At 45.5% G+C, this 72089-nt stretch overlaps 3 protein-coding genes across 3 annotated transcripts; 2 read left to right on the top strand and 1 right to left on the bottom strand.

Moving 5' to 3' along the window:
- The first annotated feature begins 7291 nt into the window (after positions 1 to 7291).
- On the top strand, positions 7292 to 19058 carry LOC146050644 (uncharacterized). Its single transcript, XM_083167756.1, has 5 exons — positions 7292 to 7449; positions 10332 to 10430; positions 11907 to 12030; positions 13755 to 13847; positions 17060 to 19058. Exons 2-5 carry the CDS (start codon positions 10341 to 10343, stop codon positions 18019 to 18021), a joined length of 1269 nt encoding a protein of 422 aa, XP_083023882.1. The 5' UTR covers positions 7292 to 7449; positions 10332 to 10340; the 3' UTR covers positions 18022 to 19058.
- An 18126-nt stretch (positions 19059 to 37184) lies between these two features.
- On the top strand, positions 37185 to 38111 carry LOC146049559 (olfactory receptor 6N2-like). The gene has a single exon (XM_083166085.1). It carries the CDS (start codon positions 37185 to 37187, stop codon positions 38109 to 38111), a length of 927 nt encoding a protein of 308 aa, XP_083022211.1.
- Positions 38112 to 50140: 12029 nt separating this feature from the next.
- Positions 50141 to 68452, bottom strand: LOC146050632 (uncharacterized). The gene is made up of 5 exons (XM_083167729.1): positions 68280 to 68452; positions 65219 to 65317; positions 62430 to 62553; positions 57861 to 57953; positions 50141 to 51261 (listed from the first exon to the last, which is right to left on the bottom strand). The coding sequence occupies exons 2-5, from the start codon at positions 65306 to 65308 to the stop codon at positions 50303 to 50305; spliced, it is 1266 nt and encodes a 421-aa protein (XP_083023855.1). The 5' UTR covers positions 65309 to 65317; positions 68280 to 68452; the 3' UTR covers positions 50141 to 50302.
- Positions 68453 to 72089: the final 3637 nt, after the last annotated feature.

Genomic DNA, 72089 nt, shown 5'->3' with positions numbered 1-72089 from the left:
TGATTGGTCAGGCAATCTGACAGGGGAGGCGGAGCCGCACAGGAGAGGCAGAGGTAACCAACAAGATGGCGCCCGCCAGTGAGGGCGACAGATTTCAGCCGGCCTGGATGTACGCAGCTGCGCAACGCCGGCATTCAGTCAGAGAGCAAACCAGGCACAAACACACATGGCGGCACTCCACTCATACCCTGCATAGAAGCGGAGCACATAGCACAAGTGTCACCACGCGATGACAATGCGGCCACGGTTCTATAAGTGCAGCTAGAGAGCCTAGGGCTGAGTACAGCACAGGGGTTTTGGGTAAACGCCATGGTGGATGTGACACTGGGGATTCCAGCAATATATATAGCCAGATGGCTGGAAGATTGGGATGCTAGCAAGTCATGACAGCCGGATTGCCTAGAGCCAGGTGAAGCGGAGATGGAAAGGAGCTCTCCTTATTGAACAACTGGAGGTCAAGGAGTGCTGAGGCTGGTAATTGGCACTCATGGAGGAGAATGGCGCCAAGGCCTGAATGCCACAGAGGCAACAGGATGCCAGACAGGGCCCATGATTGCCAGCGCTTAACAGAGCACCACAGGTAATGCAATGTGCAGCTGGGGAGTGCTAATAGTCTGTTTTGTGACATAATGTACTCTACATCACTGACATCTCTATTCCCTGTACTACATCCATGTACACCCTGAACTACATCACTGACCTCTCTATGGCCCTTATTCTGATCGGTGCGGCCGGATCCGAATATGCGGCCAGGACCGTGCATGCGAAACCCCGCCTTCCATACGGATCGCCAACTCCGTCCGTACGCGGTAAGAAGCTGGCCGAACGGACCGCACGTGTATTTTTCATGGAATACGCCTCCTCCATCTCAGGGAACCTCCCCCATCATTCGATGGTCGCAGACCATCGAATGCAGGACCGAGTGGTCCACCAGCTCCCGCAACCTCAGACCACACGGACATTTTTCCGTGCAAAAGCAGGGATCTGGGCGGGCAGCTGACATCCGGCGATGTCATATGTCCGCCCCCTACACGTGCGTCACGGCCGCATTACCATACGTATGCCCAGCGTTTGCATGGGAACGCCCATGAAACGCGGGGCGTATGCATATGGTAATGAGCCCAAATAGCCCCTCACGCCCCTCTCCACCCCCTGTTCGGAGTGTTCACATATCATGCGGATTTGGATTAGGGACCCGGGTTCCGACATTAGTCCTCCCCTGCATTCACATGGTTGTGATGTAAGAAATTCTTGGATTGTAGAATCTAGCCATGAAAAGGTATTTACCTGCGCTTAATATTATGGTGTGCTTTTTATGCAGGCTGACATGAAAGGAAACACTCAATAGCAGAAATAATGATTTTTTTTAAATTTTATATCTAAAAAAAATGTTTAGTCTGACCATCAATCACATGTGAAAATATCCATATTTATAAAAAATAAACATATATAACAACAGCATAAGAATTTAAGAATAGCATATCATAGAAATGTTGCCAAATGTACATACAGTATACCATATACAGATGGGGCTGGCTTCATCTTTGCAGGGCTGGCGTTAGAACCAGGGGGCGTGCGCGCACGAGGCGCTCACGCACCCCCTGGGCAACGGAGCCTTCCTCCGGTCCCCGCCGCCTCCCCCGCCATCGCCAACCCGAGTGCTCCCCTAACCCTGCCAGTCTCCCTGAAGCGGAGACAGGCAGGGACACGCAGCGTCCCCGAGAAACTGGGACGCACGTGCGTGTGAGACGCACGCGCATCCCAGTTCAGTAAAGCCCCTGCCGCCGGCGCTCGCCAGCGCGGAGGGTCTGGCGAGCCCCGGCCAAGGATGTATGCTACAATGTATGTTGCCACGATTGAGATCAAAAGGTGGATCAAACCTTTAGGATCTAATGATATTTAATGATCCTATAGGAAAAAAAGAAAGTTATAGAAAAAAATGTACCAAAGTAAAAATAAAGATAAAAAAGTAAATATATGGAAAAGTGATGAACGTCTCTCAGTAAAGCCACAAGTGGATATAAATAATGAGTTAATAGTTGAGGTATATCCCCAGTGCCACACCTATATTCAATAAATGTATATATTACTGTAATAGTCTCATATTCCCAGGTACAGTGAATACGCACAAGACAAGGCAATGTTCAATGTTACACATTTGCCTAGTCTGGACTTAAATTTGTGTCATTATCGATGGCATGTGGAAGAAGAGGATCTGTACCTAGTCCCGACAATAAAGCTACCTTTTGTTTGTCAGGACTCGCGGGTTTTGTGAGTCCGTCTGCTGATCAGGAGTTAACAGGATCACTGGGGGACAGAAGGTGGCAGGCCGAATATAAGTGTTTCTCATAGACAAAGTCAATGCATCTACATGTACCCGGAATTACGAAGTTACAGTCACAGGAGCACAGGTGCCTGGAAGCACGGAGCAGGTACAGCTTGTGCACTGGTGCCTGGAAGCAGAGAGTGAATGCAACCGGGGCACAGGTGCGGGTAGCTGAAGTATGCAGCGGTGAAGGTAGTCACAGGTGCAGACACCGAGGCATGCAGGTGCAGGTGGTCACATGTGCAGGTGATCACTGATGCAGGTACCTGGAAGGCACACAGGTGCAGGTGAATGCTGGTGCAGGTACTTGGAAGCACACAGGTGTATGGGAACGCTGGTGCAGGTACTTGGAAGGCACACAGGAACAGGTGAACGCTGGTGCAGTTACTTGGAAGCACACAGGTGTAGGGGAACGCTGGTGCAGGTACTTGGGAGCACACAGGAACAAGTGAAGGTTAACACTGGGAAGCTCAGGAACAACTGGAGCACAGGTCGCAGGGTACCTCCTAGGGAAGAGATAGCGAAGCACTGGCCCCGGATGGATCTCAGGTGAGGGATTAAATTCCCCAGGCATGTTCCTGATTGGAGGAGCAGGGAGGTCCAGTGAAAGTAATTGGATGGCTACAGGAAGATGGCGGCACCCCATAGGAGACAGGACATTGCCAACATGGCGCCCGGGAATGGACGTCGGCAGCAGCTAGGCAGGAGGAGACAGGCACGGCCGGCTGGACGGAACAGCAGCACTCATCCAGCCGGTACCAATGCGGAGGGAGCGGAGAACACGCCGCCGGACTCGGACCGGTAAGTGCCGCTGATGTCCTGCGGTCGTGACATTGTTGAGTAACATCCAAAGAGTAAGTGTTGGATTAAACATATCGGATGGGGTGCCGGCATCCTAATTAGCTCCAGAACACCGATGCTCATTTTGACCTTCTAAGCAATTGTGTTTGTAAAATCATCAAGTGTGTACACTTAATATCATGCGCACTACCAACGGTTGTTACTGATACATCATCATCATCAGTAAATGCAGCTCAATTTGACTAGATCATCAACGACAGAATGTAGGGAGTGGGCACAGGATATCATTATTGTTTGCGTGTAAGTTCAAGGAAAATCGTTGACAATATTTTCTAGTGCGTATGTGGAACGTGCACTGGTACTGTATATATGAGCAGAGGCTGGCTAACATGGTCAGAGCACGGCATCAGGAACCAGAATGGCTGGCTAGGGTGGTCTTCCCCTGTTCCAGCAAACAGAATGCTGTGTTACCCAGGACAGTTGGATAACGGCAGGTATGTTAAATAGAAACATAGAACAAATATTATGTGCACCCACTGGCGAAATTTTTCAATAAAATCTTACACAATATTTTTAGTGATTGACACTTAATAGGGTCACAGTGGAGCTTTTATCTGTAAACTCAGAGGACAAAAAGAGACCATAGTACATAGTAGATGGTAAAAAGAAATTTAATTCACACAATGCACTCACATAAAAGTGAGAATAATGCGCTTATCAGAAAGATTCTGTCTTTCTCCTTCTTCCTCTTCCTCTTATAAAGGATCATTTGACATATAAAATAAAGGGTACTTGTTTCCTAGCACGGCCACAAATCTTATGGATCGTGTACCTTTAGTTAAGGTACACGATCCATAAGATGGACCCGATTTCCTTTGAAATCAGGTCCATTTGGCCGGCTAGGATAAAATATCGGGGGCATCGCGTCGGTCGGGACCGTTAACAATGGTCCCGACGCGACCGACGCAATGCCCGCGATTTCCCCATAGGCTTCAATGTTAAAAAATATTTTAACATTGAAATCGTGTCGGGAAAGGTAAAATATCGGGGGCATCGCGTCGGTCGGGACCATTAACATAGGTCCCGACGCGATGCCCCCGATTTTTACATAGGCTTCAATGTTAAAAGATTTTTTAACATTGAAATCCTGAAAAAATGTGAAAAATGTGAAATGGGCCAATATGACCCATTTCACATTTTAGATGTCCCCGTCGTCACCCCACGATAGACGCCAACCCGAAGCGTGGCGAGCGCAGCGAGCCCGCGAGGGGCGGCGGTGCGCGTCCTCCGACCTTTTCATTCCCCTACTATCCACGTCGGCGTGGAGTTGAGAATAGAATAGTGTGGCGAGCGCAGCGAGCCACCGAGCCCGAAGCGTGGCGAGCGCAGCGAGCCCCGCGAGGGGACGCGGATACCTTCACAGTTATACGCGTCCCCTCGCGGGCTTCACAGGTGTCCGTGGCGACGCGGACACCTGTGAAGTCCGCGAAGGGACGCGTTTACCTGTGAAGGTATCCGCGTCCCCTCGCCACGCTTCGGGCTCGGTGGCTCGCTGCGCTCGCCACACTATTCTATTCTCAACTCCACGCCGACGTAGATAGTAGGGGAATGAAAAGGTCGGAGGACGCGCACCGCCGCCCCTCGCGGGCTCGCTACGCTCGCCACGCTTCGGGTTGGCGTCTATCGTGGGGTGGGGTGTACGCCGTGACATTTGGGGGGGTTGGGAATATTTTACATTGAATCCAATGTAAAATCGGGTCCCAGGGACCCGATTTACATTTAATAAAAAAAAAAAAATCGGGTCCAAAATCGGTCGGTCGCGACGATCGCATCGCATGCGACCAAATCGCATGCGATGCGATCGACCCGATTTTTCCGACACGACCACCCCGATGTAAATCGGTGTGGCCGTGCTAGGAAACAAGTACCAAATAAAGCATAAAAACCGAACAAGGTATTGACTCCCTCAATGCTGGACTGGTCAGGGTTCACCTCAAATGGAACAGCGGTTGCCCGGCATCCAGGAGAAGCTTTCAGCTCTCAGCATTACCTGGTCCGTTCGGTGGTGATCGATATTGCTCAATCGCGCTTTCGGGCCAAATGCGCCCTTCCTCAGAAGCAGGTCTGCATTCGGGCCATATGCGCCCTTCCTCAGAAGAAGTTCTGCTTTCGGGCCATGTGCGTCCTTCCTCAGAAGCAGTTCTGCTGTCGGGCCATGTGCGCCCTTCCTCAGAAGCAGGTCTGCATTCGGGCCATATGCGCCCTTCCTCAGAAGAAGTTCTGCTTTCGGGCCATGTGCGTCCTTCCTCAGAAGCAGTTCTGCTGTCGGGCCATGTGCGCCCTTCCTCAGAAGAAGTTCTGCTTTCGGGCCATATGCGCCCTTCCTCAGAAGCAGTTCTGCTTTCGAGCCATATGAGCTCTTCCTCAGAAGCGAATCTGCCTTCGGACCATATGCGCCCTTCCTCAGAAGCAGGTCTGCTTTCAGGCCATATGCGCCCTTGCTCAGAGGCAGTTTTGCTTTCGGGCCATATGCGCCCTTCCTCAGAATCAGATCTGCTTTCGGGCCATATGCGCCCTTCCTCAGAAGCAGCAACATTGATCACCACTGAATTGTCTCTACTATAGGTATGTTAAATAGTAAAAAAAAAAAAAAATCATACCTCCCAGCATGCCCCTCTCCAGGAGGATACAATGCTCTGCTTCTACACTTCCCTCTTACTGTAGGATTGCCATCACCTGTGTTGAACAGGTTAGCTGATAAGACACAGGTGATTGCAATCATACATTGGGGCAGATGTATTATAGCAGCACATAGCGCGCCGCTATAATACTTCCTGCTTCCTCATTAATGAGGCAAAGAAGGAAGGGACATTGACACAATGGGGTGTATTCAATGCCGCGGCAAGCGGGTTAAACAGCGAGGTTTGCAGAAAACCAGCGATCCTCGCTGTTTAACCCCCGCGGCGGCCGCTCGCTCTATTCAATGTTCTGGGGAAATCCTCGCCGTCACAAGATGGCGAGAATTCCCCAAAAAAGCGAGACCCGCGGCTAATGCAGGAAACTCGCTGTATTTAGCCGCGAGTCTCGCTGGTTCAGGAGCCACATACTCCAATTTCCCCTCGCTCAAAAAATGGAGCGAGGGAGAATTGGCGTATGAGGGGGCTGCGTTGAATACTGTCAGGGTGAGTAGTGACAGCGAGCAGGAAGCTCTGCTCGCTGTCACCACTCGCCCACAGCAATGAATACCTGCCAATGTATTAACATTTTGTCTGCTTAATCGGGAGATCGCAAACTCCGCCCTCCGGCGATGTCTACCTCCTGGAGATAGCACATCAGTTTACACTCCCTCCCCCCCGGCCGGCTGGACAAGGCATGCACGGGATCTCGTTAATCATGCAAGATCTCCAGCGCAGCCCAGGGACAGCGCTGGCCCTACTGTTGAGATAGGGCCTCGCCAGCCTGCTGCTGAAGCGGACGGAATGGTCAGCGCTGCTGACCGTTCATACCTCCCAACAGTCCCATTTTTTGGGGACGGCCCCGCGTCCCTCTCGGGGCCGGCAGTGTACCTCAGGGGGGGGGGGGGGGGAGTTGGTAGACCACCCAGTCTGAAGAAATAGCTGACTTCAACAAGGGGGCGTGGCCTGGCGGTGGCACCATATGCATAAACTACGCCCCCACTTCAGTGCGCATGTGCGAGGGTCCCGCTTCGGTCCGTCAAGTTGGGAGGTACATACATTCGCCCTGCATATCGGCCTGCAATCATTTAGGTAGCAGCACTGATATGGACAGGGACGCATAGCGCTCAGCGGCTGCTTCATACATGGGGGAGAAGTGTGCGGATACCCCTTCTCCCCCATAACGACTCTTCATACATCTGCCCCATTCACAGAGAAGTCCAGGAGCAGAGCAATGTGTCCTCCTGGAGAGGGTCATGTAACACTCTGCACAGGAAATGCTGCTCATGGTCAGACTGTCACTCGCTAGGCTCAGGCATTACTGTGGACGCCGACATTCCCCTGGCTGCTGCTCTCTCCATCACACGGCTGAGGTGAGGTCTGATGACCGGCACTGCCGCCCGCGGCGGCCTCATCTCCTCACCGCCTGTCACTAGTCCCCACTCCCCACGGCATCACTGCACGTCACACGTCTGGTGAGAGCCAATCACCGGTCTCCTCCCACATCCTCTTGGTCCTTGCAGGAATGTGATAGGTCGGGGCGCGGATGGAGATCAGTGTGAGCTGTCGGTGTTATTCCGCCCTTACTTCCGCCATTATTACTAGAGTGCGGCAGCTGCGTTCCTGTGTGTGCCACCTATCCCGCTGGTAACAGTCCTGGCATGATGTTGTTGTGTACCCATTGCTATTAGGCATTATGGCGGGGGGTCACTGTGTGTGGTTGGGCGCAGCTTATATATATAATATGTGTATATACTGTCTGGTGTGTTGTGTTGTGGTGGTGGCCCTCCAGCTGCTGGGGAACTGCACATCCCAGCATGCCCTGTCACAGTCCTAGTATGCCCTAACAACATACAGTAACTGGCAGGGCATGCTGGGATATGCAGTTCCCCAGCAGCTGATTACTCAGGATATAGATACTGTATGTGTATGATGTCATGTATAATATGTTGGTGTATTTGTTTTGCTTTGTCCCTATTGGCTGCTGCAGAATACTATACATAGCCTGTGACTAGGTGAAAACCAGAATCAGTCGGAACCCAGAACGACAGGATCCAATCACCATTCCGGAACTTGGGGGGTGACACTGACAGCTGTCACCTGGGAGATGGGGAAGGAGAGATAACCGCCTCCCCGTATGGTCAGGTGCGGTCCAGTTTGTACAACATCCTCAGACCATACGGGGAGGCTGTAATCTCTCCCTCCTCATCTCTTGGGTGACCGGTGTAATGGGCACCCCATTGGACAGGACACTACAAGCTCCGGAATGGTACAGTTTGATGAATGGATCCTGTCCGTTCTGGGGGCTGGTTCCAGTTTTTACCCATTCCCCTGTTTTATAAATGGAAATATAATGACCATGCTTCTATTTGGAATGGCACCAATTTCCAATGAGAAATCAGCAGCGTCTTGGATCTAGGCTCAGTCGATGTAATGTAGCATGGGAGGATAAATCACTGTATGGGCACCAGGTATAGGGATGGTGCAATGTGTCCTGGTGACCACTGCTTGCACAAGGAAATAGAGAGGGGCCAGAAGCATAGGTGCAGAAAACTCCACATACAGGCAAATAACAGCATTTGTTTCTGTTGCTGCACAGTTACTGGAACCCAAATACAGTTCTGCTGAGATGTGTACTGTGAATCGCCTGTGGTTTTCTCACAGTTGTGTATGTTTGGATACTGGCCCTCCGCTTCAGTGGCTGCTTTTTTATCTTCAGATTGCATGCGTGAGAACTCTTAAACTGCAGTTGCATTGTGAAAAATGCAGCTGCAGTCTAAGGCATGATGTGGTGGTGACGCAACATTTTTGGGGTGAGGTATGGACAACAAAGGAGTGTCTGGGGCATATGGGGGGGGGGGGGGCGGGGGTACACGCAGCTGCTGCAATCTAAAATATGGCGGCTCCATGATCGGGTTTTCCAGGGGGAAACCCTATAATGGGCAATTGCCTCGCTGTATAGTTATGCACTCACACATTAGTGATGCAGATAATAATTATAATTTTATTTATACAGACTAGCTCTCTTTCTCCAATAGAACTCAAGGTGCTTAACAGCATGAATGTAATACAGTACAAATGAAAATATTGGCACTTGCCCTGTGCTGGGTGGTGCACCGCAAGCTACCGCTGGCAGTTGGAATTTTGTGAACAGTCGTTTAGTTACAACTGTTGATGAATCAGACCCGCTGTGTGGTAAATGTGCGCAGTGCAGAACACTGAATGGTCTGCCAGCAAAACTGACCTGTATGCAACTCTAAATAATCCCAAAGCATTAAATACCATATTAAACCAACATGTATATTATAAAATCCTTCCACTCAACCAGGTTGATTTGCAGGTAGGCAGATTTGGGTTTAAGCTGTGTACACCACGGGGCCAATGCGCGGCCCCGTGGTGTCGGTATGGCGTGGCTAAATAGATTGTGCGGGCAAGTCTATCTTCACTATGTCACCAATAGTATGTATTTGCCCTAGGGCCAACTGGCAAGAAAGTGTAAATCTTAAGCTGTGTACAAACGGAGCAATATGATCGTTTTATATATATATAGCTCAGCAATCCTGAAAACGGGAGCGCGCACCCATCGATTTATCGATGGTGCACACTCCAATCGCTGGCAATATGGTCGCTCAGCGACCTTATTGCCAGTGATTTTATGCCTGTGTGTATGCACCTTAAATTGCAGTTAGCCAATTTCAAAGCTTGAATCTCACCATGTGTACACATCATTATAGTTGGGAGGGGTGTGTCTTAGCTGCGTAGTGGTTTAGAGTTGGGAGGGGTCTGTCTTAGCTGTATAGTGGTTTAGAGTTGGGAGGGGCATGTCTCTGCTGCATATGATTTAGAGTTGGGAGGGGTGTGTCTTAGCTGCATATGATTTAGGGTTGGGAGGGGCGTGTCTTAGCTGCATATGATTTGGAGTTGGGAGCGGCGTGTCTTAGCTGTACAGTGGTTTAGAGTTGGAAGGGTCGTGTCTTAGCTGCATATGATTTGGAGTTGGGAGGGTGTGTCTTAGCTGCATAGTGGTTTAGAGTTGAGAGGGTGTGTCTTAGCTATGTAGTAGTTTAGAGTTGGGAGAGGTGTGTCTTAGCTGCATAGTGGTTTAGAGTTGGGAGGGTGTGTCTTAGCTGCATAGTGGTTTAGATTTGGGAGAGGTGTGTCTTAGCTGCATAGTGGTTTAGAGTTGGGAGGGGGTGTGTCTTAGCTGCATAGTGGTTTAGAGTTGGGAGGGGTGTGTCTTAGCTATGTAGTGGTTTAGAGTTGGGAGGGTGTGTCTTAGCTGCATAGTGGTTTAGAGTTGGGAGGGTGTGTGTCTTAGCTGCATATGATTTAGAGTTGGGAGGGGTGTGTCTTAGCTGCATAGTGGTTTAGAGTTGGGTGTACAAATAAAGCTGTGGGGAAGTTATCAGTTGCTGGCAGTATTTGCACCTCTTGCATTGCATCATGGTTTGACCATGTACAAATATAATATGTACTTTGTTGCTTTGCTCTTGTATAGATTCTGGTTTTATTGTTTGTTCTTGTTTCAGCTGTTCAAGATGCCCAGATTAAAGGTGACAAAGAAGATGTTACACAAGAGAGCCCTACCAAAAAAACTGGCTACACATCTGAAAAAGACACCTGTACAGGTTGTGTGATTTACTTCAATTTAATCTTTCTATAACATTATGCAGCATTTTAGAAGATGAGGAAATAATCTCCTAGTATGGCTATATACATTATATGCAGTTCATGCACTTACTAACATTTATTTTGTTAATATCTATTCTGTATTTCTGTTAGCCTGTCCATCTAGTATATGTACACTGGCCTCAGCGGCTTAGATGGCTCAGATATTGTGAAATCTCCAATGTCCAGTTCTGTAACTGATGGTCACAATGTTGCTGGGTCTTCAGATGCAGCTAGAAGATCAGTGAGGCCGGCAGTCGGCAGTTTATCAGAGAAGTCCTCCTGTGATGTGTGAATGTTTGCGCACTGTCACTGCGTGGAAGTACCAAAGTCTGTCCCTTAATAGTGTTCCCGCTAGGCTGTTTTAGCGGGGCGCTGCGCACTGCCTGATTTTTAAAGGGCAGAATGCGCCCTGCCCCTCTAGCAGCGCCCCGCTAAAACAGCCTGCTGCCTGCCCGCCGGAGTGCACCGGTGAAGCCCAGCACCGCCATAAATTGCGGTGCACAGCGCTTTCCCGGCAGCTCGGTGACATAGTTACGGCCGGGCACACCCCCTTCAGTGATGCGGCGGCCTGGGCACGCCCCCTTCAGTGTCGCGGCGGCCCATGCACGCCCCCTTTAGTGACGTTGGCGTGCCCGGTCCGCCCCTCCAGCGCCCTGCCCCGTTTGGTTCCTAGAAGGAACACTACCTCAATACTGTATAATATAGAGACCTAAGAAATTCCACACATATAAAAAAGATCCGCAGATAATACCAGATTGTTAAGCATGTTTAAAATTCTGATTAAGCAATCGATTGGCGATCCCTATTAATTTTTGGTTGGGATTGCCAAAAGGGGGAGCCCACACATCTAAAATTAATTGTGGCAATCATCTCCAGATCTCAGGATTGTCACAATTAATTGCTGATGTATGGGGCCCATTACACTGCTCCTCATCTGTTTTGGGAGGAATTCAAGTGTTTTGCCGCCACTGACAATACTGTTAAAAAACTTTTTTTTAAATCATCATGATAAGGGCACAGCGGGCATCTGTTTTTGCGAATGCACAGTTGGGTAGAAACCATTTTAAAATCGACTAGCACCCAGTGGCGTCACTCAGAGTAACAGGGACTATGCTGCCCGAGGACGGGGTCCCAGTTGGGGACCGCACACGGACCCTATCCTGTATTGATATGCCCCTGAGCTACACAACGGTTTCATTTATTTTGGAGTCTAACCAGAAAGGCTGGATGTATTCCCCCTAGCCATAGCTAGGCTATAATTCTGTCCATCATTTTGAATTGATTAACATTGTTATTGTAAAGTGTGACATTTATTTTACCGCAGAAGGGAACGCTGACCATATGAACATTAAATACATGTTACATTTTTATATTCTGCTGCAAAGTGTTTGTTAATCAATGTACTAATGTACAAATATTTTTGGTTTATTAAGACCACAGAGTTCGAGCACATTGCTGTATATTTTTCAAAGGAAGAATGGACATTCCTAGAAGAAGGACAGAGAGAACTCTACCGACAAGTAATGATGGATAATTACCAAACCCTCTGCACTTTGGGTAGGTTCCCCAGCTAGCAAAAACCTGAATATCCTTGTTTAAAAAAAAAAAAAAAACTAAATGAATCCATTAAAAAAAAATCCATTAAAATACGGTTTCATTTGTGCTAATAGACTTCCTCAGTTACATCTTTGGATTAATTTAAGCAGTATTACATCTGTGGCCCCGACAACCTGGTCTACCGATCCGCTGCTCCAGGGCCTCCAATAACTGGCGGATATTCAGCTGATCTTAGGGAAACCACATTAAAAATCACCAGCTTCATTCGCCCTATTTATCAAATCCAGCATTTTAACCCACAATCTGCCAAATTATATATATAAAGTTTTATTGAGGAAAAAAAAGCATAAATGTCTTGCACCATCCTGGTGCCATAGCTGCCTGAACCCCAGTGTCAATAAATCCCCAAGCAGCAAGTGGCATAACGCTTGTTATGTATCCCTTGTTGCACTTCTCCTCATCCATCAGTGTCGTAGGCCCCACTGTCTTAGTACCCCGCTGTACCCCCTTCAGTGTCACTGTATCTGTATATAGTACCCTCATCTCCATCATGCAGAGCGATGTGGAGAGTACTGTAAGAGGAAACTGAATATGAGATGCGGCCATGTCAGAGAAAGCCCAGCTGGCTGTGGCCAGGTAACACTATTACAGTTGTGTATTGTGCATTGCACCTACGTCAGTGCGGGCATGCAGATCCCTATTCCCTAGTCTATAATACCTGTGGCCCCATAGCTATATATGTGCTAATGCCATCTGAAGATTGCACTACACTAGCTACTTTTACCAGCTTGATGATTCTCTCAATATAGAATATAAATCTACATCATTCACCCTCTAGATACAGTCTGGGGTTCTGGAAATTTATGTATATCTCCAGAAATGTTGTTTTGGGGAAATACCCCACATATAGTCCCCTTTACAGTACAATCTGCTGGACAAGCGCTGCCTTAGAGGACTATTACCAGCATAAATCAGAGATCGTTCTCCCACCACTGCAGCAGAGCAGAAACAACGTTCAGTCATTTACAATATCTGATGGCTTCCACTATCCGCTCAGCAGGTTGTTTGACAGGGTCATAAGGTCAACAGGGTCACAAGCATTAGGTCGGCAGTCAAAAAGTCGACATGAGGTTATCACATTTCTTGTGCCTCAAATTTAGACGTATGTCGACATGGACACTTGATCAGTGTACCGCGCCCCGTTGCTGCACTCACCCTTCTTCAGGCACGCTGCACTCCCCATTCCTCGAGCGCGCTGCACTCACCATTCTTCGGGCACACTGCACTCGCCATTCTTCGGGCACACGGCACTCGCCATTCTTCGGGCACGCTGCACTCGCCATTCCTCGAGCGCGCTGCACTCACCATTCCTCGAGCGCGCTGCACTCGCCATTCCTCGAGCGCGCTGCACTCGCCATTCCTCGAGCGCGCTAAAACTGATGCAGGGCATGCTGGGATGAGTAGTTCAACAGCTGGAGTGTCAAGGTTAGCCATCACTGCCCTAGTGGATGGTAGTGGGGGGGGGGGACACATGAAAAACTCATGTCACCCTTTTGTCGACCTTCCAACCCTGTCAACTTTATCGTGTTTTACTGGTGGTTTGCGCAGTTTAATCTTTAATTAATATTTTTAGTGTCAGAGCTAAATGTATTTATTTAGAATGATAATACAATTGATATTTATTTTTCACCAGAATTCTAATATCTTCTTTTATATTTGACCAGGGTACCAGAGGAAAAAGCCCAAGATAATATCACACCTTGAGCAAGGCATAGACCCATGTTTAGCAGATGTGAGAAAGCAGGCCAAGACACTGGGTGAGATTTCCTCTCTTTTTTTTGGACTTTTAGCCTAAACCAGGAAAAAAAATTAATTGAGTAAAATAAACAATAGAAACTTCCAATCTGCACAAACACATGTGAGACCAATATGGAGCCTCCACTGTTCTCTCAGACAGATATCAGACATGTCACGCAGTGGCGTAATGAACAATACCCATGAAACGTATTCTGTTTCCTCTCTCCACATTAATCTGAACTGGAAAAGTTGTGCAGAATTGCCAAATAAAGGATACAATATATTCATACATTTAACACATTTGTAAAACCCTACCTCACCATATCAGAGGAAAGGTTCCTAGGGGACACTTTATATGCAGGTATCACATTACCCTCTTGTATGGCTGAAAAGTTCTGGACACTTGGTTAGGCAAATGTAGGCACAGTGGTCTCTCTAATCTTAGCTAAAACTCTTAATTTATTAAAGGGTGATCAAAACCATTCTTGAGCCTGAAAGTAATCGACAGACAATATCAGAAAAGTTTAATTGATGATAAATCACAGGACAAGACAGAAAGTCCTCACAGATCTCTCAAAACTAAAAGTGGATAAATCAGTGGGGCCAGATGGGATACATCCAAGGATACTAAAAGAGCTTAAAGGGGAGCTGATAAAACCAATAACAGAATTATTCAACCAGTCACTAGCTACTGGAGTAATCCCAGAGGACTGGAAAAGAGTGAATGTAGTCCCACTACACAAAAATGGAAGAAAGGAAGAGGTAAGCAACTATCGACCAGTGAGCCTGACATCAGTAGTAGGGAAATTGATGGAAACACTCTTAAAACAAAGAGTTGTAGAATATCTCAAAACCAGGGATTTACAGAATCCGAAACAGCATGGGTTTACTAGGGGAAGATCATGTCAAACAAATCTTATTTTCTTTTTTGACTGGGTGACTAAAGTAATAGATCAAGGTGGGGCTGTAGATGTAGCTTATCTAGAATTTAGTAAGGCTTTGACGCTGTCCCACATCGCACACTGTTAAACTTGAAAGCTTGGGATTGGATTCTAAGATAGTGGAATGGATAAGATCTTGGTTGCAGGACAAAAAAGTAGTAGTAAACAAAGTACATTCAAAGGTGGGAAAGGTTACAAGTGGGGTTCCCTCAGGGATCTGTACTTGGACCAGTACTTTTTAATATCTTTATTGGTGATATTGCAAATGGAATTGAGGGTAAAATGTGCCATTTTGCAGATGACACAAAGGTATGCAACAGGGTAGACACACCAGGAAGGGTAAAACAAATGAATGATGATCTAGGTCAGTGGTAGCCTGCTACGGTCCTCGAGAGCTACCAACAGTTCACATTTTCCAGACAACCTAAGCTGCTGCACAGGTGCACTCATTACTAGCTGAAACATTTTCAAAGATCCACAGGTGGAGCTAATTCCTTCACTTGTGATTCTGTGAGGAGGTCTGGAAAACATTAACTGTTGGTAGCTCTGGAGGACTGGAGTTGGCTACCCCAGATCTAGGTTGATTAGAGGAATGGTCAGAAAATAGTGGACGAAACGATTATAACGTGACCTTACATTTCTAACGGGACTAATAACGCAAGGACAAAGCACGAGTTGCAGGGCGCGCGCTACACAGTACACAGCAAATATCTATGTGGACACATCTGTATATAGATGCAAATGGTTCATTGGTCAACAGTCACTACATTGATCTCATATGATCACTATGACATGGATCGACAGGGTCATTAGGGAGACAGGGGAAAAGATCATTGCTAGTTTTTGTATTCTTATTTATTTGGTGCCATTATCCTTTTAAGCCACATGTAGCCTCGCTCACCGTCCTACGGGCATGGTGCCTCGCTCACCGTCCTACGGGCATGGTGTCCTGCTCTCCGTCCTACGGGCATGGTGTCCTGCTCACCGTCCTACGGGCATGGTGTCCTGCTCACCGTCCTACAAGCATGGTGCCCTGCTCACCGTCCTACGGGCATGGTGCCTCGCTCACCGTCCTACGGGCAAGGTGCCACGCTCACCGTCCTACGGGCAAGGTGCCACGCTCACCGTCCTACGGGCAAGGTGCCTCGCTCACCGTCCTACGGGCAAGGTGCCTCGCTCACCGTCCTACGGGCAAGGTGCCTCGCTCACCGTCCTATGGGCATGGTGCCTCGCTTTTCTACCTCTATGCTCAAACATTTGATCCTGCTCAGCCTTTTATACCTGTCGATCTTTAGCTATGTTTACTTTTGACCATGTCAACCTAATGTGATGTTGACCTATCACCCTGATACCATATAATTATATATATCATTTTCAGTACCATGCTAGTACAATCTAGACTGCTTTAGAAGTAAGTTATAGTTTAAAAGAAAAACACATTGAATTAATCCTTTTGTAAATTACATCTGTGTGTCAGGGAGTTTGAATAAGGGTGGCCAATCCCGGGATTGGGATCAGTGGGATCCCAGGATTTGGCAACTAAAACACTAGGATTTCAATCCAGGGATTGGAGTTTCCAATCCCAGGATTTCGGGATTAGACTGCGCATGCGCAGTCTAATGCCGGGCAGCGTCTGAGCATGTGCTCAGATGCTGCCCGGCTTCTCCCTTCCCAGGCATTGTGGCTCTGCACAGCGTGACAAGGTCAGAGGTCACGCTGCGCAGGCCAAGCAGCTGCACAGCCCCATCCTGGGCACGCAGCATAATGTCATCCCCCGCCTCCCTGCCCGGCTCCTGGATCCTGCTGCCGGCTTGCGGCGTGAAGTGGCCGCCTCCCGGCATCAGTAATAGCCCGCCCACCCTTCCAGCTTCACCGACCACCCTTCCGGCCGCACCGCACATGTAAGTAAATATGCGGGCGGGTTTTAATTAGGAAAGCCAATCCCGGGATTGGGCATTTTTCAATCCCGAATTCCGGGATTAAAAAAATGCTCCGGGATTGGCAACCCTAGTTTGAATGTTCTTAGTAAAAACCTGAGATCTCGATGGAATGATTCACTTGTAGTTTAGATTATTACACAAATACTTGTGACTCGTATAAAATCACTATTTGAAGCATTGTGCTTTTATATGGTCACTGGACTCTTGTGACTTCCAATATCAGTAATAAATATTAGGAACTGGAATATCCATTGTTAACTTGCTTCATTAAACACTATTTCCCTAGTGGCTGTCCTTTTATCTTTTGTACTTTTTGGTGGACCAGGTACTTACAGTTTTTGCCTTTTGTAGATGTCTCCCGATACCAAACAGAGGAGCTGTATACATCCTTGTTTACACATGATGGACTAGCGGTGGAAGGTGTACATTTGATGGACGACTTAAAGGAAGAACTTAATATTCCATTACATGTGGATGGCATCCTCTCCAGCAGACGTCAGTACAACTTTCGAGAACGTGTTCCTGTTGAATACTCCTTATTTTACGACGATGAAATACTAGCACTGAAACGTCACAAGAGATTATCGAAGACTAGTTTTGTAAAAACAGAATCCAATGTGTTTGGACCGTACGCGTGTTCTGAATGTGGTAAAGAGTACAAGCAGAAAGCAAAGCTGGTCACACACCAAAAGGTGCACACGGGGATTTCACTGTTTGTCTGTTCAAAGTGTGAGAAATGCTTCACACAAAGATCAAATTTAATGAGACACGAGAGAATACACACAGTGGACAGACCCTTTGGTTGTTCCGACTGCGGGAAAAGTTTCAGTGATGGCTCAACACTACTCAAGCATCAGAGAATTCACACTGGTGAGAAGCCATTTAAGTGTTCCGAGTGTGACAAAACCTTCAGTATCAGCACTTATCTAATTGTGCACCAGAGAACTCATACTGGGGAGAAACCTTATGTGTGTGGCGATTGTGGCAAATGTTTTTCACAAAGTTCTCAACTTACTACCCACCAAAGAATACATACGGGCATAAAACCATATGGTTGCATTGAGTGTGGGAAGGGCTTTACTTCCAGTTCCCATTTAATTACCCACCATAGAACCCACACTGGGGAAAGGCCGTATCCATGTAAGGAATGTGGAATGGCCTTTAAGCATAGCACACATCTCGTTCTACACAAGCGTAAGCACACTGGGGAGAGGCCATACAGCTGCACTAAATGCATACGGAGATTTACCCAGAGGCCTCAGCTTCTTAAACATCTGCAGAAATGTCACAAAGACACCTTGGATGAAATGTAATGGGGTGCGGTGGGTGGCAGGTTGATTCTTGCAGTGTAAAAAAAATAAAATAGGTTTTCACAATTGAGCTACAAGTACCACAAGCCCTCCCCTGCATGCTGGGACTTGGTGAGCCACAAGTCCCAGCATGCAGGGCATTAATGGGCCCACTTAGACTTCTAGTTCACTTGTGAAAACAATGTAAGAAAGACATATACACACAGAGCAGTAAAACGTTAATGGACACACCCTAACACAGTAACACATACTCGCCCTGTCCACAATCTCCGGCGTAGTGGCTCCTCTCCTGGCACACTTACGGGAGTGACGTCACAAGGATTCCCAGTGACCTCCATCATGGGGACTCTGCATAGCCCTTATTGGCTTGAAGCTTCTGCATGGGATCAGCATCTTCATGGGCTCCCCCAGGTACCCCATCCAGGGCTGACCAGCCAGGGTGATCATGGTTTGGCCAGGGCTCCTTGCAATAAGTTTCCCCCGGCTGTGGCATGACACTGCTGACTTTTGGAGCCAGGTGCTGGTTTCTTAAATACAGGGGATCTCCACTACATTTCACCCGTATTTCGGGAATCAGGACAAACTCAATGAGCCTGGGGCTGGTTATGTAGGGGGATTTTTTTATTTAACATATAACAGATGTCACTGATCTGTGCATGGTTATGTCAAACTCGCCAGACTGGACCTGGTCTAATTGTTTTATTATTTTTGGTCATTTTGAGTGTGCGACTTGAAAATTCGCACCCTATTACATTTGATTTACACTTTACTAATTGTGCGATTTTTGACAAACGTTCAAATTTGACCTTTTTTTTTTTACCTAAAAATCACACGTGTAAAAATCGCACCCTATTACATTTTGCCTTTTTAGACTCCTATTACAGCCAAATACCTCCAATTTCTGCTTTGAGTAAAGGGAAAAAAAGTTTCAATGTTACCCTGTATAGTATACACACTGTATTCTGTGGTCTGTAAAATCTGTAATGATTTTTATGTCTCATTAAACATGGCGAGTTGTTCATACTTCCTTTTATTCTGAATCTCTTCCATTTTCTTTTTTTTGTGTTGATCAAATTTGTACATACTTGTTCGGTATGGAGAGATGCTGGTATAGTAAAGATGGTAGGCATGGCAGCTAAGCACCGGAGGGGGGGAGGGCATGTTAGCTGCCAAGTACCAGGGGAGGGGGGGAGCAGAGGTACGTCTGCCAAGTACCTGTTTTTCATGCTTGATGGTCATGTTGACTAGGGCTTTCCATGTGTCTGTCTGACCCTTCTCTCACAATCCATTTCCTAGCTATGCAGATGTTGGCCAAAGTGCATGTATGAATCAAAAATTGTCTCAAATATTTATCCATTGATGCATTATTGACTATAGACAAAACACATGCTGATGGTGAGCACCCATAGCTGCCAGTTCTTCAGTCACTTCAATCCAGAATGCAATCATCTTAGGCATGTCCACACCAAGTGCCAAAATGTTCCTTTCCTCTACCTCCCCATGGCAGCCGAACACATGGGTTTCCTCCCTTATAGGTGAACATCTGGAAAGGAAAAGAAAAGACACTGCCCCCTATATAAGGTCCGCCCCCTAAGGCTCTGTGTCTTTTTTTTCCTTTCCAGGTGGACAGGAGGCTTACCCTGTGAAAAGCTGCTGGTCTTCCCCACTGCCTAGTGCAGCAGGGGTTTAGACCCATGGTGAGGTAGAGGCGTCCCGCTACCTAGAGTGGTTGGGAGCCTGTCTGCTGGGCGTCCCGCTGCCTAGTGCAGTTAGGGGCGCTCCGTGAAAGTTATAATTCTGTGTACTGACCGCCCTTAGATGTGCCTTTGAAGCCGGGCGTCTGGTTTACAGGGCGTTCCCTCCTGAGAGCCAGGCGGCTGGCATGCGAGGCGTCCCCCCTCCGTGGCGGCTGAATGCGGTGTTCGTCAGCCGCGTGTGTGCTCTGGAGTGCCGGGGCGCGCGGACCGGCGCTGAGTGATGACGCGGACGGACACTGCGGCGTCTGACGTCAGCGGAGGGGCTGGACGCCGGAGGGGGCTGCGGCGGTGACGCGGGCGGGCGTCTGGCGTCATAAGATGGCGCCAGGACGGCCTAGCCCGGGGGGATCAGTGTACACGCGGAGACGGTGCTCTGGGCAAAACGTGGAGGATTGCTAACGCTGCACTACAGAAATAAGAATAGTTTCAAGCAGACCGGTAAGGTCCCAATGCAGCGGCGACTTCTTCTCTCCTATTTACTGTGGCTGATTATGATTGTCTCTTACAGTATTATAGAATGGAGGAGGAGAGAAGGCAGCCATCTAAGTCAGGGTAAGCCTAGGAACTGGATGTTTTTTTCTTTTTCAGTGTTTTGTTTTTTTTGTTTGGCTGTTGTTAAAAATAGGATATGGTAGTTGTTTCTACTTGCTACTGATGAGTACATTACTGTATGTCTAGGTCAGAGACTGGCAAGGAGAAGGCTGAGGCCAATGCAAGACACAAGAAGCGGGCTGCCAAATGTGTCCTTTGTGATAAAGACCTGTCAGATAAATGCACAGGGTCTGTATGTGATAAATGTAAAAGGCCGCCTATGTTGGGGCCGGATCAAATGAAGGACCTGGTGTCCATGTTAAGAACTTCCCTGGCCGATACCTTTGTCACAAAGGATGACCTAGCGAAGATGTCCCTTAAGAGGCCCAGGGAGGTGTTGTCAGAGGATTCGGATGGCTCAGAGGGCCCGGCGGTAGGGCATGATGATGATGTGGAGGAAGGAGAAGTCGTACAGGAGAAGCCAGATCTAGGCTTTAATCCAGACCTACTGGAAAACTTGCTGGGCTTAATGAATAAGTCTCTAAACATAGAAGACCCTCCAGAGGAGGGCAAGTTGCAGGACTTGTTATTTAAGGACAAGAAAAAAAGGGCCAAAGCCTTTCCCTTGTCTGAAGCATTGAAGGAGGTAGTTGAAGAGAAATGGGCCAACCCTGACAAAAAGGTAGCAGCCCCGGTCAGGGTGGCAAAGATGTACCCTTTTGAGGATAAGCTCATTAAGCATTGGGAGGTTGCGCCCAAGGTGGACGCCGCAATTGCGAGAATATCTAGAAAAACTACTCTCCCGTAAGAAGATGCCAATATCTTTAAAGATAGTATGGAGAGAAAAATGGAGATTACCCTGAGGAAACAACATGTGACATCAGGGGCGGCAATTAAAGCCTCCTCGGCAATTGCAGTGACTTCTAGGGTTCTGAGGTCATGGTGTCAGGATCTCGAATCCGATTTACTGGATGGCATCAAGAGGGCCGAATTGCTTAAAGTAGTGCAGAACATGCAAGTGGCTATTGAATTTGTCTGCGACGCATCTTTAGATGCAGTAAGGTTATCAGCAAGAGCTAACGCAAGTACAGCGGTAGCAAGGAGGGCCCTATGGCTGAAGCCCTGGGCGGCTGATGCCCAGTCCAAGAACAAATTGGTCTCTTTGCCTTTTCATGGTGAATATCTCTTTGGTGCAAAACTTGATGATATTATCTCTAAACTTTCTGGCGGGAAATCAGTGTGGCTTCCGCAGGACAAAACAACAAGGAAACCCTTCAATAGGTTCCAGCGTTTTCAAACCCCCGACCTCAAAGAGGCCAGAACCTATAGGCCAGGTAGAGGATATAGAAGGCCTTGGTTCGTGAACAGAGGTTCCTTTCGAGGTCAGCGAAGCAAAGAGGGCAGATTTGGATTTCGTAACCTGTCCCAATGATGCCAGGTACAGGGTCAGAGGCAGGCTACTGAAATACCAGCAGGCTTGGCTCCGATCTACGCAGGACAGGTGGGTGCAGGAGAGTGTTTCCAGCGGGTATCGAATAGAGTTTGTCAAACCGCCGGGAAACTGGCAAGAAGTTTCTCCAATGCCAAAGTGCCCGCAAGAAAGAAAAGCTTTATTAGACAGCTTAAAGACAATGATGGCTCAGGGAGTGGTGGTGAGGGTCCCGGAGAACCAAGAAGGCCGGGGGTGGCAGTCCCGGTTCTTCGTAGTAAAAAAAGCCTCGGGGGGCTTCAGGACCATTCTGGACCTGAGGAGGCTAAATTCATTCGTACATGCAAAAAAATTCAAGATGGAGTCTATCCGGTCCATTCTACCGGACATAAGGCAAGGTTCTTTCCTCACCACCATAGACTTAAAGGACGCTTACCTGCATATACCCATATATGCAGATCACCAAAAGTTCCTAAGGTTTTGCCTCGGGGGAATCACATATCAGTTCACAGCACTCACATTCGGACTCTCCACGTCCCCAAGAACTTTCACGAAGGTACTAATAGTGCTCATTGCCAATCTCAGGCAAGAAGGGATAGCAATCTGGGCATACCTAGACGACCTTCTGATAATGGCCAGTACAAGGGAGCTAGCCTTGAGGCATACACAGAGAGTGATCCAGTACTTAGAAAAGCACGGCTGGATCATAAACGTGGAGAAGAGCCAACTGAGACCGTCAAGGTCAGTAAAGTACCTAGGGGTCATAATAGACACCGGGTCAATGAGAATTACCTTGACGGAAGAGAGAATAGAGAAGTTACGAAAGGAGATAAGAAGTCTTCTGGCGAAACAAGCAGTAAAATCAGCAGACTGCATGAGGATTCTTGGTCTAATGGCGGCAGCTCAGGACACAGTCGGTTGGTCAAGATTCCATACAAGGTCCCTGCAAAACTGCTTCCTGTCCCAATGGGACGGGGACGGAAAGAACCTGAATCAAAGAATCACCCTGTCAAGGGGCGCATTGGCAGACCTCAGATGGTGGTCGGACACAAGCAAATTCCGCCAAGGGAGGTCCTTCCTAGAGGAAAATCAGGTGATTCTCACAACCGACGCCAGCCGTACAGGCTGGGGAGCGGTCTATGCAGGGGAAGCAGCTCAAGGAGTATGGAGAGGTGCAACCAAAAGGTTACACTCCAACCTAAAAGAAATGAGGGCAGTCACCTTGGCCTGCATGCATTTCCAACATCGACTATACCAAAAAAATCTGCTAGTCAGGTCGGACAACCAAGTTGTCGTGGCTTATATAAACAAACAGGGAGGCACAAGAAGCAGGAGCCTCATGAAAGAAGTGGCAGAACTACTGGAATGGGACGAGAGATGGACAAAGAGTCTGAAGGCAGTGTTTATAGCTGAAGAGAGGAATCAACAAGCAGACTCTCTGAGCAGGGTGCTGCTAAGGCCAGGGGAGTGGGAGCTGTGTCAGGAGGTCTTCGACAGGATAGTCTACAGATGGGGTCTACCGTCAGTGGATCTGATGGCTACCAGCAGGAATGCGAAGGTGCCAAAGTTTATGTCAAGACACTGGGAGCCTCGAGCATGGCAAGTAGACGCTCTGTCGGCAGCGTGGGGGAGAGGTCTACTGTACGCCTTTCCACCATTCCCTGTGATTCCTCGGATCCTCAGCAAACTACAGAGGGAACAGGCCACTGTAATAATGATCCTACCGTTCTGGCCGAGGAGGTCCTGGTTCCCCAGGGTAACAAGGATGGCTGTGGAAGCCCCATGGTTTCTGCCTCAGGAACAAGATCTACTGAGGCAAGGAAAGTTCGTCCAACCACATACGAAGCACTGGAGATTAGCGGCGTGGCTACTGAGACCAGAACCTTGAGGGGTGAGGGGTTCTCAGTTAGAGTTGTGAACACCCTGCTTAAAGCTATAAAAAAACTCAACATCAAAGACCTACTATAGGATCTGGGAGGCATATGTGCGGTTCTGTAGAGGTAAAAACAGAAACCATACGGACATTTCTACGGTTCTAGAATTTATTCAAGGGGGGTTAGATAAAGGATTATCTGTAAGCTCCCTGAAGGTGCAGATCTCAGCAATTTGTGCCATGCTGGATTCCAGGATAGCGGAAAACCGCTATGTACAGAGGTTTGTGCAGGCTGATAAAAAAATCAGGCCGGTCTTTCACAACCCCATTGCGCCCTGGGATCTCAATATGGTACTGAATGCTCTGACAGACAAGCCTTTTGAACCTTTGGACAAGGTACCCATGAAATTCCTGACGGCGAAAGTGGCTTTCCTGGTGGCCATCACATCGGCCAGGAGGGTGTCAGAGCTTCAGGCACTCTGGGCCGAGGAGCCATTCCTAAATTTCTTCGAGGAAAAGGTGGTGTTTAGGACAAATCCTCACTTTCTGCCTAAAGTGGTATCCCAATTCCACATGAATCAAGAAATCGTTCTACCCTCTTTCTACAACAAACCAGCTAACGCCAAGGAAGCCAAGCTTCATAAACTGGACGTCAGCAGGGCCTTGAAAATTTACCTTCAAAGGGTGGAATCCGTGTGAAAAACCAAAAGGCTGTTCATAATATCAGAGGGTAGGAATAAAGGACTGGGAGCCTCAAAAGCCACCATTGCAGGGTGGATCAAGAACTGTATTGCGGAGGCATATAAAGTAAAAGGAGTGGAACTCCAGAAAGGCTTAAAGGCGCATTCCACCAGAGCTGTCGCTTCATCTTGGGCCGAGAAAGAGGCGGTCTCATTTGACGAATTGTGTAAGACAGCCTGTTGGGCGTCGGCTCATACGTTTACCAAACATTATAGGGTAGATGTGGGATCTTCTAGTGATGCCAAGGTGGGCAGAAGGATCCTTAGTGCAGTTATTTAAAAAAAAGAGAAGAAAATGAGAGGAGGCTGAAGCTCGGCAAGACAACTGAGTGGAAGGCATAAAAACGGAGTGAAGTTAACTCTGCAGAGTATCCTTTTTTCTGGTTTTGTTTCTTTTATTTATCTTCTCTCTGATGTATTAGCGTATCACTGCTTTATGGTATATTCTAATTTAATTGGATATTTTGTTGCCCGCCCAGTAATTAAACTGCTAGGGTATTACCCATGTGTTCGGCTGCCATGGGGAGGTAGAGGAAAGTACGGATTCTTACCGGTTAATACGCTTTCCTCTACTCCTCCATGGCAGCGTATTTCCCGCCACTTGTGGGACAGTATATATTAACATTCAATTACTGTATGATATTTTGTAGTTTATTTATGCTATGAGGTAATAGTGTGTAAGCTTGATAATTGAAAGACACAGAGCCTTAGGGGCAGTGTCTTTTCTTTTCCTTTCCAGATGTTCACCTATAAGGGAGGAAACCCATGTGTTCGGCTGCCATGGAGGAGTAGAGGAAAGCGTATTAACCGGTAAGAATCCGTACTATATTAGTCAGGCACTTAGGGCACCTAAACCCTTCTATTCCCCCCGGGAATTTGCCTTGATTGTCCTAGTGGGAGTGTACATCTTGCCTACGCAAAGGAAGCCCTGCACCATCTGGCCACAAGCATATCTGACATGGAGCAAAAACACCCAGACTCTCTGTTCATAGTGCTGGGTGACTTCAACAGAACTAAGCTAAGCCAGGAGCTACCCAAGTTCAAACAACAAGTCAAGTGCCCAACCAGGGAAGGGCGTATGCTTGACCACTGCTACACCACCCTTAAGTCTGCCTTCGGGTCAATCTCCCTCGATGCGCTTGGATTATCTGACCACTGCCTCGTCCACCTACTCCCTACCTATACGTAGAAGTTGAGAGCAGCTAAGCCTGTCGTCAAGACAGTTAAGAAATTGACTAACGAGGCTAAGCTGAAACTCCAGTCCTGCCTCGACTGCACGGACTGGGGGGTCTTTGAAGCCTCGGCAACTGACCTGAATGACCTGACTTACACTGTTACATCCTACATAAGCTACTGTGGGGACGTGTATACCCACCAAGACCCCCTGCATCTTCAACAACAACAAGCCTTGGTTCAACTCCCAGCTCAGACAACTCTGCCTAGCCAAAGAGGAGGCCTACAGCAGCGGTGACAGACCACAATACAACCGAGCCAGGAACTCCCTAGCAAAATAAATCAGGCTAGCAAAAAAGTGGTTAGCTGACAAATGACCTGTCCACTAATGACCCTGTATCTGTGTGGAAAGGAATGCAATCTATAACCAGCTACAAGAAAACACCCAAACCCACTGCCATGTACCAAGACCTAGCTGATGAGCTGAACAACTTTTATTGCAGGTTTAAAAAAGTAGTCCACTTTGAACCAAACCATACCCTCTGTGCTGCCCCAAATGTTGACAGCCAACTCCAGTCACTCCAGGTCATCCAAGTAGAGGTGGAGGAGATGTTCAAGAGGGCCAAACCAAGGAAAGCACCAGGTCCTGACAGGGTGTCACCATCTGCCCGGGCAGTGGCGTAACTATAGAAGGTGCAGGGGATGCAGTCGCTATGGGGCCCGGAGACAATCCCCTGCACCCTTTAGACTTAAAAAAAAATTGGGACAATTAAAGGACCCTTACAGCACTGGTGGGAGCGAGACCAGGTGGCCACTGAGTGGTAGGACCCGTCGCAGAAGACACGGCACTGTGGCATAGCATGAGGCAGCGGAGGACCAAGCACAGAAGAAGTGGGGGATCCAGCAGCGGAAGACACGGCTCTGGGCAGAGGCAGCGCCGCGGGGGATTCGGGCAGAGGCAGTGGGGGACCTGGTGCTGGGCTGAGGCAGCAGAGGACACGGAGCTAGGCAGAGGCAGCGCTGGCCTAAGGCAGCGGGGGAACTGGTGCTGGGATGAGGCTGCGGGGGACCCAGCGCTGGGATGAGACAGCGCCTGGCTGAAGAAGCAGCAGCAGCAGTTCCACTGTCCTGAAGGTAAAAGCACTGTTTTTACTGACAAGGCAGAAAGAGTGACGGAGCATAGTCCCATCTGTACTGCAGGAAGGGGGAGAGGTGTAATTATTAGGAGAAATGTTCTCCTTTCTTACCCATCATCATCATCCTTCCTCCTACCCCCCCTCATCCTCCTTGTTTCCCCATCTCATCCACCCATTTCATCACTCCCCCCTTTGTCTTACTCTTTCCCCCCATCCTCGCCACCCCCTTGTCCATCCTACTCGTCCTCCCCATCTTAATCCTCCATCCCCCTCATCTCTCCTTGTTCCCTCCCTGGTCCTCCCACTTGTCGCCTCTTTTCATCCTCCCCCATCCCCCCTTGTCTTACTCATCCTCATCCCCCCTCCTTGTCATCCCCTATTCCCCTCCACCCCCTCTCTTCTCTGCTCACTCTTCCCCCTGGCCCCTCTTTCTCTCAACCATCTCAATACATCTCTCTCTTTCCCTAATTTCTCTCTCACTTCCTGTCTGTCTGTCTCTCTCACTCCCTTTCTCTCCCTTAGACCGTCTCCCTGTCTCTCCCTCTTCTTCTCTTACACCCTCTCCCACTGCCTGTCTCTTTCCCTTTCTCTCCATGAGAGGCCCACTCCCTTTATCTCTCTCTCTGTTTCTACCCCTTTTTCTCCCTGATACTTTCACTCTCTATTGCTTCCCTTTTTCTTTCTCTCTCCCTTTTTTGACACTCTATTTCTCACATCTACCCGCACCCCTCTCTTACTCTTGTTCCTCCTATTTTCTTTCTGATACTTTCTCTTTCTCTCATTACCTCTTTTCTCATTAAGCTCTCTTGTTCTGACCATCCCTCTCCATCTTTTTTAATCTTTTTTATCTTTTTCTGACACCCTTGATTAAATTCAGTACTCTTTGAATAATGCCAGGAGGGAGCTCCTGGGGCGATTCACTTCAATGTGCCACTAAGTCCGACTAGTGGATATCCAACAAAGCTAGGTCAGTGATGCTGTTTTGTGCCCTAACCTGGTGCAAACAGCATTGCGACAGGGCAGTTTAGTCGGCTAATGAGTGTAGTAGCATTCTCCGATATAATTGCTCCTCCTTATCCACAGTGCACTGATTTAAATCAATCCTTTTGTCTATGGGGGGCCCTTAAAAGAATTTGCTATGGGGCCCACAAAGTACTAGTTACGCCTCTGTGCGCGGGTCAACTTGCCCCCATATTCACCAGGATCTTCAACAAATCACTGGAGCTACGCAAGGTTCCCTCCTGCCTCAAAAGCTCCACTATTGTTCCGGTCCCCAAGAAATCAACTATAACAAATCTGAATGACTACCTGCCGATAGCTCTGACGTCTGTGATCATGAAAACATTTGAGCATCTGGTACTGAACCACTTGAAAGCTGTGACTGGCCACATGGTAGACCCCCTCCAGTTTGCCTACCAATCTAATCGATGCATTGAGGATGCAGTCAACCTGGGCCTGCATTACATTCTCAGCACCTGGTTATGCCTGGTACCTATACAAGGGTCCTGTTTGTCGACTTCAGCTCGGCTTTCAACACAATCATATCCAACATTCTCCACCCCAAACTACTCTGCCCAAGAGTCCCTGAAGCTACGTGTTCTTGGATTGTGGACTTTCTGATTGATAGAAAACAAGTTGTGAAAGCGGGGGAATTCACCTCCCAAGTGTGGTCCATCAGCACAGGAGCCCCCCAGGGCTGTGTACTCTCACCTCTGCTCTTCTCCCTGTACACCAATGACTGCACCTCAGAGGCGCAATCCGTAAAGATAATCAATTCGTCGATGACACTACCGTCATTGGTCTTATCAAGGATGGAGACAAATCGGCCTACACACAAGAAGTGGACTGATTGGCTCGCTGGTGCAGCAGCAACCAGCTAGAGCTCAACCCACTTAAAACTGTTGAGATAGTAGTGGGCTTTAGGAAGAAGGCTGTTGGTGTTCCTCCGCTAACAATTGCTGACCGTGTGGTGTCGCTAGTGGACTCCTTCAAGTTCATAGGAACCACAATCTCCCGGGACCTTAAATGGTGGCCCAACACTGATACTATTGTTGGAAAAGCGCAGCAGAGGCTATTCTTCCTTAAGCAACTGAGGAAGTTCAACATCCCACAGCAGCTTCTGCTCCTCTTCTACTCTGCAATTGTGGAGTCTGTAGTGTGCTCCTCAAAACTGGTCCGGAGAGAGACAAATGCAGACTCCAAAAGGTAGTCAGAACTGCGGAGAAGATAATCGGGACAGACCTGTCCAGGGCAAAAATGAGGGCAATGAAGATAGTCAAGGACCAACTGCATCCTGGCCATGGCTTGTTTAACCTGCTGCCATCATGCAGACGCTACAGGGCTATTCCTACCAGGTCCACCAGAAGCCTAAAAAGTTTGTTTCCTCAAGCGGTTAACCTGTTGACACGTGAACTCATGAACACCTCACTGTCTAGTCGCGCCATAAACCTTTGCACATAATCTAAACCGGTGTCCCATCGGAATAACTTTCTATATGACTGTACATGTTCCCCCACCTGTTTATATTGTTTATTGTTTATACCAGGCATGTCCAAACTGTGGCCCTACAGATGTTGTAAAACTACACATCCCAGCATGCCTTGCCATAGTTTTAGCATTCCCTAATAGCAAAACTGTAGCAAGGCATGATGGGACTGATGTAGTTTCAAAACATCTGGAGGGCCATAGTTTGGACATGCCTGTTTTATACTGTATGCTGTTTACTTGTTACCCACCTGGCTGCTGCACAGCAAACCGAAAACAAATTCATAGGATACCCAAGTATACCTGGCCAATAAAGCTGATTCTGATTCTGCAGGGTATACACACAGAGTGATCAGTGCTCTATTTCTAATCAGATCACTTAGAAATGTGGCTGTTATCGCTGTTTGTATACCCATTTACAGACATTATAAACAATACACTTAGTAAAGATTTCTGTAATACAGCACTAGTCAAGCCACACACACATACAAAGAAAACCTTGAGCACACAATAAGGGTAATGAAGAACTGGTATAGGCATTTTGGTTAGTAATGTCCATGAGTTATGTATTCCACCCTCACAAGGTACCAGGTAAAGTAGCCATCTTGGGCGCACAGCATAAGATTACATTGGGTGGAAAAGGTTACCCCTATAAGACATGACACAAAATGGGGTAATTGGAGCATCCTAAGTAGCGTACCAACAAAACCACCAGGTCCATGTATTTCTCCTTCATCCACTAAGTGACACTGGAATTACAGAGGGCAACTACAGGGAGCATGGGCACTTTAAATGAGTGTGACCAACTCCTCACCTTCTACTTCCCCTCCTAGGCAGTCTTAGATTGTGCCGTGCGGGAGCTGGTCACAAGTTGCCTCACTATTGAGCGTTTTAATTCTTTTAGATATTGAGCTGCAATCAGCATGAGGACAAGCAGGTAGTGCCTGCTCCTACCTGCTTGCTATGAGGGCGCTGCCAGGGGGAATGTGGCTCACACCTGGGTCCCTGACTGCCGGGACCACTGTCTCCAGAAGATCGTACGCCACTGCATGTGGTGTGCAGCATGGTCCTCCACGTCGCCGCCGGGCAGCTAGGCAGTGGCATGTATGCCCTGGCTCCATTGGTGGTATTTCTATATTGCAGGTGGCAGAGCCAGATGCACCATGCGGGACTTCCAGGTGCCCCAGTATCCCTCTCACAGTATGGGGCGGTGGCCATTTCTTCCTGGCTACTTACGGTGTGACACTGCTCTCCTTTTGACATCTTAGTGCTGCTGCTGCTTCCCCTTGGTGCATCCTAAGATCTGTGGGTCAGACAGTGGGGCTGTAGAAATGTGTAGGACTGTGTATACAAAATATGTCATAGCGCTCCTGTATACCATAGCGCATTTCTGACTTCTGTGACAGTACTTCCTCTCTTTTTTACATTAATATAGTGTATTGTGTGGCGCCATGGCAGGAGGGACTTCTAATAAAAAATTTCCTCTAAGATATGTGCCTCTATGTTTACACTACATTCTGAGGGTGCTGTACTATGTGATACCTTTGCTTCGGCCCCTCCAGTTTTAATAGCTCAGGATGTTCCAGGCTGGGGCTCATTACTTTCTGATGACATGTCCCAATTATAACCCGAATTGACAGCCTCCCAGAGGGATAGGGAGACTTCTAGGTCTCAGCAGGCTGATTTAGCATCAGCAATTGAGGGTCTTACTAGTGCTCTGACTGTAGCTTCCTCTGCCCTTCCCCCTCCCCCTTTGGTTCACAAAAAGAGTCTGTTTTCTCAGGTTCCTCAATTACATGGCTGATGATGACATGCTAGCCTTAGAGGAGGGTTATTTCGCAGACCCTGATGAGGATATCCCCTCTGAGCAGTTGGAAGTGGTGTCTCAGGGATTGGAGGATTTAATTCAGGCTGGTAAGTTAACATTAAATTTGGATAAAGTGCAACAGGCCCTTCTATTTTTGGAAAGAAACATAAACAGTCGGCTGTGTTCCTTATCTCAGAGGAGTTAGACCAGTGGTTCCCAACCCTGGTCCTCAAGTACCCCCAACAGTGCATGTTTTGCAGGTCTCCACACAGAATCACAAGTGCTATAATTAGCTCCACCTGTGGATCTTTTCAAATGTGCCTGAATAATGAGTGCACCTGCCGGGTGACTTGGAAAACGTGCACTGTACCCCCACTTGAGGACCAGGGTTGGGAACCACTAAATTAGACGAACATTTACAGACAGCCTGTTTACACCCTGATAAGAAATTTCAGGTCTTACAGATGTTTATACGCTTATCCCTTTCCTGTTGTTAGCAGAAAACTGTGTGAATCTCCTCTGTCAGTGGACCCCTTGGTCTCTTGACTATCGAAAAAGACAGTTCTTCCTATACCAGGAGCCTCATCCCTCAAGGCTGTTGGAGCCCACCTTAAAGACAATTTACAATGTCCTGTTGGCTGTTGGGTCAACAAGGCCATGCATAATTGCCAACGATCTAGGAAATGATCTGGTAGTTGGGAAGCTGCTATTAGTGGAACACATTCACAAGGCAGTGGCGTGTCTTATAGAGGCTTCTACTGATGTCATTCTTATCGTTCATGTATCTTTGATATCTCAATTTCAGCTCCCATAGCCCTTTTAGCTATGTCAGTGGCAGGCTGATGCTGACTCTAAATGGGCAGTGGAGGCACTGTCTCCCATCTTGACTTTAAATCTTCCTCCAAGCCCACAGCATGACTGTCTTTTATCCCACTTGGGAGATTCCATAGGTGGTGGGTGTCTGCAAAACTTCAGACAGGTGCGGTACCACACTTTTTTTCACAATGTTTCGGGGAGGGACTTAATTACTTTTGGGTACAAGATGGATTTCCCAATACGCCACCTCATCGTGTCTTCATCACCAGTTTGCCAGCTTCTCCAGAAAAATGTATTCTTTTGCAGGAGGCTATACGCAAAGTTCAGAACATGGGGGTGGTGATACTGGTCCCAGCCATGTGGGGCTTCTATTCAAGCCTTTTCCTAGTACCGAAGCCAGATGGCTCGGTCAGACCTATTCTCAACCTGAAGCATCTCATTCCTTACCTAAAACTGTCCTGTTTCAAGATGGAATTCTTGCAATCGGTGATTGAGGGTCTGGAACAAGAGGAGTTCATGGTATCCCTCGATATCAAGGATGCCCACCTGCACATACCCATTTGGCCTCCACATCAAGCTTATCTCAGATTCGCAATACGGGACTGTCAACTTCAGTTTCAAGAGTTACCATTGCCGGTCATCAGCACCCCAGATTTTCACCAAGGTCATGGCAACGATGATGTCATGGCAACAATGATGGAATGGATCCAGTCTCGGGTGAAGGTGGTGCCTTACCTGGATGATCTATTATTGAAAGCATCTTCGAGGGAGGTTCTGTTGCACAACATCCAGTGTGGTCACTCCCATTCCAGCTCTGCCTTCTTCATCAATTGTGTGGTTCTCACCTTTTCCTCCAGCAGCGGGTGACTCTGTCTCCGCGGGCTTGCTTTTCACTGGCATGGTGGCTCAACACTCCTGGAAGGCAAAAAGTTTGGCAATTGCAACTGATCCCTCCTTACCACAGATGCCAGTCTCCGAACTTGTGGTGTGGTCCAGTTTCAATGTCTTTGGACCTCACGGGAATCCTTGCTTTCGTTCAATATCCTGGAACTCAGGGCAGTGGGTTATGTCTTCTTCAGGGAAAGGCTTTTAGAGTGCAGTTCGACAATGCCATGGTCATGTCCGATATAAACAAGCGTGGTACGCGCAGCCGGGCTGCCATGTAAGAAATCATTCTGCTCTTGACCAGGGTCAGAGTGCCAGGATTTAAGACCCGCATTACCAGGTTGAATAGCTTTAACCCGGTAATTTGCCGGTGGTGTGAATCCGGCACTCAAATATGGCAGGTAATTGCCGTGTGGCCGGTGTGAAAGAGGTTGATAATACCTAGTTATATATAATTACTTTATACCCATTAAATATAACGGCAACGCTAAAATGATTGCACACCAACACAACCTTGTTATAAAATGTATGACAATGCTTTACTTGAAAAAATAGCTTGATTACAGGTGTTTGCAAATGCAGACTAACACAAGAAACATAAAATTAATTAGCTAATACTTAAACAATAATTCTAAATCAAATCAAAATGAAAACCTTTCAAGGACAGTGATCAGTCATTAAACCTAATTCATAGTTACCTCCAGCCCCCTTGCTTGCCTGTTCTTCCTCAACTGCCTGCCCCTTCCTTCTCTAACTAGGATATTTAAACCTTACTCATTAATTAATTACTCATAAGCATTCAATCCTATTGGCAAGCTTTGCTTTCAATCATGATGTCATAATTAACCCAACACCCAACTTCCTTGTTACTATTGAAAGATTCAGTGGCCTTGGGGTCTATGCATGGGTGGCTTCCTTATCGGGTGGCTTTTCATAGTTTAGAGACTAGCTGGCTGTCCTTGCTCCACTATATTGTCTACATCACATTCTTAAACTTATAAAACCAAAACAATTTTCTATAAGAAATCACTCTTCCAGCACTGTTCTGAATCTTTAGCCATTTTATAATGTTTTTATGCAAGTCATAGTTGACAAAATGGTTGCTGCTTTTGCCAAACAGCTGCTGCTTAGTGCAAAGGGTAGGCCTCATACGAAATGGCTAGTACCTTGTACAACAAGCTAATGCCATCTGCAGCAATAAATAACAGTATTTAAGAAAACAGAGTGTAATAAAAGCATAGAATTATTGATGCATTAATTTCTGTTTTAACAGGGTATTATTATCAGATCTGGCTGGTTGGAACAAAAACCTGGTAATAGCTCAGAGCCAATGCTTTGCCATTGCTTCAAAATGCTGGAAAACTGACAAACTGTCATTCAGATATTACCAGGTTTTTTGTTTTAACCATTGAAAGAAAGTGGTTGTAAGAACAACCTACAGTATTAGGCGCTTGTAATGGGCTTAGTGGAGCTGCTACTAGGGAAGGGGGTGAGATAAAGCTGTACCTTGCTACAGCAAAACGCGTCAGGCATAAGGCACTTTGGCGACCACTTTGCTACCCTCACCACCACTTGGACCAGACCAGCCGCCACCGGAGCTCATTATTTTCAAAATTATCCGCAACATTATGGAACTCTTTAATACTCCATATGAAGACATCTGCAGTCACTGCTTTCCTTAATAAGGATTAAAAAGCTTTATTTGGACATCCCACTGCGGTAACTATACAGCATACCTTGAGCTTTAACAGACTTCTAACTGTATCCGAAATCTCTTCAAACACCATGGCGGTATACTAGGAATGGACCGTTACATTAGGTAGCCAATATTAGGTGCCAGTGCCTTGTTGTTTATTTTATTGTGCTTTTTGTATTATTACTTTTTATGACTTATTAAATTCTATACATTTTATATTGTCTAGCGCTACTATTTTTTCTGTACTTTTTGTTTTAACCAGTCAGATCTGACAATCAATCTGTAGATGTATGGCCAGCTTAAGTCTCTTAAATTACAACTTTCCAAAGAAATGTGTTGTATATAAAGCAGTTTTAATACAATTAAAAAGTTTTAAACTATAGTTTTAAAAGTTCAATTTGATAACAAATCTACACTATTTCTGCAATCCCAATAAGGAAATGTATATTTATGAAAACTCTGGAGAGATTTACTAATGTAGTTTTGCTTCCTTCATTAATTGACTCGCTTTCATTTAATGACTCACTCGCAAACAATTCTAAATCCTCAGAGAATTCATCTGGCAATGACTGTAGGTCTATAGATCCACATTTGTATAAAAACAACATTTTCCAATTGCCGTTTTCATTATTGATGACAATTTTAAATAGTTGAGTACTGTTTATTTTATGTGAGATTTCATTAATGTTGAATGGCATATGGAGGCAATATTATACTGGGTCATTTAAAGGGTAATATTTAAAAGTTATTAAAATACTAGTAGCAATATGTTAAGTCTTATTACATTGCTTTTCTTGTTTATAGGAAATCTAAGATTAAAGAGAATTTAAATCTGAATGAAATGTTATAATTAAATAAATTAAAATGTATTTATAATATGCTAAAAAATATAATAAGCAGATTTTATTGTTAAATTCCAAACAACTAATGTTAAAAATGATATATTTTAGATTTTTTTTTTTTTTAAAGTACATGAGCTTCAAATAGATCTTGAGTTTAGTTAATAAAAAGCAATGCACCCAATTGAGTTAGTGGGCTTGACATTTTTTATGGTGCTTAACCAAAGTTTTAAAAACATATTGGCTGTTTTTTTTTCTTTTTGCTGCTTGCTGTTTTTTATATGGTCCTGTCACTTATATCTTAAAATAAGTATTTGTGTCTTGAATAGTTGTTGTAGTATATACATTATTTTACATTATCATTAATAGCTAAGGAATTTCATATTCTAGAGTTACTGCTACTTTATATAAGTACGTTTTATTTATATAGCACACTTTCTCCAACAGGACTCAAGGCGCTTTGGAGTTAAGTAAGGTTGAATAAAGACGTTCGTGCACCAAGTTCAACCTGTTTTTCTATAACTGATTAAAGAGTTTGGTCTAAATACGTTATTCCCAACTGGGATTATTTACTTTGTTTCTACTTTAGGCTACCTAGACATTATGTTGACATTGTTTTTGCCAACTGCTCCCTCTCTTAAAATGTAACGTGATGGTTATAACCCTCCACATTGTTATCTATTAAATACTTGTCAAACCTTATATTAAATGTATTTAATGTGTCTGCCCACCTTACCTTATCTGGCAGAGCGTTCCACACCTTTACTGCCCTGACTGTATAAAAAAAAAAAAAAAACTTTCCTTCGGAGGGACTTTCCTTCCATGCCCACTTTTATACGGGCTAGTATCCTGTTGGCCTTGCTTGCTATGCCTTGGCACGAAGCACTGCACCCAAGTCTGTCATCAATTTGAAATCCTACAGTAGGTCCTTTTCCAATTGTGATTCGCCCAACTCTACCCCATGTAGAGTGCACATTGGTTACGTCTCCCAAGATTCATGACCATATATTTATCAACATTAGATCACATTTTCCATCTACTTGCCCACTCATCTAGTTTGTTAAAGTCCCTCTTTAGCATATTAAATTGATTGGCCTTTTCAATTGTTCTCAAGATTCATTGGGGGAAATTTGCAAAGATGGGAATAAGACTTCACATGTGATGTTGCTATGGGCAACCAATCGGATCCTGTCTATCTTCTAGAGGGTGCTAGATAAATAAGGAGGTTCTGATTGGTTGCCCATAGCAACATCACATGTGAAATCATATTGCCATCTTAGTAAATTTCCCCCACAGAATCATATAATTTTGATAGCAGATAAGAACCATTTGGTCCACCTAGTCTGCCCATGTACCTAGGGTTCATATTAACCGATTAACTTACAAGTATATTTTTAGATTGTAGGAGGAAACCAGATGAAACCCACACATGTACGGTAAAAATATACAAACACACAGTTAGGGCCTTGTTGAGAATCAAACCCATGACCAACAAACTATTCAATCTTTTCTTCCAACTATATGAGCACTTCCGACAGTCAGAAATATCTGCAAATTTGACAAGTTATTCAATCTCTGACCAGCAAGAACATTGAGACAATCAGAAATCACGTGGATTGGCAAAAAACTTGCCGATTCATGTATATTTTGTCAAAAATGGACACAGACTTGACAATCGAACGTCCATTTTCGCCAATTTTTTTTGGACTATTTACAACGTAAAATCTGCATGACACAAAAGATGGGCAAAAACCAGCCAAGAATAGGTGTGTGCTGGTATTTTCAACTGTCATATATATCAGTACACATTGAATACCATGCTATAATGCAAGCAGAGGTACACCTGTTTTGAGAGCTCCTTAATGAAAATAAAGTATGCCAAATTAAATTTACAAAAATATATTTTTATTGTTATTAATTTAATTAATTGCTTTATCTATTTTCAGAAGGAACCTTTAAACTGGATCTCAAATAAATAAGAATAGTAAACCAGTGAAATAATGACCGTTTTAAACCACTCGTTGGTTACTCAATTCATCATCATAGGCTTTCCTGATTTCTATGGTGCTCAAGGTCTATTGTTTGTCCTTCTGAGTATAATCTACATCTTTACACTTAGTGGTAATGTTACAATAATTACTCTTATCTGCACTCATCATCAGCTCCATGTTCCTCTCTACCTCTTTGTTGCTATACTTTCCTTCCTGGAGATATGGTACACAGCTGTTACTATTCCCAAAATGCTGACTAACTTGCTGAATGAGAAGCTGATCTCCTATATTGGCTGTTTGCTGCAAATCTATTTTTTCCACTGTTTAGGTGCTGCAGAAACCTTTCTTCTTACAGCAATGGCCTTTGACCGCTACATGGCCATATGTAATCCACTAAGGTACCCATCCATAATGACTATTCCATGTTGTTTTCAGATGGCAGCTTGCTGCTGGGTCATAGGATTCTTTGGACCTTTAACCCAAATCATCTTGCTGTCTCGTCTTTCCTTCTGTGGACCAAATAAAGTTGAGCATATCTTCTGTGACTTCCTCCCATTGATGAAGTTGGCATGTTCCGACAGTTCACTCAATGTCACAGTGAACTTTACCATTAACTCTTTTCTTCTTTTTGTTGCCTTCACCTGCATCATCCTGTCCTACTCCAAAATCATTTCTGCAGTGTTAAAAATAAAGACTACAGAGGGCAGGAAAAAGGCCTTTTCCACTTGTGTAGCTCATCTCACTGTGGTCTTACTTTTTTTTGTCAGTGTTAGTTTTATGTATGTTAGGCTGACCAAACAGAGCTCTGTCAACTATGATCGTATGATGGCTGTGATTTACTCTGTGCTAACACCAATGTGTAATCCAATCATTTATAGCCTACGGAATCGAGAAATACGAGAAATTATTAGGAAAAAAATTATTGTATTATTTTAGGGGGTTTTATGTTTACAGGATCTAATGTAATCATTGACTTTAATATAACTTTGGTATCATCATATACCATTTTTTAGGGACGGTTTCGCTGTCTCATCCATGGACAGAAGTGTCCCGCAGTGGGGAAAGCATTTAGGAAACCCCCATCTGTCACTGTTATGCATGTGCACATCATCTATGGGATGCGGTCCTTATGTCGACAGTGTCTAGTATAACCTTTATTGGTCAACAGTCGAAAGGTCAACTAAAAGGTCAACATGCATTAAATTGACGTGGTCAAAAGAGCAAAACAAGCAAAAGGTCGGCATGAAAACGGCCAACATGATGTTTTCATGTTTTTTTTTTTTTTACTTCTTTATACTTTACCATCTCAGTGGGCATAGAAGCCCTGTGCCCAAAGGGAGGGGATGCGGTACACTTATAAGGTGTCCATGTTGACCTATGTCGACAGACACCAAAAAAGTGAAACTCATGTCAAACTCTTTCCATGTCGATGTTTCGCTTGTGTTGACCTTTTGAGTGCATCCACTTAATGCACGTGGACCTTTTGACTGTCAATCTAGACATTGTCGACCTAACGACCCATACCCGCATCTATTTAGGGAAACAGAGGGACTAGGGGCATGGGAAGCCGCTCATAAAATACCCATATTTGTGTATCAATATCAAGGCATAGATTCTATAGATTGTAAGTTTTAAAGCAATACTCCGTTCTTGTGTACATGGGTTTGCTGCGCTCGCCCACGGTACGGGCTCGGTGGTTCACTACGCTCGCCACACTATCTAAAATCAACTCTATGCCAACGTTGATGGTACGAACTATCCATGTTGGCATGGAGTTTACAGCCCCGCAGCTGGACACAGACGCACGGCGCCAGCGCCCTGAAACTACACAAGTACCCAATACTCTACTACCTCTAGTGTTATAGCCCAGTTTTGTTCTATCACTGTTGTTTCCAATTGTAAAGTGCAATGGAATATGCTACTCTATATAACAAACAGTTAATTATAAATATGCCTATAACAAGCTGGTTTAAATTGCTCTACTGTATAACCTCTATCACCATGATGGGAGGCTATTTCACATACCCACTACCCTTGCTTTAAATTTCCCATGATCCTCCCTCCCTTCAGGTATAGCTCATGTCCTTGAGTTTTAATACCTTTTTTCCTCTGATGAACGTTTCCCTCCTGGACCTTGTTAAAACTCTTGGAATATTTAAAAGTATATATCATGTCCCCCCTTTTTCCTTCTCTGCGCCAAAAAAAAAACATGTTGAGTACTTTTAGTCTTTCTGGGTAAAATGTGTAATGTATGCCTTCTATATACAATCTCTAAACTATTGATAACCTTCTGTAGATATGGCCTCTGGAACTAGGCACAGTATTCTAGATAAGGCCATACCGGGGTAACCTATACAGTGGTATTATTACTTTTTTATGCTACTGATTCCTCTTCCTATGCAACCAAGACTCTGAATTTCTGAATTGTCTTTTTACTTGCTTTGTTGCATTGCTTCCTTGCCGTAAGTCACTGGAAATAGTGACCCCTAAAGCCCTTTCCCCCTTAGTAGTACCTTTAATACTATATTTAGCCATTTTTGACACCACATGTCTGATTTTGCATGCTTTAGTGTTACACTGTAGTTGCCATTTCTCTAGTCTACCTAGATCTAGCATTTCCAAACTTTGGCCCTCCAGTTGTGAAACTACACCTCCCATCATGCCTTTCCATAGTTTTAGCATTCCCTAATAGCTTCAGAACAGCTGGAGGACCAAAGTTTGGACATGCCTGACCTAGATCATCAACCATTGGTTTTGCCCCTGTCTGTATGTACTCTGTTGCATATTTTCGTGTCATCTGCAAAAAAGCATTCTTTCACTTCAATACTGTTTGAAATGCCACCAACAAAGATGTTAAAGAGCACTAGCCAAAGAACAGATTAGGGTAGTCCACTGGTAATATTTACTGCAACCATCTGTTTCCTATCTTGCAACCAGGTTCTTATTCATCCAGTTGTTTTATAATATAAGCTCAGATTTTTTTTATTTATTTAGCAGTCTATGATGTGGGACTGTCAAATACCTTACTAAAGTCTAGAAATGCTACATCTATGCCCCAATGATCAGTTAGTCACAGAGTTAAAAAAAAGTCAATTAGATTTGTTTGACCTAAACTCCCACTAGAAAATCCATGCTGGTTGAGATCCCATACGTTGTTTAATTTAACACATTTATGCTGTTTTCAGACCGCAAAACCTGCTTTAGACCAGGTATTTAAAACATTTTTTAAAACGGGTCAGAGGAAGTTTACCCCCTTTCACACCGCATCTAAATACCTGGTCTAAAGCAGGTTTGCGGTGTGAAAGCGATTGTGAAAACGGCTCCTGCTCACCTGTGCAGTATGGCCGGTCCAGGCTCCAGGGGGGTCCTCCCACAAAGCTGATTAATTTATTGGGGGGGGGGGGGAGGACAGGACTCGTGCGCCGTTCTGCACTGGCCAATGGAGGAGAGAAGTGCACTATAGCGGGAGAAGGAGTGAGTCACACCCAGCGGGTACGCAGTGGCAGCAGTGACAGCGGGACTCCGGTCCCGACATCCTGACCACGCCACTACCCAGCCTGTCATGGCAACCATCTACAACAATGCTGGGCAGCCTCGCTTGCGCGCCACCCCCAATAAATTAATCAGTTTTGCGGGCAGCATCTCTCCGCCCCCCCGGAGCCTAGACCAGCCACAGTGGGAGCAGGACTGGATTTGAGCCTGGGAGCAGGACAGGAGCCGCAGGACTGGAGCAGCAACACTCACCGCAGGACAGGCAGCACTCCGTCTCTGTCCGGCGATACAGCCAGACGCTGAAGGTATGGACACGACGGACGGGGGGGGGGGGATCCTACCTGGGCAGTGCAGCGCAGGGGGTCCCTACAGTGTATGTTATATCAGTGGCGGGTTCCCTGCAGTGTATGGGAACTAGTAGCTGCAGGGACCCCGCCACTGATATAAAATACACTGTAGGGACCCCCTGCCCCCAGCGCAATTATTCCACTCCCTGCGCTGCCCAGGGGGGAGGAATCCCGTTTCAGATCCGTTTTGACACCAAAACAAACGGGTCTGAAACGAGTAGGACCCTGCTTTTTTACAGTTTCCAAAAAACTTTTTTTGGGAAACGGTAAAATCACTTTGCACCTCTCAGACCGCACACATTACCGTTTTAAAACGGTTAAAAATTGGCAAAATACCGTTTTTTTAGTGCGGTCTGAAAGGGGCATTACTTGCTTCTTCCTTACTACCACTTTTGTGCAGTGGTATCACATTCTCTTGTTTCTAGTCTTCTGGAATTGCTCCTGAAGCTAACGAATTGTTGAATAATTCTGTGGTGCTACCAGCAGATCTTTAAGCTCTTTTAGCCCCATTAATTTATTCACTTTCAGTTTTGAGAGTTCTGTTAGGACCCTCTTCTCTGTAAATGTACTTTCACCTACCTTATATTTATGTATGTCCTGTTAAGTTGTCTGTGTCCCTCCCCTCTTCTATAGTGAATTTGGAGCAAAAATAATTATTTAGATTACATTAGATGATCAACTATTGCCTCTCTGTCATGTCTTATTAGTACTCCATTTGATTCTTCTCCTTTCACTTACAGACTTACTACCCTTATCTACTGTAGTTAAGCGCTCACCCTTGGTTTTATGTTAGTCTGAATTAAGTGACAACATGCTTGTGTTCTAAATAATGGTTTATTTGTCATCAATTAATACATGCAATGTACATGAAGAAAGCAGTACAATATAACAAGTAATGTAGGTTTTGGGGGGTATCTGAGATGAGTTCCGTGGGGGAAATGGGGGGTCCAATGTAAAATCGGGTCTCAGGGACCACTTTTACATTGTGTAATGTAAGGTCGACTGGCCCCAAGTCGACCGGGTTAAAGGTCGACATGGGTCAAGGTCGACATGGGTTTAGGTCGACAGTTATTAGGTCGAAATGAGTTTTTCACTGTTTTTTGAGCCGACGTTCCGACAGGCGGTATTTCATTTTTAAATAAATTTTATTAATGAGATGCCATGGATACATAAAGAAATAGTTAGACAAATAGACATGGTAAAGAATATGGTCCAAATATGTACAAATTAATGCAAAAATTAGGAACGTGTGCAGAGGTTCCCAAAACCTGGACCAAATACAATACAATCAAGAAAATATAGAGACATCTCTTTTTTTTTTTTTAAAGGTGATAATATACTTAAAGGCAATATAGATATAATGCATATAAACAAGGATAAATAATAATATATGTACATATATATACACACACACACACACATACATGCATACATACATATACCTTAAACATACATACATATATCAACATTTTTATTAGTCACAGAAGCCTTAAAGATAAAGTGTTTAAGAGAACTAATAGAGAAGAGAAAAAGAAAAAAGGAAAGAAAAAAGGCGACAGGCGGTATTTCATGCCCTACTATCCACTAGGGCGTGGTGGGAGAATAAAATAGTGTGCCGAGCGCAGCGAGTCACCGTGCCCAAAGCATCGCGAGCGAAGTGAGGGGCTGCGGTTCAACTCCAACTGTGTCCATGTCGACATTCGGGTAAAAAAAACAGTGAAAAACTCATGTCGACCTAACAACTGTCGACCTAAACCCATGTCGACCTTGGCCCATGTCGACATTTAACCCTGTCGACCTTGGGGCCAGTCGACCTTCAGGGGTCAACCTAATGACTGTGGACCTGGTCTGACAGATGTTCCGATTCCCTAGTAAAGTGGTGTTGCAATTGATGCCTTCTGAGCACTCAACACTATTAAATCCTCACAGGGCCTGGTGTGCCATGAGGGGATCTTTGGCATGACTGCAGCAAAGATATATGAGGCCATATCTGTGTATATGTGAGATCCGGTCACCATTTTAAGTATTAAATCCAATATTGCATTTTTGCGAGTGGGCTCCCTCATCAGTTGTTTGAGGGATAATCCCGTAAGGAATTAAGAAATCTGTCACATGTAGTTGAACTTGCAAAAGGCCCCTCCCAATTCAGGTGAATTACAGTCTCCAATAATTATGAATAGTGTCCTCACCCATTTCTGTGGCCACCAGAAGGGCCTCATTTCTTTCTTCAGTATTTTGTATTGATGTAGCAGTTATGCTTTTTTCCCCACACACTGTTCATTGCTACCATTCCCCAATTGTTCCCATTCTATCCTTCCTAAGTAACTTGTATCCTGTTACAGCTATGTCCTAGTCATGATTAGCATTGCAACTTGACTCTGTAAAAGCCACAATATTAAGCTCATCCCTGGTCACTACTGCAAGTAACACTGGGAAGGAGGGCTTTTTCCAGTCCTTGAGAATAATTTTGCTAGCTGCAAAATTCCCAGCCAACAGTAATATTTTTTTTATCTTTTATAATCTGCTTACATTAAGGAAGTATGTCCAACACAGACCAGTCACAGTGGAACAGGACATCGTAATATCGGTTTCTGCATGTTTGTTAACCTGTAAATAAATATTGTGGATAACATGGTACAATAGTTCTAGTCATTGAAACAGGTCCACATTTGCACCATGAATATATGGAACAGGGGGATAAATACTTGTGAAATCTAACGTGGAGTAACTGGAACTTTGCTGAAAATATTAAGAAACCACTCAGTGTACAGTAAGTACTCTTTCTGAATCCCATACCATTTACATTAAATGCTAAATAATTCTTCAGTAATGTAAAGGAAGGAATGTTGATAAGCCCCATGGCCACTCTGTTACAGATTATTCTGTGATACCGTGTTTCCCCGATAATAAGGCACTGTCTTATTTTTTTTCAACCCACAAAAAACACCATAGGCCTTATTTTCAGGGGAGGTCTTATTTTAATACATGCCCCTGTCCTCCTTTTAAACATGCCCCCAGTGCTCCTTGTAAACACGCCCCAGTGCTCCTTGTAAACACGCCCCAGTGCTCCTTGTAAACATGCCCTCAGTTAAAGAGAGGGAACGTACCGTAGCCTCCTTTACATACCTCTCCTCTCTGTCTCATCAACGCCAGCGATCCGTGCTCTGCTGCAGCCGCTCTGCTGCAGCCGTGTGAGGTGTGCGGCGTCGTCACCGGCTCCCGCAATGCATCCCTCGGACCGGGAGCAAAGCGGCATCTGTAGAAGCCGGAGGTCTCTAAATACCTCAGAGGTGATTGAAGATCACATGGAGGTTAGCGGGGTCTAGTATTTATTGTTTGCAATCCACAGGATTGAAATTTGAATCAGCCTTTATTTTCGGGGGAGGTCTTATTTTGGACACATGTCCAAAATCTGGGGGAGGTCTTATTTTCGGGGGATGTCTTATTATCGGGGAAACATGGTATATATTTTCCCTCAGAAAGTTGGAGAAACTAGAAATTGTTTGTTAATTAAAGAGTGAGGTGGAAAATAAACTATCCAAGGGATTGTGCTTGTGGACTTCCAAAAATGTTCAGACCACATTGTTTTCTGCATAATCTCGAATTTTCAGATCCTTTTAGGTAGTTATCTAAAAGTTTGTAGCATTGACCAAGTGATCTATTGAGGACACACTACTAAGTCTCCAAAATGTGAAGGGTTGAGCAGATGTGCCATTCAGAAACGCCAGATTATGTTTAAAGAGAGATTAATTCACTTGCCATTAATAGTAGACCTATGATTTAAGAGATGTCAGAAATTATTAATAAAGCAAAGGAGTTGATTATTTTTCACATTTCCTGATTCCGAAGATGAATATAGATCAGATCCATATTGGATAGAAACTTTGTACTTCCACCCACAACTGAATATGCACATATGGTTAAACTCTTCCCTTACCCATTGTAACACAGCCTAGTGCATGTGACATATTTCCGCTCAGCATGAATGTGATCACGTGACCGTCACAACTTATGCCAGACGACCTCTATAAAGAGGTCCAGAAAGCTTACACTCAACCACATATGCATGACGCATTATCGCTTGACGACAGTGCGCTCACATGACTGTGAAATACTTCCGCTAGATGACCTCTACTAAGAAGCTTGCTATACAGAGTTTAACTGTAACATCACAGCGATCATGTGACATAACAAAAAGATCACATGATCACACAGGAAGTGGGTAAGATATTTATAATTGATGTTTTTAAAGTCTTTTGTTTTTCCAACCAGTTTTAAAAACATAATACAAAGTCTGTCTTTATATTAAAATTTTAGTATACAACCCTGGTATATACATTTTAATAGTAACCATAGATATAAAGGATGCAATCACATGTGCTCAAATCTGGTCAAACCGCCGAAATGCGTCAAATGTGCTTCACCAGCTGTCTCTCTCATTGGATTGGAATACACTACGTCCAACTGGACCCCTAACAAAAACTTAAGTAGCTCCACTACTCCCTCACTCAGACCAGACCTCAGGACCTATTGCCTTTTTAGCATCTACCAAATGACTACCAGGACCATCTGTCTCAATTCCAAGGACTCCCATCGCTCCACGTGAGCCACCAAAAAATGTGAGCCACCAAAAAATGTGAGAACCTTATTTCTAGCGAGTGTTGAGGCCACTTTATCTGGAGGGCATTGTTCCCTAGTGTCTTACTCAGAGGTCACTTATACTTACGGAACTTATTGCTGCATGATTACTACTGCGAGGGTCTGATATTATTAGTAGTATTGTTTTTATTATTTTCATTTTTTTACATCATATTAGCTCTTAATAAATGTTTATATTTTATTTATCCCATTGTATGCCAATTCCTCCTCTTAACCAGAGCTAGGACCTTCTTCTTTTTTCTGCACATTATATGTGGGACTGACTTCCCCCACTTAATCACATCAACTTGGAATTTGAACGCATTCCAGCATGAATCCAGCGGGGGTAACTTTGTTTCTTCCATAATGGAGAGAAACATCTTTTCTATACAAGTAGCCGGGTATATTTTTGCAGTGTCAGACTGGGGCATGCACTTGGGGTATACACTCACAGAGACCCACCAAGGGGCATGGTCATTTTCTGACCAGAGAGAAGTGGCTAGTCATTATTGTTCTTTTGTCCATATTTATGGTCAACACTATTTGTTTTGACCATAATTAATAATCTTACTTTGTTTGTGGTGATACAATTGAAACCTCTGTTTTATCATTATTACATGTATTTTTATCACTGAGTCCAATGGTCATGACCTGTTCACACACTGGTGAGTGTTATGGAGTGACTTTGCCACTCCCTGGCCTGCTGGCTGTTGCAACTTCTTCATCACCCCGTGTACACTGCGGTGGGTGTGATACCCCCTTAAGTGAGATCCTGACTTTCGCCTTTTCTGTGTAAAACTGCGCAGTCAGCGTCTTATGGGGCCTACACACACAGCAATCCCAGGCCGTTTTCTAGGGGGGGTTTCTACATTGCTCAGAAAATGCCCCTACATCGATGTGGGTGTAGGGGCCATAGCATTGTGCGTCGCTATCGACCCTTGCGATTAATAAGCAGCATGCTGCTTATTAATCACTCAGGGCTAGTGTTCTCGTCAGAGAACACTCAGAATGCTCTCGGGTCGCTACGTGTGTAGGGCCCTTAGGATATCTATTTCATACTTAAACATAGCAGAACTATAAAACTGTGAATGCTAACTTCACACTTAGGTGGATTCCATAAAGCAACAGTCTGTACTCTTTTAATAGTTATCTTAGGTGCTGCCTGCACAGTCTTACACAGAAAAGGGAAAAATGATCTCACATATGGGGAATCTCTTCCATAAAAATAACACTTGCCAACAGTGTTACATTTATTGCAGAGATATATGATAAGTTACTGTAGGTTTAATATCGGATATACATGTGATTAAATTGTTTGAACAAAACCTATATACAAACATTTGTAAACTCTCACCTTGAAGAATAATTTCCTCTCTACACGGGTTACGGGTCAACCTCTGGCACGTGACGTGGCTGCACGCTCCATGTATACTGTGGGCAGCCAGCGGGCCTGGATTGTGAGTGACGTGTGGACATCTGCACGATGTGCACGTTACATCCGGCCGTCCACCAGTGCGGATCCTCTGGAAGCCTCCCAGGTTGCTGCTGGCGCTGGGTCAGTAATCTGCTAGTACGTAGCATGCCATTTTTTTAATATGTCTAACTGAATAACAAAGGTGTTTTATTCAGTTGGCTTGATTGGTTCAATAATTTGCCTCATATTTATAGGGTACCTGTACAAGGCACCTCCACTCACAGGGGGGTTTATATATCCTAATTTTCATTTTGGAATTAAGCGTGCACCATACCAGAGTTTCTTTTTCTTGTTCAATCTAGAATGGGAGCAAGCAATGACTGCGGATGAGAGACGTAGAACATCTGAAGAGTGAAGTTGGGAGATATATTTTGAGATAAGCAAAGAGATATAGGTTGGTATAGTTTGGTTTATGGCCTTGTTTGTAAGTAAAAGAAAAATCACATTCAGATGTTTTTTCATAGAAAAAATAAATATATAACATATAATAGGCAGCAATTTTTTGAAATCGCACCCTAAACATTACAAAACATCAGAAGAAAATAGACCTGGTTTGGGCAGACGAGTTTGAGAGAACAATGCACAGATCAGTGAGATCAAGAATAAATAATTAGAATGTTGATTTTTTTAATCATCATTATTATTATTAATAATTATTATCATAATTTTTCTCTACTTTATCATTCATAACCTGACAGGAGTGACGGAATTGTGTCTTGTTTTGTTTGTATGTTTTTTATAATATGTTCTTTATAATTTGGCTTTCATGTCTTATTAATTTTGTACAGGATTTATGAAACAAGAAAGAGTGTCTGTAGATGGTGCACCTTCAAGAATTGACTAATAAAATGTAACTTTTGATCGTTGTTTAAAAATGTTGCAAAATAAAACCGAAAAGACACATACATACATACTGTACATACATACATACATATATACAAAGTGAGTTAAAGGGGATGAGAATCCTCACATCAAAATGCATTGGTATGTGGGGAAATGATACAGGGATAGGCACACTGGGTGTGCGGTCGGCGCATGCTTCTCAAAAGCTTTGTCAGAACCATGCTGATGAAGTCCTGACGAAGCTTTTGCGAAGCATGTCCCAACCGCACACCCAGTGTGCGTATCCCAGTACCCTTTCCCCACATACCAATGCATTTTGATCTGTAATAGGAGTAGCGATGCATCCCTGGGTTTCTGCTATACTAGGATCCCCCCAGTTAGTGACACAGTGTCTAACATCTGTCACTGCGTCCGGTCTGCTCTGACATTCCCAAGTGATCGAGGTGGTGTATGCTAACACACCTCGCACCCGGCCCCACAGCGGGATCATAGCGTCAGGGGCTTGAGGCGGTTCCAGCAGCTGACGGCCAGGCTGAGATGGGAACACCACCCGTACTCAGCGTGAGCCGTTCGACACTGAGAACCCCCACCGATACCCCCTTCCAATGTTTTACACTGGGGACACTAGATTTACCAGCCAGTTTATGCATTATGCTATATGCTAATCTCAGCAGAGATCTGCTGGCTACACTGTCCTAGTCAGTAGTGGACCCTAAGTGCAAGGTGGTATACGCCAACACACCACACACATTGCCCCACAGTGTTAAGGGTCTGGTTCCAGTAACTGACGGTAAGGCTTAGATGGGAATACTACCCATACTTGGCATGAGCCATTCTATACTGAGAACCCCAACAAGTTACCCCTCATCAACATATCAGACTGGAAATACAAAATTTACCAGCCCTTTTTATATATATTACGCTACTTGCCAAATTCTGCAGAGATCTGTCGGCCACATCTGCTACAATTGTATTTACATGTTAATAACACAACAATACACGGCCCAAGCCACTAGCAGACCGTAGGGATATTATATTTCGAATAGGTAGAAATCATTGTTTTTCACCTACAACCAGTATGCATACACACTAGGGGATTTGTCACGCTACCAGATCTAACTATTAATGAATACCAAATAAAGGGAACATTCGTACTGGGGTCCCACTGGGTGAGGATTCTCATCCCTTTTAACTGAGTGTGTGTGTGTGTGTATGTATCTTTGGTTTTACTTTTTTAAACAATGGTCAAATAAAAGTTAAATTTTATTAGTCAAATTCTTGAAGATGCACCATCTACGAACACTCTTTCCTGTTTCATAAATCCTGTACTATTTAGTGTCCATGGTAGCACACCCTCATTATCTCATGTTATACTGATCAAGGAACTCATAAACGAGGGTCCACCAATAATAAACTCTTATCATTTTCCTGTGCGACTGGCAAAAATTCTCTTTGTATTATTCATTTTGCATATACAGTATCTAACAATTACACATTTAGTGTAATTCTTTGGTTTGTCCACTAGATGTCACGTTTTCATTATATAAGTTTTGGTATGTATACAAACCAGTATACCGATAACTTATTTTGTTTGTTTCACTAGCATCTTCTTTTTTTTTACATGGATGCCTTTTTTTTAGCACCCTTTATTTATTGTTCTCATCGGCACTGTGTTACATTGTATTTACACATTCTTGTTTACAGTGTGACCCACGTGACCACCGGGAGAACCCTGGTGCACTATGTAAATATTTGTATTAAGACTAGGCAGCACTTGGTGGAATCGCATGCGATATATCATATGCAAAAGTACCATGTGCGATTCTGCTGCCCGGGAAAGTCCTGGGAGTTCAAGGGGGATTGCTGCGACTACTCCCCTCGGAGAAGTCGCACAAGTATATGGGGGCCTTACTGCTCTCCGCACGTTACATTTGGCACACCTGCATTGCACATGGTTTTGCCCATTGAATAAAGATTTTGCATTGAGAGCCTTACTAAATAACCCCCAAATTCTCTTTGCACAGTGCGTTATGGTTGATTTACTAAAGAAGCACTACAAGATTCCCCAATCTGCCAACCAGCTGCCAAGCCTATACCAGCATCTCTCCATACAGAACATCTATGTACAAATTTGATCAACACACACACAAAAAAACGGAAGAGATTCAGGGTAGTATGAACAACTCACCATGTTTAATGAGACAAAAAAAAAAAATCATTACAGATATTTTACAGACCACAGTATACAGTGTGTATACTATACAGGGTAAAATTGCAACTTTTTTTTTCTTTACTCAAACCAGAAATGAGAAGTATTTGGCCGTAATAGGAGTCTAGAAAGACCTGGTGTCTTTGTGACATTTCTGCAGATGTCTAAGAAGCTGAGGCCTCTGGGTAAATCTCCGTATGCATTTAGTGCAGCTGTATGGCCTCTCCCCAGTGTGCTTACGCTTGTGTAGAACGAGATGTGTGCTATGCTTAAAGGCCATTCCACATTCCTTACATGGATACGGCCTTTCCCCAGTGTGGGTTCTATGGTGGGTAATTAAATGGGAACTGGAAGTAAAGCCCTTCCCACACTCAATGCAACCATATGGTTTTATGCCCGTATGTACTCTTTTGTGGGTAATAAGATGAGAACTTTGTGAAAAACATTTGCCACAGTCGGCACACACATAAGGTTTCTCCCCGGTATGAGTTCTCTGGTGCACAATTAGATAATTGCTGATACTGAAGGTTTTGTCACACTCGGAACACTTAAATGGCTTCTCACCAGTGTGAATTCTCTGATGCTTGACCAGTGCTGAGCCATCAGTGAAACTTTTTCCGCAGTCGGAACAACCAAAGGGTCTGTCCACTGTGTGTATCCTCTCGTGTCTCATTAAATTTGATCTTTGTGTGAAGCATTTCTCACACTTTGAACAGACAAACAGTGAAATCCCCGTGTGCACCTTTTGGTGTGTGACCAGCTTTGCTTTCTGCTTGTACTCTTTACCACATTCAGAACACGCGTACGGTCCAAACACATTGGATTCTGTTTTTACAAAACTAGTCTTCGATAATCTCTTGTGACGTTTCAGTGCTAGTATTTCATCGTCGTAAAATAAGGAGTATTCGACAGGAACACGTTCTCGAAAGTTGTACTGACGTCTGCTGGAGAGGATGCCATCCACATGTAATGGAATATTAAGTTCTTCCTTTAAGTCGTCCATCAAATGTACACCTTCCACCGCTAGTCCATCATGTGTAAACAAGGATGTATACAGCTCCTCTGTTTGGTATCGGGAGACATCTACAAAAGGCAAAAACCGTAAGTACCTGGTCCACCAAAAAGTACAAAAGATAAAAGGACAGCCACTAGGGAAATAGTGTTTAATGAAGCAAGTTAACAATGGATATTCCAGTTCCTAATATTTATTACTGATATTGGAAGTCACAAGAGTCCAGTGACCATATAAAAGCACAAGGCTTCAAATAGAGTGATTTTATACGAGTCACAAGTATTTGTGTAATAATCTAAACTACAAGTGCATCATTCCATAGAGTTCTCAGGTTTTACTAAGAACATTCAAACACGTATATCATTTAGAAACGGGTAAATGTTTTTTTTTTTTTTTAATAGAGTCATTTTTTTTGAGTTTTTCAAACAGAAAAGAAAATAGATTCTAAACAATAAAACCCTGATAGAGACAAAATGGGCATACAGCATGTAGAATCAACTGGAATATACATGAAGTAATAAAAATATACAGGGTATATGAGTATGAGTCGGCTCCCTTTGTTAATATAATGGGAACACAATTGCCCAAAGGAGCCATCCGTGCATTTTAAAACAGGAGAAAAAGGAGCAAATCGTTAGAGTAATATCACTTAGAAGTATACAGTAAATGGTCATCCGTCAGGAGCTCTATGCTAACCTAAATATACAATCCCTTATCTCCCTCCATGCTAAACCAAAACCCACCCAAAGCCTAACAAAACAAAAACCTAACCCTCCACCCTGTATAACCTTACCCCAACCTAGACGTACCTAGATCCCCATAACTCCCCTAAACTACAGCTCCTACAATAACCTCCGCCAACCCCCGAACCACCCCCAGAAAGGATGAAGACCGTATGGACTAAGAGGAGGTAGCAAACTAGTGGTTTGTAGCTAGGACCTTCAGGACTCTCCCACAAACAGGATATACTAGTGACCCCACCCTAGCTAACCTACACCAAACTAATTGGCCCCTCCCATCCCACCTAATCTACAAAAAAAAAAAAAGGATATTACACATATGGACTGACTGGGACAATGATGAACTTGTCAAAGGATAATAACCAAATGAGCCAACTAGAGCAATAAACCAGCAAATATAGTTAAAACAAATCGAGCTCTTAACAAAATGAAAATAAGTATCACCGCTGTAGGAGAGCATCATAAATAATAATAATAATAAAAATACACACATACACACTATCTATATATACCAGGGGTGGCCAAAAGGTCCATCGCGTACTTCCCGCCGGTAGATTGCGATCAAGTGCTGTTGTCTCCCTTGTAAATATCTGCTGAAACCTCTGAGGTTCTCAAGAGGCTTTAGCATTCCCAGTGATGCAGTGCGCGAGTGACGTCATGATGTCGCCCGCGCACAGCAACCGAGGAGCCTACAGGCTGCTTGCAGCAGGAAGATCATTCAGCGGCAGCAGTGGGGACAATATAGGCAGCGGGAAATCATACGCAGCGGCAGCTTGGAACAACACAGGAATCGGCAGCAGTGGGGAGACCATATGCAGCGGCAGCGGCTCAGCCACAGTAAGTGAACCCAACAGTGGGGGTCCTGACAACCACAAAGAGTACAGTCAGATTTTAATGTATGTACATCCCATATATGGGGGGGGGGGGGCAATGGTTTCTATACAGTCCACATATTTTTTGTATATGCTGTTATGTGGTGGGAGGGGGTGTCTTCACAATTGCAAGTTTATCCCAGATGATGCCCGTTATGGAGTTTTGTGCCCCCTAAAAGCGCGCGTGTGTGTTTATACATCTCTTATATATTTAGCCACATCTGTCAATCATCCCCTGTGTGTATAAGGCTGGGCGGAGTTGTGTATAACAACTCCGCCCAGCCTTATACACACAGGCGATGATTGACAGATAATGCTCCCCTCCCTCCCGCCCATCAGACATACACCGACCACACTGTCCTGCTGGGACACCCTCCCGTTCCTCCGGACTCCCCCCTCCTCCCCGGCCCCTGCTGCGTGTGCTCCGGCTGGGGCTGCTACCTTACCCCGAGGCTGTGCGGGCCCAGCAGTGCTGTGCGCGGGAGGAGGGTGGCCCGGGCACGCTGCTCCTGTGCGAGCACCTGCCCCTGTACACGGTGGGGATCCGGCAGGCCCTGTACCCGGTGGCGGCGGAGGCCAGTGCACTGACCGCGGCGGCCTCATCACCTTCCATGGCCCCGGCCAGCTGCTGTTACCCGGTGCTGGAGCTCGCCCCCCGCCTGCGCTGCACCCTGCGCCACTATGTGTTCGGGCTGGAGGCCGTGGCTATAGGCCTGTGCCGGGGACCTGGGGGTGGCGGCGGCCCGGGCGCAGAAGACCAGAGTCTGGGTGCGGGACAGGAAGATTTGCGTGATTGGTGAGGACATGGGGGGCCTGTACTGTATGTACTGCAACTGGGCGACTACAAGTCCCAGCATCACACACTGTATACTACTATATACTGCAGCTGGGAGACTACAAGTCCCAGCACCACACACATGTACTACAAGTCCCAGCATCACACACTGTATACTGTGTATATACTGCAACTGGGGAACTACAAGTCCCAGCATCACACACACATATACTACAAGTCCGCACACACTCCAGCACATGCGCCCACCTCCCATCCCCCACCCGCTGTACCCACCCAGCCATCCCTCCCCCACCAACACCACCCCTGCTCACACACCCACAGCAGAGAATCTTCCATATAATACAAAACATATTCCACGCAATAACGCCGTTCCCAAGTAAAGGGACTGAGAAGAAAGAAGAATGAGCGCACAATGAGCAGGAAATATAACGGTCCTTTACTTCAAAAATAAAAGCTCACGTACATTACAATAAAAGATGATCAGCATGGGACATAGCAGCACAGCACATACACCGTCGGAGATCAAGTGCACCGGCAAGATGGAATCACAGTAGCGTCTCCACGATGTTCACAGAAACACAGGACCAGGACACAGTACGTCAGGAAGCTCCACCACAACATGTTTCGTCATCAAGGACTTTGTCGGGACCTGCCAGAATGGTGCCTCTAGGTGAGTATCCAGTTAAACAGCAGTCCGATGGTGAAATGCAATGGAAGAAGGGAGGCCAGGTGAGATATAATCCAGTCAGCCAAGCATCACCATCTCCAGGATGCCAGTCCGATGGTGCAGTGGAGGGTAAGAGGAGGGCACAGCGGGGCAGCCACCGGAAAAGTGCACCACAGGATGGAGCTCCCAAGATGGCGCCTGGTCACGAGCGCACAGAGGCCAGGAGGACAGTGCTAGTCAGGCTGGATAATCCGCCGCAGCCGCACCAGTCGCCCTGCAAGGATACTGCACTACACAATAGCGGCCAGTGAAGCGGAGGGCACAGCAGAAGAGCCGCCGCAGACACGAGCCGCTGGATGGAGCTGGCCGTGTGCACAGTGATTGACAGAAGTAGGACGTTTAGCGGAAGTGCTAAGAAAAACGCAGGCGTGTCAGATAAAAATGGTGGGAATGTACGGACTAACGCAGGCATGACTAAGAACCCACTAGGCCTGTCGGGAGTGTTTGAGAGGTCAGATATGCCATTTCCAAAGTCTTGGGCTACAAGGCGCCTGCAATAACTTGTGGCCAGTATAAGAATCATTTGATGGTGAGCAGCTCGCGACGGGATTTGAACTCATTCGCACAGGTGTGAATGGGTGTGCACCCATACATACCCATTCGCAAGGTGGAATTACACTTTAGCGGGCAGACACCCTAACTGAATGCTGGCCGCTGCACATTCACAGCCATGCATTCAGGTATGAATTGGACACATTGTCAGAGTTGACTGATTGTCCCTTAATGTCCCGAAGGAGCGTGCATCGTTACCGATCTAGCCAGTAAATACTTAACGATATGTAGGATAATATCGGTAATGATATTGCTATCATGCATATCGTTTGAAAATATATTATCGTGTGTACCCAGCTTTAGACAATGCACCAGGTAATTACAGCCAGAGGCCAGTGACGTCCCAAGCGGAGGTGGATTCACCAGTATACGCTTAATGGGGACAGGATGAATCTGAAGATTGTTCCAACTCATTAGTTAACGCAAATCAATTGAATACTCTTTATCCACAATAACTGCATCAAACGCTTCAGCAAATCCTGATGGAAGCGGACATAAATTAGTATCAGCAACGTTGGTAAATAAAACCAAAGAACAACTTCCTAAACATTCTTCCAGAATCCCCGATTACCCAGCATCAGCAATGTCTTCTGCAGTTACTGAACATAGGTCTATGGCAGACAGAATTACCCAATGTAGGGAGGGAGAGGGAGGGTAAAGACGATATTCCAGGGGGAGAGAAATGTCAGAGGGTGGCACACGTTGTTCACTTTGCCTCAACAGTCCAGGATCCCAGTTGGGTTTGCCTTGGAAATGTACCTAAAATGGTATATGTTATAAGGTCGACAGGTCGTTATAAGGCAATATTAGGTTGACAGTCAAAAGGTCGATCACTATTGGTAGACAGGCAGAAGGATGACACATTGAAAAGGTCGACATGTATTGCGTCGACAGGGTCAAAAAGTTGACGCAAAGAAAATGTTGACTTTGAAAAGATCGACAAGTTTCTCATGCGATGGGACTCAGTACATTAATACAGTGTCCATGTGGACAGATTAAAAAAAAAAAAAAAGATCTCATACAAAACTTTTCCCATGTCGACATTTTCTGTGTCAACCCAGTCTATGGAGGCTCATTTACCTTCATTCGTACTCCATATTCCATCTGTATTGTGCTAAAGCCTGCACAGATCATTCAGATCCCTGCATGCTTCTGTGTTTAAAAAAAAAAAAAAAAATTAAACAAAATGGCGTATGCTCCCACCCCCTAGGTTCAGTCCTCTTCTCCAGTAGAAAATCTAAAGGTTACCTGTGAAATAAAATTATACTTACCACTCCTCCAGTGTAGATCGGTCCTCTTTGGTCGAGGGAGCTCCGAAACTCATAGACTGTGCGTGGCTTCATAGATGCACATGTTATGAATTTAACATGGGCAGTTCCCACCATAGATTTCAGAAATACAGGGGACCCCAACAAATTACCCCCTCCCCCCCCCCTCTGTATATATGCAACCAGGACTGGCTCAAAGAGCCCCGAGCTGGTTATACTCCCCCCTGAGTATAACCAGCCCAGGGCTCTTTGAGCCCACCCCCCTGTAGGGAATTCAGCAGAGAACATAAATGGAAAATGCAACATGTTTTCCATCCGTATTGTATTCTGGGTAAAAAATAATAATAATAATAATGGACGACGGTGAAAGGGGAGATAAACATTATTGGTTTAGCAGAAGCATTAAAAAAAAAAACAGGTCTGTCATTGTACATTACTTTCAGGCTCGACGGTTTGGATCACCCTATAAGTAATTAATGCAGAATTTTAGTTCAGATTAGATTAAGCCTATTTTAGATGCTACTGATAAAGGACTTCGTCAGAAACGCGCAAATCAGGTGATATCTGGAGACTTTGGGAGACCACTGTGGAAACCTACCTTTGCCTCACCAGGTGTCCAGGAATTTTCAGTCATTCAAGCTGGTAATGTGATACCTGATTAAGTGGATCCTAGGAAACTTTCCTCTAAATATGGTGATATAGGGTTTTACAAATGTGTCAAATGTATAAATATATTTTGGTACTTGTGTACTTTCACGGCTCCCATCGCATGCCATATATAGTGGCATGCGATGGGATGCGATTTTTGCCGTTTTTAAGCATTTTTTTTTTAAATCGCATGCGATCGCATGCTATTTTTAACAGAAATGCATCCAAATGCATTGAAATTAGTATCAAACATGTTCAAATGTCATTTTTCAGGCTGTACCACCCTCACTATCAACGCAAACCCGAAGCGTGGCGAGCGCAGCGAGCCCGCGAGGGGCAGCGGTACGCGTCCTACGACCTTTTCATACCCCCACTATCCACGTCGGCGTGGAGTTGAGAATAGAAAGTGTGGCGAGTGCAGCGAGCCCCGCGAGAGGACGCGGACACCTGTGAAGCCCGCGAGGGGACGCGTATACCTGTGAAGGTATCCGTGTCTGCTCGCCACGCTTCGGGCTCGGTGGCTCGCTGCGCTCGCCACATTTTCTATTCTCAACTCCACGCCGACGTGGATAGTGGGGGTATGAAAAGGTCGTAGGACGCATACCGCTGCGCTCGCCACGCTTCGGGTTGATAGTGGGGGTGGTACAGCCTCAAAAATGACATTTGGGGGCCATTGAACATGTTTGATACTAATTTCAATGCATTTGGATGCATTTCTGTTTAAAATCGCATGCGATGCGATCGCATGCGATTTTTTGCTATGCGATGGACATCGTGGGAGCCGTGATTGTACACAAGTACCTATATTTTAACCTTTATTTGGTGATTCGGCACAACTTTTCCAGTTCAGATTGATTTGGATTGTAAAAAGAATACGTTTTATTGGGATTGTTCTTTGCGAAACTGCGTGACATGTCTGATATTTGTTTGAGACATTTTGGTCTCATACGCTGCAATCAAATGTGTTTGCGCAGATTGGAAGTTACCATTGTTTGTTTTAATAAATAATAATATAGGAAGAATTACTGGTTTAGGCTAAAAGTCCACAAAAAGAGAGGAAATCTCACCCAGCGTCTTGGCCTGCTTTCTCACATCTGTTAAACACGGTTCTATGCCTTGCTCAAGGTGTGATATTATCTTGGGCTTTTTCCTCTGGTACCCTGGTCAGATATAAAATAAGATATTAGAATTCTAGTGAAAAATAAATACAGCTTCTGGGCCATATTCTCTAAGCTTCAAAAGTGATAAAATGGAGAGTGATAAACAGCCAGCCAATCAGCTCCTGCCTGACATTTTTCAAACACAGTCTGTGACATGGCTGGCTGTTTATCACTCTCCATTTTACCACTTTTGAAGCTTAGAGAATCTGGCCCTCGGTCTTCTCAATAATATAATAAAGCCTTAATTGTATTATAATTCTACATAAATGTTGTTCTGACACTAAAGGTACTAATTAAATATTAAACTGTGCAAACCACCAGTAAAACACGATCCATACAATACTGTTACTTATCCTGAAATGGATAAAAACCAGGGATTTTGTACTTACCGTAAATCCTTTTCTCCGAGTCCACAGGTGTTACTGGAGTAACAGTGGGAATAGAAGGGCGATTAAATTGAAATGAATGTGGCCAATTTCTCCCCTAGGCAGTCCTAAGGATGTGCCTGAAGGGAGCTGGAAGAAAGAACATACTTCCAAGAGGAGGTTAAACATAACACACATTAACAATCAAACCATTTATAGATTGAAAGGTGAAAATATCAGTGAGAGACAACACTGAGCAATACAAACCACACAAGAAACATACCAGGAAGTTCCAACAAACATGACCGGAACCTAACCTGGCAGGAAGAAACTTCAACGTTTCTCTAAATCTCTTTTGTAATAAAGGTACAGCGCTGCGGTGGGCGTCCAGTGACACCTGTGGACTCGGAGAAAAGGATTTACGGTAAGTACAAAATCCCTGTTTTCTCCTTCATCCACTAGGTGTCACTGGAGTAACAGTGCGGACGTCCCAGAGCTCCCAACACGGGCGGGATGGCGCTGAGGCCCCCTTAACACTGAGCATCCAAACTGGGAAGCTGGAACCACACAGGTGTCAAACTGGTAAAACCGAACAAAAGTCTGACGTCCAGACCAGGTGGCAGCTCTACAGAGCTGCTGAATAGAGACCCCAGGGGCAGCAGCCCAAGAGGGTCCCACCGACCGAGTAGAATGCGCCGTAATAGAGATAGGAGGACATCGAGCATCAGCGACATAAGCCTGATGGATAGTAAGACAAATCCACCAAGACAATGTCTGTTTGGAGGCCGGCCAACCACGCCGGACCGGATCATACGTGATAAACAAAGCATCTGACTTCCTAATGGATGCTGTCCTTGCCACATAAATACGCAGAGCTCTGACATCAAGAGTTCTGGTTTCAGGAGTATCCTCTACAAAGCCCACACCTCAGTCGGCTGATTGATGTGGAAAGCCGATACCACCTTTGGCAAGTAGGAGAGGCTAGTACGGAGCTCCGCTCTGTCAGCATGAAACACCAAAAATGGTGGTAGACACGACAGAGCTCCAAGATCCGAGACCCTTCTGGCCTGGGCCAGGAGGAGAACCGTTTTTTCACGTAAGGTACTTGAGATCCACCTCTTCCAATGGCTCGAAAACCGCCGTTTGTAGGAAACCAAGGACCAGATCCAAGTCCCAGGGAGCCATAGGAGGATGGAAAGGAGGTTGCAGCCGCAACACCCTCTGGAAAAAAGTATGTACCTCTGGCAAGAGAGACAATCATTTTTGGAAAAAGACAGTGCCAAGACCTGCATCTTCAGGGTACCTAGGCGTAGCCCCGCAGCTAAGCCTGCCCGCAAAAAGAGAAGATGTCTCGCCTTCTTTAAAAGAGTAGTGGAAACACCACGTTCCTCACACCAAGACACATAAGCCCACCAGATGCGGTGGTAATGTTTTGAGGTAACATCCTTTCTAGCCTTCATCATGGTAGGGATAACAGCCCTTGAAAATCCTGCACGCCTTAGGATGGACCTTTCAGCAGCCATCAAATGAAGACGACCTAAGTCCGGAAAGACGAAAGGCCCTTGATTGAGCATATCTTCTTAAAGGGGCAGGGGCCATGGTTCGTCGAATAGCAAAGACGTGAGGCTGGTGTACCACGACCTGCGAGGCCAATCTGGAGCTATCAGTAGGACCATGACCTTCTCCCTCCGGATCCGCTGCAGTACCCGAGGTAGCAGTGGGAATGGAGGGAAGATGTAAACATAGTGGAACGGCCAAGGCGCTACCAGAGCATCCACTCCTACCACCTGAGAATACTTCGTCCAAGCGAAGTACAGGGGCAACTGGTAATTGTGGTGAGATGCCATGAGGTCTGCCTGAGGACAACCCCACCGGCGAATGAGGCGTTGAAACACTTGAGGATGGAGTCACCATTCTCCTTGGTGTACGTCTAGACAACTTAAGAAGTCGGCCTCCCAATTGTCCACGCCGGGTATGAAGATTGCAGATATTGCCAACGTGTGAGCCTGGGCCCAGATCAGGATTTGACTCGACTGCGCGTGCGCCCTGCTTGTTGATATAGGCGACAGCCGTGGAGTTGTCGGACTGTACTCTGATGGGATGACCCTGAAGGAGATGATGAGCCTGCAGAAGAGCAAAATATACTGATCTGAGCTCCAGTACATTTAGGAGGTTATTCTGGTTGGTGCGGTCCGTTCCGAAATCTTTCAGAGTGGACCGCACGCCACTCTGTGCGGACATCGTAAGAAGAAACCCCACAGGTCCTCTGCATTCGGACGGACTCACTCTTTAAGAAGAGGGTGTGTTTACGGACTACATCCAAACTGTGCGTGTGCGGTGGCCACACACAAATTCTGCACGGTCTTACAGTGTCAGAACGGACGGGAAGCTGTGACGGGAAGCGGGTATTAGTGATACCAAGTTCTGTCCATTGCTTGCAGTATAAATGTGTGTAAAAAAATACAGCCATGCTTTCAGCATATATTTGTGTGTTTTGTAATGGTCCATTTAGGCTGCAATGGTTCCAATTGAAGCAATGAAAAAAGTGTAATTAAGGAGTAGAGGAGTGGATTGTATTGTGTTCAGCTGACAGTGGTTCAGGTGCGGCCGTACTAATTGGGCGATCCGAATGCCTAGCGCATGACCGAGTGGTGTCCGCAAAGTAATACTTGCTTATGAAGACCGCATATTTCCTGGCTGTTGGTTCGTTTGCAGTCTGTGTTCTGTCCGAATGCACGCCTACCAGAGTTAGTGCACTCCCTCGTGTACGCCCATAATTACACCCACTTTGAAACTACGCCCTTGTGTCGTTCCGAATGACGCCCATATTACGCCCATATTTCCAGAGTGAATACGGTGCACATTTCTGTACGGTATTAGTGAGAACGAGTACGGAGACCGTGCGTGGCACATGTGCATTGCGTTGCCTACGCATGCGGCTAAAAAACGCCATCCAAAAGAATTCGGAAAATTACGCATCGACCAGAATAAGGCCCGTAATGATAAGAGAGACTCCTGCAGAGTCCAACGTCCCTGGAACTGGCAATCCAGGGTGACTGCTCCCCAACCGCGACGGCTGGCATCTGTGGTAAGCAGTATCCAATTCCAGATGCCGAATCTCTTCCCTTCTCTGAGGTTGCTGGAGTTCAGACCCTGCCTGTCTGTCCTCTGTGCAAAACTTGTAAATCTTCAAGCGATAACATTATGCCCAGGAGCAAGCCAGAGAGTGACCAGCTCCCAGAGGGCACATTCTAAGACTGCCTAGTAGGGTAAGTAGAAAGGTAGGCACACATTTAAATTTAAAGTGCCCATTCTCCCTGTAGTCGCCCTTCTATTCCCCACTGTTACTCCAGTGACACCTATAGTGGATGAAGAAGAAGAAAGGAAAGTAATAGGACAACATTTCATCGGGTGTGGTATAGGGTTCCGACAGTCGGGATCCCAACTGCCCGGACTCAGACAGCATGGTGAGCGCAACAATCTAGGTCTAGATTTCTATTCCATATTGCGAGAATGACATCAGCACCTGCCCCGATTTCGGAGATCAGGGGCCATCTGCAAGGTAAGTTTGGATTTACTTTTCAGAGCGAAGGCTGCAGAAATCATTCGATGGTCATCGACCATCGAATAATTTCTCCTCTGCTCGCGGCCACATGCGGGGGGGAATGTGTTCACATACACATCCCATCGCATACTAGGGGATTTGAGCGCCGGGGGGGTTACAAGCAGCTTAGCAAACAGGTCTGAATCAAGCCCTATGTTTTGGGGCCCATACATCTAGGTTGTAGCTGGTTGATTAAACCCCACAGGCTGTATCGACGATCCTGGCCAAAAAAATGGTAAAATCGTTGGTGATTTCTAATATGCGGTTTCCCTATAATCAGCCGAAGATCTGCTAGTTATCGGTGGCCCCGGAGCAGCGGATCAGTAGACCAGGTTTTCGGGGCCACAGATGTAAAACTCCTTAAGTAAATCCAAAGATGTAACTGAGGAAGTCTAATAATAACAGTAATTGTACAACAGTATTGGTTGGGATTTTTTTTTTTTTTTTTTTACTTATTTAGGTTTTTAAAATAAGGATTTTCAGGTTTTTGCTAGCTGGGGAACCTACCCAAGGTGCAGAGGGTTTGGTAATTATCCATCATTACTTGTCGGTAGAGTTCTCTCTGTCCTTCTTCTAGGAATGTCCATTCTTCCTTTGAAAAATATACAGCAATGTGCTCGAACTCTGTGGTCTTAATAAACCAAATATATTTGTACATTAGTACATTGATTAACAAACACTTTGCAGCAGAATATAAAAATGTAACATTTATTTAATGTTCATATGGTCAGTGTTCCCTTCTGCTGTAAAATAAATGTCACACTTTACAATAACAATGGTCCATTCTTTCTGACAAAATCCTTCTTAGATGGACAAAACCATGTGCACTGCGGGTGGGGCAGATGTAACTTGTGCAGAGAGAATTAGATTTGGGTGGGGTTTTTCTTCAAAGTGAGATCTATATTGAAGTGTAAAATCATGCAGTCAGTATTTTCCCTGCACAGAAACAAAATAACTCACCCAAATCTAATTCTCTCTGCACATGTTACATCTGCGCCCCCCCCCCCCCCTGCAGTGCACATGGTTTTGTCCATCTAAGAAGGATTGTGTCAGAAAGAATGAACTAGAATAAACCCCAGTGTTAATCAATTAAAAAGTATGGACAGAAATATAGCCGTGACTAGGGGGAATACATCCAGCCTTTCTGGTTAGACACCAATATAAATGAGACAGTGTTGAAGCTCAGGGGCATATCAATACAGGATAGGGTCCATGTGCGGTCCCCAACTGGGCCCCCTCCTCGGGCAGCATAGTCCCTGTTACTCTAAGTGACGGCACTGGGCGCTAGTAGATTCTAACGTGGTTTCTAACGTGGTTACATGCGCAAAAACAGTTGCCCGCTGTGCCCTTATTATGATGATTTTGCAGCGAGTAGCGGACGAGGACTCCGGAGAGGTGAGTACAGTGGGCACATGCATGGCACAGTATTCTGGTGAGAACAGTGGCGATCTGACTAGATTTTCACTGCATGCAGTTAAGATCCAGGCCCATTTTTCAATTGAAGACAAGGCAACAACTTCCCTTCTTCCTAAGTGAATATTGTAGAGGTACAGAGGAAGGTAACATTTAAATAGAAGACCGTTATAATGACGGAACAACAGAACAGTATTGTCAGTGCGGGCTAAACACTTGAATTCCTCCCAAAACAGGTGAGGAGCAGCGTTAGGGGTGAGATTTAATAGGATGAGAGATTCAGAAAGTGAGAGATTTGGGAAGAAATCTCCAGGTTTTTTAAAGCGGCAATCATTTATACTGCGAAACCAGTTTGAGTTTGAAGTGTAAATGATTGCCGCTTTAAAAACCCTGGAGATTTCTTCCCAAATCTCTCACTTTCTGATTCTCTCATACTATTTAATCTCACCCTAGGTCTCTATTATACAGTATTAAAGGACAGACCTTGGTACTTCCCAACACTAGGCCTGGATGAACGTAACTGTTGCCACTGCTGCACCATTTCCACGCAGTGACAGTGCGCAAACATTCACACATCACAGGAGGACTTCTCTAATAAGCTGCCGACTGCCGGCCTCACTGATCTTCTAGCTGCATCTGAAGACCCAGCAACATTGTGACCATCAGTTACAGAACTGGACATCAGAGATTTCACAATATCTGACCCATCTAAGCCGCTGAGGCCAGTGTACATATACTAGATGGACAGGCTAACAGAAATACAGAATAGATATTAACAAAATAAATGGGTACTCTTTACCTAGAAGGGCGCCCATCGCGACCATCGCATGCACTAAAAATCGGGTGCGACGCGATGGCCGCGATTTCCCATAGGGACCAATGTTAAAAATCAGATTGGACCCAATTTTAGTGTTCAATGCCTCAATCCCCGCGATTTTTACATAGGAAAAATGTTAAATGGGCCACAGAGCCCTAATAGTCACCGTGAACTCTGAAATGGCCCCCACAATTGTTAACGCCACCCCACGATCAACGTCAACCCGAAGCGTGGCGAGCGCAGCGAGCCCGCGAGGGGCGGCGGTACGCGTCCTCCGACCTTTTCATGCCCTACTATCCACGTCGGCGTGGAGTTGAGAATAGAATAGTGTGGCGAGCGCAGCGAGCCACCGAGGCCCGAAGCGTGGCGAGCGCATCGAGCCCCGCGAGGGGACGCGGATACCTTCACAGTTATACGCGTCCCCTCGCGGGCTTCACAGGTGTCCGTGGCGAAAAGCGGACACCTGTGAAGCCCGCGAGGGGACGCGTTTACCTGTGAAGGTATCCGCGTCCCCTCGCCACGCTTCGGGCTCGGTGGCTCGCTGCGCTCGCCACACTATTCTATTCTCAACTCCACGCCGACATGGATAGTGGGGCATGAAAAGGTCAGAGGACGCGTACCGCCGCCGCTCGCCACGCTTCGGGATGACGTTGATCGTGGGGTGGCGTTAACAATTGTGGGGGCCATTTCAGAGTTCACGGTGACTATTAGGGCTCTGTGGCCCATTTAACATTGATTCCTATGGCCAAATCGCGGGCATTGAGGCATTTAACATTAAAATCGCGGTCAATCACCGTTTTTAACATTGATCCCTATGGGAAAATCGCGGTCATCGCGGGTACCCGATTTTAATGTACCCGCGATTTACCCGCGATGCCCGCGATTTTTTACCCCCGATGCCCGCGATTTCAATCGCTGGCGCCCTTCTAGGTAAAGAGTACCAATAAATGTTAGTAAGCGCATGAACTGCATATAATGTATATAGCCATACTAGGAGATTATTTCCTCATCTTCTAAAATGCTGCATAATGTTATAGAAAGATTAAATTGAAGTAAATCACACAACCTGTACAGGTGTCTTTTTCAGATGTGTAGCCAGTTTTTTTGGTAGGGCTCTCTTGTGTAACATCTTCTTTGTCACCTTTAATCTGGGCATCTTGAACAGCTAAAACAAGAACACACAATGAAACCAGAAACTACACAGGTTCAAAGCATCAAAGTACATATTATATTTGTACATGGTCAAACCATGATGCAATGCAAGAGGTGCAAATACTGCCTGCAACCGATAACTTCTGCACAGCTTTATTTGTACACCCAACTCTAAACCACTATGCAGCTAAGACACACCCCTCCCAACTCTAAACCACTAAGCAGCTAAGACACACCCTCCCAACTCTAAACCACTACGTAGCTTAGACACACCCTCCCAACTCTAAACCACTATGCAGCTAAGACACACCCTCCCAACTCTAAACTACAACATAGCTAAGACACACCCTCCCAACTCTAAACCACTATGCAGCTAAGACACACCTCTCCCAACTCTAAACCACTATGCAGCTAAGACACACCCTCCCAACTCTAAACCACTACGTAGCTAAGACACACCCTCCCAACTCTAAACCACTATGCAGCTAAGACACACCTCTGCCAACTCTAAACCACTATGCAGCTAAGACACACCCCTCCCAACTCTAAACCACTACGCAGCTAAGACAGACCCCTCCTAACTCTAAATCACTACGCAGCTAATGGTGTGTACACACTGTACTTTTTGCCTTCCGATGTTGACGATATAGTCAACATTGGATCGGAATCGGATGCAGATCGCAAGGGTTTTAACCCTTCAGATCTCGATCCGATTCCGATGCGGGTTTACGTATCGCAAGGCAGAAAGTCTTGTCTGCCTTGACTATATAGTGCAGATCTGCACTATATAGTCAGACTTGTATGCAAATCGGATGTGCCTTCAGATACTATCCACGATCCGATCTGATCGTGGATAGTATCTGAAGGCACATCTGACTGTGTGTACACACCATAAGACACACCCTTCCCAACTCTGAACCACTATGCAGCTAAGACACCCCCCCTCCCAACACTAATGGTGTGTACACATGGTGAGATTCAGGCCAATGGACAATTTTGACTATCTGATTTTGGCTAACTGCAATTAAGAGTTAAGCTGCATATACACCTACAGATTTATCCGTCCAATCTGTCTGGTGGGAACAAAAATCTGGTAATTTATGGCAGCAGATGACAATCTACCATTTTTTTTTTTAAATGCTGGAAAACAGACAAAAGCCATTCAGACAAATATGCTGAACCTGAACACATTTTCCGAATAATAATTTCTGCCCATTTCCCAGCATAAGTGAGCAAATGGTTAACTGTCATATTCCCATACATTACCAGATTTTGTACCCAGCATTACATGATCTTGCTAGTTGGCCCTAGGCCAAATACATTGTACAAGCGACATAGTGAAGACAGACTTGCCTGCACAATCGATTTAGCCATGCCATACCGACACCGTGGGGCCGCACATTGGGATCGCATGCAGTTAAATACTGTGCTATTTTGACTACATAGAAAAAATTGAATGCCAAAATTGTACCATGTGTACACAGCTTAAACCCAAATCTGCCTACCTGCGAATCAACCTGGTTGAGTGGAAGGATTTTGTAATATACATGTTGTTGGTTTAATATGGTATTTAATGCTTTGGGATTATATAGAGTTGCATAAAATTTTCACAAAACTACAACTGCCAGCGGTGCACCACCCAGCACAGGGCAAGTGACAATCTTTTCATTGCATCACTATACTGCGAGTGCTACACTATACAGTGATGTACTCTCACATTAAAGGGTATTCCCCTGGAGAACCCAGTCATGGGGCAGTCATTTTTTAGGTTGCATGCCCCCCAACTCTCCGGACACTCTTTTCTGGTCCAGATCTCTCCCCAAAAATACTGCATCGGAGCCACATCGTGCCTTAGACTGCAGCTTTCACAATGCAGTTCACAGTTTAAGAGATGCACTGGTGCATGCACAATCTTGAAAAAAAAAAGTACGCATCTCAGCAGAACTCTACTTGGGGTCGAGTGACTTTAACTGTGCGGCAGAAACAAATGCTGTTATTTGCCTGTATGTGGAGTTTTCTGCACCTATGCTGCTGGCCCCTCTCTATTCCCTTGTGCAAGCAGCAGTCACCAGAACACATTGCACCATCCCTATACCTGGTGCCCATACAGTGATTTATCCTCCCATGCTACATTACACCGACTGAGCCTAGATCCAAGACGCTGCTGATTTCTCATTGGAAATTGGTGCCATTCCAAATAGAAGCATGGTCATTATATTTCCATTTATAAAATAGGGGAATGGGTAAAAACTGGAACCAGCCCCCAGAACGGACAAGATCCATTCATCAAACTGTACCATTCCGGAGCTTGTAGTGTCCTGTCCAATGGGGTGCCCATTACACCTGTCACCCAAGAGATGAGGAGGGAGAGATTACAGCCTCCCCGTATGGTCTGGGGATGTTGTACAAACTGGACCGCACCTGACCATACGGGGAGGCGGTTATCTCTCCTTCCCCATCTCCCAGGTGACAGCTGTCAGTGTCACCCCCAAGCTCCGGAACGGTGATTGGATCCTGTCCAGCCCGGCGCTCTGGGTTCCGACTGATTCCGGATTTCACCTAGTCCCAGGCTATGTATAGTATTCTGCAGCAGCCAATAGGGACACAGCAAAACAAATACACAAACATATTATACATGACATCACACACATATCTATATCCTGAGTAATCAGCTGCTGGGGAACTGCATATCCCAGCATGCCCTGCCAGTTACTGTATGTTGTTAGGGCATACTAGGACTGTGACAGGGCATGCTGGGATGTGCAGTTCCCCAGCAGCTGGAGGGCCACCAGCAGAACACACCAGACAGTATATATACACATATTTTATATATATATATATATATATATATATATATTTTTATATATATATATATATATATATATATATAAGCTGCACCCAACCACACACAGTGACCCCCCGCCATAATGCCTAATAGCAATGTGTACACAACAGCATCATGCCAGGACTGTTACCAGCGGGATAGGTGGCGCACACAGGAACGCAGCTGCCGCACTCTAGAAATAATGGCGGAAGTAAGGTCGGAATAACTCCGGCAGCTCACGGTACACACTGATCTCCATCCGCGCCCCGACCTATCACATTCCTGCAAGGACCAAGCGGATGTGGGAGGAGATCGGTGATTGGCTCTCCCCAGACTTGTGACGTGTGCAGTGATGCCGTGAGCAGTGATGCCGTAGGGAATAGTGACAGGCGGAGGGAAGGGCGGAAGTAAGCGTGCGACTGCGATGGAGGGCTGATGTCAGGGTTGAGTCTATTTTATAGTGGGCTAAAGGACCTTGTCCCTCCAGGCACTATGATTTAGCCCACTCAATACAAATAGGCTATATCCTAGTGGGCTAAAGGACAGGTCCTTCTGTTCACACTGATTTAGCCTACTCAATAAAACTAGGCTATTTCTTAGTGGGTTAAAGGACCTGGTCCCTCTATCCACTTTGATTTAGCCCATTCATTAAAGTTAGGCTATTTCCTAGTGGGATAAAGGACCGGTCCCTCTATCCACTTTGATTTAGCCAAATCAATAAAATTAGGCTATTTCCTAGTGGTCTAAAAGACTCACTTAAAGAACCAGGTCCTTTAGGCCACTTGATTATAGCCCATTTTATATAAGTAGGCTAAATCCAAGTGGGCAAAGGGACCCGATATTTTATGAGCATCTGGTGTAAAGGACCAGGTCCTGTAGGCCACTTGATTATAGCCCATTTTATATAAGTAGGCTAAATCCAAGTGGGCAAAGGGACCTGATATTTTATGAGCATCTGGTGTAAAGGACCAGGTCCTTTAGGCCACTTGATTCCAGCCCATTTTATATAAGTAGGCTAAATCCAAGTGGGCAGAGGGACCTGATATTTTATGAGCATCTGGTGTAAAGGACCAGGTCCTTTAGGCCACTTGATTCCAGCCCATTGTATATAAGTAGGCTAAATCCAAGTGGGCAGAGGGACCTGATATTTTATGAGCATCTGGTCTAAAGGACCAGGTCCTTTAGGCCACTTGATTATATCCCATTGTATATAAGTAGGCTAAATCCAAGTGGGCAAAGGGACCTGATATTTTATGATCATCTGGTGTAAAGGACCAGGTCCTTTAGGCCACTTGATTATAGCCCATTTTATATAAGTAGGCTAAATCCAAGTGGGCAAAGGGACCTGATATTTTATGAGCATCTGGTGTAAAGGACCAGGTCCTTTAGACCACTTGATTATATCCCATTGTATATAAGTAGGCTAAATCCAAGTGGGCAGAGGGACCTGATATTTTATGAGCATCTGGTGTAAAGGACCAGGTCCTTTAGGCCACTTGATTCCAGCCCATTTTATAAAAGTAGGCTAAATCCAAGTGGGCAGAGGGACCTGATATTTTATGAGCATCTGGTGTAAAGGACCAGGTCCTTTAGGCCACTTGATTCCAGCCCATTGTATATAAGTAGGCTAAATCCAAGTGGGCAGAGGGACCTGATATTTTATGAGCATCTGGTCTAAAGGACCAGGTCCTTTAGGCCACTTGATTATATCCCATTGTATATAAGTAGGCTAAATCCAAGTAGGCAAAGGGACCTGATATTTTATGATCATCTGGTGTAAAGGACCAGGTCCTTTAGGCCACTTGATTATAGCCCATTTTATATAAGTAGGCTAAATCCAAGTGGGCAAAGGGACCTGATATTTTATGAGCATCTGGTGTAAAGGACCAGGTCCTTTAGGCCACTTGATTATATCCCATTGTATATAAGTAGGCTAAATCCAAGTGGGCAGAGGGACCTGATATTTTATGAGCATCTGGTGTAAAGGACCCGGTCCTTTAGGCCACTTGATTCCAGCCCATTTTATAAAAGTAGGCTAAATCCAAGTGGGCAGAGGGACCTGATATTTTATGAGCATCTGGTGTAAAGGACCAGGTCCTGTAGGCCACTTGATTCGAGCCCATTTTATGTAAGTAGGCTAAATCCAAAAGTACATCACATTTTACAAGACACTTGCGTAAAGAACCAGGTCCTTTAGACCACAAGTTTGTAGCCCATTTAGACATAGCTAGGCTAAATCCTAGTGGGCAAAGGGAGGGTGTGTTGTGTGCCCAGGCACGCCATAAATGTCCGACACATCCCCACAAAAACCGTGTTTTCTTTTCTAATGTGAATACATCAGACTTGCAGAAGAGAAGTGCGAGGTGAAGCTATCAGCCACACTCCTCTAGGTGGAGAGCTTGTGGGCGTAGTTGGATTTCTCGGGCCAGTGGTGTCAGGGGGTGGGAGGAAGGATAGTTACCACCGGGTGCCACTGCCAGCAAGTGTAGATCCATGGCAGGAACCGGTTATGGGACTAGCTTGGTTCTCACAGATAAGGAGAAGCGAATCAGCTGTACTCATGGGTAACCAGTGGGACACTGAATAGCGGGCAATTGGTATGCACTGACTGAAGCACCACAGATCAGAGAATGGAACAAGCTGTTGGTGCTACTGAAACAGATGAGGTTGCATACAACAAGTGGTGGGGGCAAGGGATGGAACATAGAGGCGAGAAGAGAGGGAGCGAAATAAAGACAGGATAGTACAAAAAACAGGAGGAGAGGATACGGAAAGGAAAACTGGCAGAAAGGACACATATATTGGCACATTTAGGTAGAAGGGGAACAGACAAAGGCTCTGAGAGCCAGAAGAGGAACAGATAGTCATAACAGGGCATAGTCAAGGCCCCTATACCCTATGTGATTTTGGCCCGATTTCACTCGAATCTTGCCCAAATTGCATGTGAATGACATCTGATCCGATGCGTGGTCCCGTGCGTTCAGGTCAGAGCTGGAGAGCATACATACATACACACACATACATACAGCAGATAAACCTTATGTGCAGCCGTCAGCGGCACATCGAGGGTGCTGCTCAGCATCCACAATGTATCACATCCGATGTAGGGGGAGGGGGGGCACTAAGAGCCAGGCGCCTGCAGCTTCCAGGGATTTATTACATCCAGTGCCATATAGTATGTGAGTTCTCCCGAGGAGCTGCCAGGGTAATCAGGTCAGACTTGGATTTTAGAGGCACAAGGAGGCAGAATGGGGGATGGATACAAAAGGAACTATGGGACACAAATTGTGTAACTGATTGGTTTAGGTGGCACAATAAATTACTTAAAAGTTGTAAAGGGGTCACTTCACAGATATATATATTTCTAAATAAAAATGGTATAAATCCAAGTGTGCCTATACACAGAGGTTTGAATCAGACATCTGTCAGTTGTGGGAAGGCACCTTCAGGGACGGTGCAAGGCACCGGAGCGGCCCAGGCGTGGGTGATGCATCCGCCGCCGCCACGTTGCACCACAGGGGGGTGTTATAGGACCGCGTGGGGGGGGAGGGTTGTGATGCAGTTGCCGCATTGCTCCATGGGAGGGAAGGGGCTGGCAGTTGATGCGGCGAGGGCAGCTGTGTTAATCCATGGAGGTAGCAGGGGGTGGGGGAGATTTGCACTGCTTACCTTGAGCCAGGGGGGGTCCAGCGCCCAAGTGCCGCCCTCCAGTGGGCGGTACCCCAGGCAAATGCCTAAAGTTGCCTAGTGGTGGCGCCTGGCCTGGCCAACTTGTGGGGTTACGTGATCTTCTAATTGGTCTTTTCAAGCCTCCTTTAACTGTTATTTCAAATGATGTACACAAACGAAGTCAATACAATCATTTTTATTAGTCTTTTTTTTTTCAAAAAGTAGAATTCAATGAAGGTTTTCAGTGCACAATTGATGGTTAAAGATGGAGTAAGTGTTTTTTATGGAGAGA

Source organism: Crinia signifera, chromosome 12 (assembly GCF_055691185.1).
Source record: "Crinia signifera chromosome 12, ASM5569118v1, whole genome shotgun sequence".
In the NCBI taxonomy this organism is placed as follows: Eukaryota; Metazoa; Chordata; class Amphibia; order Anura; family Myobatrachidae; genus Crinia; species Crinia signifera.
This window is presented reverse-complemented; position numbering and strand designations above follow the sequence as displayed.

What these genes read in the sequence shown, in the direction of transcription:
- LOC146050644 (XM_083167756.1), top strand. Translation starts at nt 10,341, where the DNA reads ATGCCCAGATTAAAGGTGACAAAGAAGATGTTACACAAGAGAGCCCTA. An exon ending in TGAAAAAGACACCTGTACAG is followed by an intron (nt 10,431 to 11,906) that starts GTTGTGTGATTT and finishes TGGTTTATTAAG; the next exon opens with ACCACAGAGTTCGAGCACAT. An exon ending in AAAGCAGGCCAAGACACTGG is followed by an intron (nt 13,848 to 17,059) that starts GTGAGATTTCCT and finishes TGCCTTTTGTAG; the next exon opens with ATGTCTCCCGATACCAAACA.
- LOC146049559 (XM_083166085.1), top strand. Translation starts at nt 37,185, where the DNA reads ATGACCGTTTTAAACCACTCGTTGGTTACTCAATTCATCATCATAGGC.
- LOC146050632 (XM_083167729.1), bottom strand. Translation starts at nt 65,308, where the DNA reads ATGCCCAGATTAAAGGTGACAAAGAAGATGTTACACAAGAGAGCCCTA. An exon ending in TGAAAAAGACACCTGTACAG is followed by an intron (nt 62,554 to 65,218) that starts GTTGTGTGATTT and finishes TGGTTTATTAAG; the next exon opens with ACCACAGAGTTCGAGCACAT. An exon ending in AAAGCAGGCCAAGACGCTGG is followed by an intron (nt 51,262 to 57,860) that starts GTGAGATTTCCT and finishes TGCCTTTTGTAG; the next exon opens with ATGTCTCCCGATACCAAACA.